At 42.0% G+C, this 56,089-nt stretch overlaps 1 protein-coding gene across 1 annotated transcript; it reads left to right on the top strand.

The window, feature by feature from the left end:
• Window positions 1–7,393: 7,393 nt before the first annotated feature.
• CARD11 (caspase recruitment domain family member 11) lies at window positions 7,394–51,964 on the top strand. The gene is made up of 24 exons (XM_058815999.1): window positions 7,394–7,594; window positions 28,035–28,247; window positions 28,835–28,972; window positions 29,605–29,930; window positions 30,604–30,783; window positions 32,361–32,513; window positions 32,607–32,732; window positions 33,221–33,418; window positions 34,240–34,419; window positions 35,453–35,507; window positions 36,726–36,835; window positions 37,995–38,098; window positions 40,975–41,027; window positions 41,575–41,707; window positions 42,170–42,371; window positions 42,806–42,932; window positions 44,013–44,253; window positions 44,659–44,755; window positions 45,788–45,883; window positions 46,825–46,957; window positions 47,486–47,665; window positions 48,818–48,942; window positions 49,777–49,892; window positions 50,452–51,964. Exons 1-24 carry the CDS (start codon window positions 7,582–7,584, stop codon window positions 50,654–50,656), a joined length of 3,504 nt encoding a protein of 1,167 aa, XP_058671982.1. The 5' UTR covers window positions 7,394–7,581; the 3' UTR covers window positions 50,657–51,964.
• Window positions 51,965–56,089: the final 4,125 nt, after the last annotated feature.

The following is a 56,089-nucleotide window of genomic DNA, read 5'->3' as shown; positions in this document are numbered from 1 at the left end:
GGAATGAAGTGAAAGTCCTATAGATGTAAAGATATTAAATATTCTAACACAGAGTTGCCATGCAGTGAGAAAGCAGAGCTTGCAGAAAGCTACACTATTGTTTCAAAGAGAAATATTAAAAATTCCAACCCAGGTATTCATTTATGGATCAATAAATAGCAGTCATATAGTTTTATGGCTATGTTTAATCTCACATATGTAAAGTGTGCTGTGATATATGACCACTATTTATATGCATTCTAAGAACTCTTCTACGGGAATGCTCAGAGTCCTTCCCTTGGGAACTACACAGTTAAATAGAAAATGAACATGAGCTCTTGGGAGAACAGATACATCCAAAGATGAAAAAATAATTTATAAGTAGCAAGTCATAAAAAAATCCCATACTGATCAAGTGGGACATCAAGATTTCTGTCAGCTCAGTCACAGGGGCCAGTTCAGTCTCACAGGCTGTTAAAAACCTCTCAAGAACTCTCCACTACCTGCTGCTTCTGCCCTCTTTCCCTTGCTTGGAAAACATTATGTTCCTAGCCTGCCTCAGGATCCTCTGCTTTCAGAAATGATCATTGATGTTTTGGCAGAATAACTCTGAATGTGATGTTGGCTAAAGCTTGTTCTATTTAAGGGAAACAATAAGGAGAAATAAGGCATAACATGGTAATATCTCAGTCTGACCCCTGGGATCTGATAACTTTTCCATCAAATTACTAACTTAGCCCAAGTTGCTTTTGGCAAATTCCTGTTTCATAAGCTTATCTCTGTTCTCTGTAATGAGCCAGCTCTGTTCCTGCAGTGGAGCTGCATTTACAGGAGGATGGCTCCAGCTCCCAGCTTTGGGAGCATGCAGTTGCTGTTCTCTGGCAGAGCTGGATCTTTGGTGTGACTCAATACAGGAATTCTTGCTTTTCTAAGGTGTACTGATGATGTACTCTGGTTTTGACACATTTATGTAATCGTTTCAAGTTCAAAGGTGTTGTGGTTCTATTTACAGGGGAGAAGCACTGGTAGATTCTGTGAATCATGGTGGATGCAGAAGACCTGTAATGAAAGGTAAAAAACCTTAACTTCCACTTGTATTCCCTGGATATTTAAACTGTGGAAATTTCCCCTTGCCATTCAACCTATGTGGATTAATATATAACTCTTGGTTTAGAAATTACATTGTTCATATTATTAATTAACCCTAACATTGCTTTTCTGTGTGGTATCTTCATGCTCTCAGCACAAGTTTTCCTCCTCCTGACCTTTCAAAGAATCTGTATAGATTCAAAAAGATAAAATGTTGAAAAATGTAAGCCATTAATGTTGTGCAGTTATTTTTAATTTGTCTCTATTAAAATATACATACTTTTAATTGGAATAAATGCTGACCTATAAAGAAGACAAGAAACATTTCCGATTTAAAACAAACAAACAAAAACAAGTAACTCACCTCTCCCGGCATCTACTAAATTTCAAGTTTGATAGATTATCCTTTAGATTCCAGATATGTTAAGTCCTTCAGTCTAATATTCAGAATAGATATTGACAGTGCTACTATCACATAAATGGGGAAAGATGACTTTGTGCTTTAAGCAAAAGGTGAGATATGAGACTGATTAATTTCTTTAGAAAAAAATTTTAACAGAAGTTGTGGAACTAAAATAATTTTTTCCAGTATTTGTTGTGGTGACAATGATCTGAATTCTATCAATGCTTTTTTTTTTTTTTTCAATAATAGTGGTTGAATTTATTCCTGTCCCTCTTTAGTTTAAGAAAAAAATATTGATTTAGAAGTGTCTGCCTTGATCTCAAATTTTTTCAGTTGTTGTGGCATTGTTGTTTTTTGCTTTTTTTTAAATACACCATAATATTGAACTATGTGAAAGAACTATTTTTATTACTTGTATGGGAGAGGAAATATTCCATTTTTACCTCTCCAATACTTTGTCTCATCATCCACTAAGGATAGATATGAATATATAACTCATTGTTTGCTGTGAAACTAAATCATTTGTCTGGAAGGTTTAAAGATCCTTGGATTTTAAGCCCTGTGAACATGTAATTAAGAACATATGGAAAAGCACAAGCACCTGAGCTATGGCTCATGCCCAATTTTGATGAATCATGTAAGCGTAAGGGAAAGAGGACAGGTGGAATAGCAACTCCATTAACTCTGACTCTTCTGGAGAGAGCATCAGAGAGTCTGGAGCTTTCCTCCCTTTGGCTTCAAGAAGGGGCAGAATTTGTCATAGAATCCCAGAGCTGTAGAATCCCAGACTGCTTTGGGTTGGGGACCTTAAAGCACATCGTGTTCCACCCTCTGCCACGGACAGAGACACCTCCCACTATCCCAGGCTGCTCCAAGACCTGCCCAACATGGTCTGGAACAATTCCAAGGATGGGGCAGCCACAGCTTCTCTGGACAACCTGAGCCAGGGCCTTACTACCCTCACAGGGAGGAATTTCTTCCCAATATCCCATCTAAATCTACCCTCTTTCAGCTTAAAGCTATTCCCCTTTTTCCTATCAAAACCCGAGGTCTGGGTTCTTTACTTCAGTGCAGGGCTCGTCTTTTGTGCCATGGATTGTGAACCCAGATCCCAGAATGGATTGGAGCCCAAATTTTCCACACTGGGTGAATATGCTGACAGGTGACTGGGATAGATCCCATAATACTGTCAAACTTGACAGGGACTGTACATTTTGTGCAAAACCATGTAAGCCCCACACTGTCAAATGAAAGAGGGAATTTTATGTTCTCTGTTCCCCTCTGATATACGTTTGGCTGTCGTCTTATTTCATAGTTGAGGCAATTGAAACACTGTTTAAATGTGTATCATAAACCTATAGATGAGAACATTTCCCTGCTGGATTTAAACCATTACCCCCAAAGGTGTTAAAGAAACCACACTGTGTGTCACTTTTTAAGATCAAGGGGCATTTTTGATGTTAATGCCTAGAAAAGGCAGATGAACACTAACAGCTGCTTATGCACAGGCTGGTGAATTGAATAGGGAAATACTTCTGTTCTGGAAGTCAGATCTCCAGAGAAAAATGATAAATTGTGAGCCTCCTTAAGTAAGAGTGATAGTCTCTAAGGATAGTTGAGCAAGGCTGATAACATAAAATATGTAAAATGGGGAAAATATTTAATACTTCTGTTTCTCTGCTCGAAGGAGTTGGAAGGGTTGTGTTAACAATATATACGGTGCTGCTGTGCTCAGGCATGCAGGAGAAATGCAATATATAAGTTCTCAAATCAGTAGTTTGTGAAATGCCTTTCTGGTATCCAGGGATTTTCAGGACTGTTACACTGATAAGGAGTCAAGGGCAGTCTCCTCATGGGCTGGGATGGCTCTCTTGGGAGGGGCAGGGAACAGAAGAAAAAGGAGGAGCAGATTAAGGGCTGGACATTTTAGTGTTTTGTACTTCCAAATGCTGATTTTTTTAACTCTTCAGTTTGCAGATATTTAAAGTTCTGCAGCAGCTTCAGCTCTGTCTTAGAGCTGATGAATCATGTCTTTAAAAACACCTCCTGTAAGAAATTGTGGCGCACAAGGAGAACCTTACACCAAGGGAAGTTTATTCCCATAGGAAGCATATGGGATTCCTCTGGGACAGACAGAAGGAGAAAAGAGAGAAACTTTCCCTGTAGACCCCAGTAAAGATGTTCTGGTATGAAACACACCCATGGGCAAAATGTGTGGGAGGCCAGCAAAAACGGGGAGGAATATCTAAAATTCAAAATCTTCTCCACTGTTTGATCACCTAATAGAATTACCTTGAAATTTTGCTGGCTTTTTATGCAAGGAATCCAAAGTAAAAGCAGGGACGAAGGGAAGGTACAGCACCACCAAAGGATTTAAAATGTAGCCTTGTTCAGGTTGTACCACCAGGGCTCAGATCCTGCAGAATTAGACCAACTGGAAGGAATGAAATATACCATTTCTTTCTGAAGTCTCTGGGAAAGAGGGAGACAGCAAACATACCAGGTGTGTCCTTCCAGGGGGTTTCAGGTGAGAGGAGTTCCTTTGAAAATAGAAGTGCAATTTATTGTTTCCTGCACCAAGTTTAATGAAAGAAATCTGAGAAACCCTAACAAACACCAATAACAAAAAAAGTATTGTTTATTGTTAACTCTTAGCTGGACAGCTTGTTAAACTGAAAGTTCCAGTGGAATTTCTTAAATTATCATTATTACAAAAAAAGAATCAGAGGACAGAGAATGGGTATCTTTTTAAGGCAATTCTTTTTTCTCACCCCCAAAAAACTAAAAATAAAAAAGGAATATTTCTTGTTTAGAACTACCAGTCAGGCTGCTAGACCATGAATTTGGGTGAGGAAAGCCCCTGGTTCAAACTCTGCAGCTTTTTGCTGTATTTTAGGTGATACATCTGAAGTTTTTTATGTTTTCTGGTTGCCTAATAGAACATAATTATTTTCTACACTTACATTGTGTGAAACACATAACTTCAGTCTGCCAGCCTCAAGGAACTGCAGCCTCACTATAACACTTTTTTATAGCTTGAGAGAATTTTTTTACACCTGAAAACTGGGATTAAGATTGTAAATTCTTTTAAAAGAGAGTTGATACTCAGTTACATGTGGCTTTGTGATTGATGACTGTATCCTGCTCAGCTAATCTCAGTTTGCCAGTAAACCCTTTATGACTATGAGAATTTTGGGTTCTTTGATTTCTCTGATAGATTCCTTAAAGCTGCTCAGGTTTTGCTGGATAATTGCTTCATCTCTGTGGTGTCACTTTAATGCAGGGAAATGTGGCATCTTCTTTAAAACAGTTACTGTAGTTTTTGATCTGTTTGTAATCTACAGCATTAAACAAAGCAAAAGCAGGAACAGGAACAAATGATACCTAACCCCTTGCTTGTAGGGCAGTTTCAGAGTGTGCTGCCTGATACCTTGTTTGCTGAAGAAATCAAGGAGAGAAGGAGAAAGCTGTAATGAGACTTTGTGAGTTTTGATTTGAATTTTTCACATGTTTTTCCTTTCAGGTTAGGAACTATGTGTGGAATATCTGTGATTTTAAAATTGAAGTGAAGCCACAAAGCCTCCTGCCAGCAGATTTAGTTTCTCTGGTTGTGCTTAAAATGGTTCCTCTGTTGCATGCACAAATCAGCTTCCTCTGTGAAAGCAGCAGAAAGCTCAACTCAAAAGTGACTTGTATTGGTTTTGATGGAAGAATTGTAAGCCATCATTCTTGTAGCTCTATTTCACAGTTTTAACCCAAAGTTTCACAGACTTTCCCCCAGTCAGAAACTGCAGAACCTCATCTGTGCAGTTGTTACATGGTGAGATTTTTGAGTGCTCAAAGCAGGAGGTTTTCCTGCACCTTGTCACATGCAGCTCCAAGTTTGTTCAGCAGTGAATTTTGGTAAAGTTGCACAAGAATATAAGTAACACATCACAATGTAGTCCTCACTGGAAAAATAATTGGTAGAGGGGGTAGCAAAAGTTCTGCTATTGCTCAACAGAAGACAGAAATTCCTGCCTTCCTTTATCTTTGAGCTTGATATAGAAAACTAGAATTGCTTCCAGATCCCTTTCTGAATGATCCTATGGATAAACTTAGACCCTCACCAATCCAGGTGCAGTTACAAACATGTGAAGTTAGAGAAAAAATAAGGGACAATTGGAGCAGAGCACCCTCACAATTTTTTCGGGCTTCAGATTTTCAGTTTGGTAAGAACACTTTATGTGTTATTGTAGCAAGACTTTGAGCCATGTGTTTTCTCTATTTTCTTTACATTTCTTCTTTTCACTGTATCACCTCACTTCCTCTATTCTGCTCTTTGATGCCACTCTATCCTTTGACAGTTTTTCCACTGTTCTTTTGTACTTACTTTCCATTTGTTATGTTTTTCTTTATTCTCTACCAAATACTTTTTCCTTTCTTATTTTCTCCCTCCACTACTGTCACCATGCTTTCCCCCCACACAAATTCCTAAATTATCTATTGTAGGTTGCTTATGCTTATTTTTCTAGTATTTCTGATTTTATTTCTGTTGTTTTGTCTCAGGAAATAAACAGATATTCATGCCCATACATACATAGTTGTTTTTTTTCTAGTCACCCTGAAAGAAAAACTGAACCTTGCAAAAATCATGAGGTAGCAGAAGGTAATCCAGACAGCAAAACCTGTGGGTGACTCTGCTGAAACCCCTGTTATTGTTCCTGTAATTTGATGTGTTTGCACTTATACCTGGACTGGTGACCTTTGCAGTCACTCTTGCACACTGACATCTTTATTACTCATCCTTTCTTTAAGGGTTCTCTCTGTCCCTAACACACCCAGGACCTGACTCCAGTGAGGCTTCACCTCTGCACATCTGCCCAGTGTAAAGGTGAAGCCTTGGGCGTGAGGAGCAGAGCTGTACCTGTGCCTTGTACAAGAGCCAGCACACCACACAAGGGGTTCAGGCTCAGGATCCCTCAGCAGTGAGGCAGAGCACTGAAGGATGTTTCTAGAAGTGCTGGTGACTCCTGGTCCTGCAGGACCCAGAGAACAGCAAGGGCAGGGACTGGGTGACTTTGCTCTGGTGGGTTTGGCTGCAGGGGGGCTCTTGATTGCAGCAAGAATTCCTCTGTGAGACCCACCAGGGGCTGGGTTTGCATGTTGGCCTTAAGCCTGGAATCCAGCATTGAAGCAATACAAGATACTGCAGCTTCTTTGTGTCAGCAAACACTCCCTTTGGAAAACATGTTCTTTAAAGCATCCTTCAACTGTAAAATCATCTATGCATAAAGTAAACCTTGTTGACTACCTTTTCAGCAAAAGGAGCTATTAATAAAATAGATGCTTAATGAAAAACCTTTGAAATCTGGGAAAACCCAGAACTCCTTCTACCTGGAACTGTTGTTCTTGAAACTCTGTTTTCTTCAGTTCCTTCATTCTTTTTTCTCTCCCACCTGCTTTCTACCAGCAAGTGCCCTGAGACACCAGGGCTGCTGCCCTGTGCTGGGAGGAGCACAGCACCAGCCAGACTGGCATTAAGCACATCTCCTTGTGCCCCAGGAAAACATGCCCTGGCAGTGTGTGCAGCTGGAAGTGAGGCAGTGCAGACAGGCTGCTTCTTGTGCCTGAGCTGGGCGTCAGTGCTGCCACCTCTGCCCACTGCTCCTCCTGGGGAAGGGGCAGCAGTGCCTCCTGATTTGCTTGCCTGGTGTCACAGGGCTCTGCTGTCACCTGCCTGCAGAGTCATTTGCAAACAGCCCCTATTGCTGCGGAGCAGAATGTGTTTTTTTCAACCCGAAGCAGATTTATAGTCTGGTTTCCTGTCAGATCTTTGCATTTTCCTTCTCCGCCCCTCCCAGTCTCTGACACACTTTTTCTTACTTTCTGTGCGGCTTTTTGCTCGTTCTGCCCCCAGTGCCCCAACCTCCTTCATTCCTGATTCTCCTGAAACTACTGTACTTTGGGGGCTAGGGAGTGTTTTACCCCTTGTGTTTTCTTTACTTTTCAACAGCTGCAGTGCACAAATAACCTCTCCAGGACTCCTGGAGAGATGCTGACAATTGCATGGAGGCGAGAGACGTAGACAGTGCAGCCTGCAGCAGCTGCAGCCAGACAGCCGGTCACTCATGAGCACCCAAGGTAAGGAGAGCAGCTGCCAGAGCAGCTCACCTCCCTGCTGCCTTCCACAGCTCTGATCACTGAAAGTTCCACTTTCACCTTCTTTGCATTGATATTCAAAAGGTTCTTTGAAAATGGTTCCATTTGTGCTTTCCCTGCCCTCCTCAGCTCTGGTACTCGGCGTGCGCCGATCCTTGGAGCCCAGGGTTGAGGGAGGCACAGAGGCTGTAGCTGGAGGTGCAAATATGCACGGGGAAAGAGAGTTGATATGGAGGTCTGGAGAGGGGAGATGAAGGACTGATCATCAGCACTGCTCTCCAGAGTATTTCTGGTTCTACCCATAGTTTGTTGTGCTCTAGCCCTTTCTTTAAATCTCTTCACTGAGATTTATGCTTTCTGTTAACTAGAAAAATCTTTCTTATTCAGTTTTCTTCCTCTTTTTATTTGTTCTTCTCACTTCCTTTTTTTCTATTCTCAACCATCTCTATTTCTTCTTATCTTTTTCACCATCTTTTTATGCCTTTTTATGCAATCAAGAGTATTTTCTGTGTGACAAATATTTCCCTTCTTCACTCCTTTCCTTTGCCTCTACCTTCTTTTGTGCCTGTGCAATAGACTGTACATCCTCCCTCAAGTTCCTAATCTCTCCCTCCCCTCTGTCAGTTCCTTCTTGCTCTTGTGTTCCCCTTTCCTGGTGTTCCTCCAGCTTCACACATGCACTCCCACTTCCTGCTCCATCCACTCTCTCTTGTGTTTGCTGCCATGGCAAGATCCTTTTGTGAGAGCTGCTGCCTCTCCACTGGGCTGTCCTTGCACACACACATCTTTTAGTCCTCTCATTCCCTTCCATGGACATGTGCAGGATTTACATATTTAAAGTTTTGGGAATGCATCCCAAAATAGGAGACTTTTACACTTGCATAGCTTCCTTCCAATGCTCACACTCATATTTAGTCATTCATAACAAATAACCACTGCCATCCTGTCTCTCTGTTTCTTTCTGTCTCACAAACAGTATTTTCTAATACCTGTAACCCCTTTGTCTTGCTCTCCACTCTCAAATAGAGCCTGCCCTGACTCTGGGTATTCTATCCCTTCTCTTTCTGCCATCCCACTCCTTCCTACCTCCTTACCACAACTCTCCACCAGGTTTCTCTATCTGTTTTTATCTTTATATTGCATTCAAACTGGGAGGAACTGCTGATGCAGCTGGCCTTGCACTGCTGCTTTAGGATCCCTGCTGCCAGCCTGAAGGGAAACCAGAGGAAGTATTGCAGTCTCTCAGCTCCTCTTTCCCCTGCAGAATATGTAACCTGAGCAGAGAAAGAGCTTAGTGATGGGACTGGAGGTAGATGAAAAAATGGGAGAGCACAATGCAAAATGCCTTTGGAGAACTGTAAAAAATAGTTCTAGTTGTTCATTAATCTTTTTACTAAACTTAATAAACTTCTGGAACTCCTGCCCCACAGCAGAATTTCTGATCTCACACTGATGTAGTTTTTGTCCTTTTGATTCCTATGGGACTCCAAGTCCCAAATGTAGTGGTTCTCATCTCCAATGCTGTAGTGGCAGTAACTTTGCTCCTAGGATCTGGAAACAGCTCATGTCTTTTCTACCAGACATATTGGTGAGTCACCAAGATCAGACATGGCTAAAAACTGCATCCAAGGACAATATCTGGTATTATTCCTTGCTTAAATTTGTATGCTTTGAATTAGATGTGACAAATAAGTGCATTTCTTTGATGAAGCTTTTTAGCCTCACCTTCTTGAGCAGGACTATTGAGACTGAAGATTTATTTCTGTGGATGTTCTGGTGTGGTCTTTTGGGAACAGAATAAGGTTCACTTATTAAACTCAGCTGAATTAATAAGAGAATTATTATGTGAGAGAATTCTCTTAGCAATCTGTCTGGCTTTCTGAAATTGTCCATCTCCTTATGAGTGAAAGGAGCTTAAATTTTTATGTTTGTAATTATAAGATATCCTTTCTGATTCAGAGCTAGAAACTGTGGCCTTTGAGCTGTGAGCATTCTCTTCTGAATACAGAAACAGTTACATTAAAATATCTTTGCCTTTTGGATCTTGCAAAAGCCTAGAACAATAAAATAAGAGATGCTCATTTTATACATTCAGGTCTAATATGACTCTTTCTTACTCTGTTGCAACTCATCTTGTGATGGGAACAGCATTTGTATTCCTTTGAGTCATTCTACAAAACTTTTGGATTTTGTGCCTTGTTTCATCGGTATTTTTTGCCCCTCTTACTGGTTCTTTTTGTAAAGGCTCCCATAAATAAACTGGCTGAGACAATTTCTCTTCTCTCTCTCTCTTCCTCCCTTCTTTTCCTTTTGCTTCATATAGTTCGCTTGTGTTGAGTTAAAAATGGACATTTTACAGGTGTGTTGTGACATTTGTAAGGGGACCTGGAGACAGAAATTTTATTTTTGTGTTTGTCTGTGTCCAGTTTCTTGAATCATGTGTCTAGCAGAGGAGAAATTTCAGCAGGAAAGAGCTTGGAAACTTTCTATCCTCCTCAGGAAATTGCTGTACCAAGAGAGCTAACCCCAGAACAGAAATTCAGAATCATGTGTTTGACTCACCGTTCTTATGCAAATAGTTCCTTTCAATTAGATTTAACTCTTAATTAAGAGTTAAATCAACTTGAGTAATAAATTTTCTTAATAAACTTTCAATGTGGGGGAGAAGGAAGAGCCATCTGCCTCCCTGTATCTTTTACAGTTAAAGTCAATTTGGACCTTCTCTAGAAGGGTGAATCCCAAATAACTGGATATGCTGGAGATACCAGAATGCCATACACCAAATGACCTTGGTTTCTGTACAGTTGCTTGGTAAAAGTTTTTATCTGATAGATATATGGGATGATTGCTCACAGAGGATGAAATTTATAGAGATCCTTAGCTACCCACTTGTTAGCAGATGGCTTAACTCTCTCTTTGATATTGAAATGCATCTTTCATGAAATACAAATCTTTCACTTAGATATGGTCATTAAGTTGTGTAAGTGATGGTGGAGTTTGACCTATGGCAGCTTTCTTTGGCAGTATCCTCCACAGCAATCTAAACTTTAGAAGAAATATGGAAGTATGCCTTGTGATTTTCAAACTGAAGGGTAAAACCATAAACCCCACCAAGTTTAGTCAAGTCTCACCCCTTATATGAGAGAAAAATTCTTTGTCTTTTGTCTCAGCAGTTTTGCCACTGCTGTCTGTAGGATTTGCACTCACAGACACTGTAATCCAGTATCTGCAGTGAATCTGCAATTCCTTTTTCAGAACAAATGATGGGGTTTTACAGGTCTACATGTAATAATATTCTCCATCTCTACCCTTTCCCCAAATTTTTTCTTAAGTGCTGCCTTCATCCTCTAGTCTGGGTCACTTATTTAATGGCAATGAGTATTTTCAGGAAGGTAACCTTTCTGCTTGTGATTTGTTCAAGGACTCTGGAATTATAATGGTTGCTGTCAAATGTATATAATTGGTGTCTGTGGCACACATCCAATGAGTGATAAAAGCTTCGTTGTCTCTGCTGCTTCAGTCTGTATTCTCTCCCTATATCACCCTCTCACTGCTGCTCCTCCCAGGCAAGAGGAGAAGGCAGTGCCAGGCTGTTTAAAGTGCAGTTAGACAGAAGAGCAGCTCTGCCAGATTCTCTGTCACAGTGTCCCAGCTCTGGACAGTGGATTCCCTTGGCTGAGGTTTGCACACTGAGTTAAGCACAGCCTCCTCTGAACTTGGATTTAAAACACCTCCCTTCATAACCTTCTGCCAAATATTTGGGCTCTAGGAAGGGCAATTGTTTGGGAGTGACATGAACTCCCAAGATTAGTGATCTACATGTAACATTTTACCAGTGAGTAAGTGTTGTAGTTGAGATGGAGACAATACAGAATGACACACTCCATTTTCAGAAGGCTTCAAACTCTTTATTATAGTGTGCATGCTTTTTATACATTCTTACAAAACTCATAAATTTACACTTTACTCCTTGGTCACGAGAGACAAAGTGCTTATTGGAACAGGCAGTTGCAGGTTTCTCTATTTATCCTTCTTTCTTTCTTGGTTTCTATGTCAACAACCTTGGTAGAAAATTCTTTCAGTGGTAAACATGGATCCTCTTATCAAACTTCTCTCTGGCTCACAGAAGTTGCTGTAAAACCTCTTCCACAAGTAAGAACTTTTGCGTAAGAACTTTTGCTTTCATATACAAAAAGCAAACACACGTTACTAATAGCACCCAAAACTGGCAACATGTTGTTCACTGTCTGCTCCCAGTGCTGAACATGTGGTGAGGAGAATATTCCTGTTATGTTAGTCCTGCAAAACCTATTTTATCTTCAGGGCTGCATGGGGCATTACTTTCTAATGCTGTCTACTTCAGTGAATCTGTTTAGCAGCTCAAAAAAAGGAAAGAAATTTGCTAAATCCCACTGGAAATCTGTCAGAAATGTCAAATGAAATGCTGTAACATTCTGGTTTTGTCAAAAGGATAAATGTATATACAGCTGTGTGTGTGATGTTATTTGTAGTAATTGTTGCCTCAGTGAATTTCTCTGTGTGAAGTAACTTGGTGTTGCATTAAGGGATGTGTTTGTTCTGGTCCCTGAGGCCAGCTTGGCCTTACACACAGGTACTTGGTAAAGTCAGCCCTGATTTTTGGAGTTCAGGGGAGGAATCAGCTTCAGTGCAGCCAAGGAAAGGATTCCCACTGGCCGTCTGAGCACTGGGTTTTGCTGGAAAGTTTTCCTCAGGTTGTAATTGAGATGCTCAATTCTAGCATAAGGTTTCTGTTTAAAGTGAGATAAGGATATTTCTTCCATCTGCGTGCAGAAGAAGCTGTATGATAGCAGTACATACATGGTTGTCATTAGCAGCTGAAGAATTGTTTCCACTTAAATTTTATAGCTCTAAACTTATAGAAGCATCTCCAATCTGGCTGTGCCCATACTTGAAATCAGTCTGAGTATACTTAATGGGTTGTTACATACATTTAATATATTTGAGCACAAAAATAAGTTCCTCCAAGATTTGAAACACTAATAAAGGCAGCTATCAAATATTTCCCTCTGGGGATTCTGAATCCTGATGAAACTGGGAAAACACCCAAAGGCTGTTTCAAGTCTTTTTACACCAAGTACATTTCCAAACTACAGTGGAAATAATGATTGAAACTTTGATCATGAACTGTAAAATTATCACATTTGTAAGATCATTTGAAGGTTTTTGGCTTTTAACAACTCAATCCAAATACCAATGACCTGCAGTACTCACTGACCAAACTGGTCCATTGCATGGAGTCTGTATTTAAAAGAACTTTTCCTCCCTGGTGGCAGTTTCATGTTTTTTACAATAACAAGTCACAGTGTCTATCCAGCATCTGCTTCCTGCATCTCATTGCTTGGCTTTTTCTGAATTGCAGAATTATTTAGGTTGGAAAAGACCTTTAAGGTCACTGAGTCCAACTGTTAACCCACCACTGCCAAGTGCAGCACTAAATCATGTCTCTGAGCACCATGTGAAGGTAGTTTACGTTCCATATGGTTTTTGTAGTTTATAATGAGGTAGTTAGTGAGATCATCAAACTCTTTTCACTAATGATTTGCAATGACTGAAAATAGAAAATTCCATCAATTTTTCCCACATTCTTTACTATTGCTGAGCTGATATTTTTCCTGAGGGAAAAATAAAACAAGCTTAAGGTAAGATTCTTCCCTGCTCCCATACTGCTACTCCTCCTTCACAGCTCCTGCCAAAGGAAGTCAGGATAAGTCCCAAAATTTAATTCTTTAAGAATCTTTAATTCTTTAAGAATCTTTTGTGCTTCATTCTTACAGTACCATATTCCTGTATTTCCAGTTACATATTTTTCAGAAAGACCCAAGACTGGCAAATTTTATTTTAGAAGGTTTAATTTCCTTCTGTCTTTTATTCTCTCTTTTTTAGCAATTTATGCCCTAAAAGATACCAGAGTAGCATGAAACAAAAAATGTTTAAACTTTTATGTCAGGATTGAAAACAATGTGTTTTTCTCTTGCTTCAGTTGTTCAAAAAAAGTGAAGGAATTTTACATTTCCCGAAAGGCTGGAAAGGCTGAATCTGTTGGGTTTTTTAATCCGCAAGTCTGTGGCCTGAAGGAAAAGTGATACTTGAATATTTTCATATGGAGTGTTACACTGCAGAATGGTGTTTTTGTGACTCATCCATATCCATACTGAGAGCAGCATCCAGGCAGTTTTGCTGGATTAAACACTATTGACAGCAGCACCTTCACTGAATCACTGCCCAGCAAGGCTGCACACCTGGGAGAGCAGGGCTGCCTCCAGATTGGCCTTAGAAGCTATGTGAGAATACAATATCAGGAAGAATATTCCACCTGCAAGGAACAACTGGAAAATGCTTGGTCTGAGGCAGAAGTGATCAGAATTTGAATGCCCCTTTAAAGGCTGTGGATTCAGTGACAAGCTGCTGATACCTTGTAGTATGTGCTGCAATGCAGAAAAATGTAAACTCATTACAACTGCATCATTGCAACATGATAATAGGGCAGAAATCCAAAGCTACTTGAGCAGGATAGTATTAGAAATCTTGAATGCATTTAGAAATTTTGGCTGTTAAATAGCCAATGCCATCAGCGCTTCAAGTGGAGTCTGCACAAAGGGACTGAACAGTAGAAATGATTATTTGAACATTCAAATATGGTGAGGAAAGAGCATGAGAAAAGGCAGAGGGTGGTTTGTTACTGCTCCTTTGGTCCTCACAGAACATCCCAAGTCCTCCCTCCCCTCAGCCTGACCTGTTAGTCTGACTCCCCTCACTTGTCTTGTTCAATATCTCCTTTCCTTCTCCTCTCTGATTCTGATTCCCAGCCCATGCACGGGAGTCTCATCAAGTGAGAGAAGGCATCTGGCAAATTCCTCTCTGTCCAGCAGATATTAGAGCTGAAAGCATCACTCACCTCCAGTTTGTGACAGAGGGAGGTGAAGCAATGCACAAGGCACAGCAAATGAAAACAAACCTGCCTGGAAACAGACAGGCCATTGTGCTTTAGCATGCTCTAAACAAAGTCAGATTTTCATTTGGGATATTCTTCCAGTTCTTTTCTCTTGTGGAGAATGCTGCACACACAGCTGTTTGTAGCAATCCAGGTTGTCCAGGTTGCTGTGCTGGTTGGAGCTGAGAGCATCAGCTTCTGTGGGCTGGGCAATGCCACATCCTGGCATCCTGCAATATGTTGTCTGTGTCTAGAAGTGGTTCCTGCCCACCTCTCATCTCTCCTCATGTGGAGGCAGTGAACTCTCTAACCTCAGACCAGAAATTTGCTCTACCTTGAATTTGGCCTTACACAAGCCCAAGAGAAACTGAACAGCTTTTGCTGCCCAAACCAGCAATCCTTATTTCCTCCAGAGGAAAACTACTGAGTGGTTGAATGTGGATTCTGAGCCACCAGCTGGAGCATTCTGTCCTGAAAAGGAACAGCAATATTTTTGGCTAAGTGCTAAAAGTTTGCATATAAGAATCCAAAAGGAGCATATGGCCATTGCTTTAAGCTTGCCTTGTTCTTTAAAAATATGCTTTACCAGAATTATCCCTTTCAGACCCTCCAACTGTGGAGTGAGAAAGTTTCATTCCCTCTTTTTTCTTTGCTAGAATAAGTGTCATCATAAATACTAGAAAGAAACAGAATTATTTCAGGAATTTGAACTGGGATAAGTCTCATTTACAGAGACATCCATCACCACTCAAAGGACTGTGCATCCATTGTTTGAAGAAGGCTGTTGGTCCTTGCTCAGTTCACCTCAACTCACCACTCAGCTCAGAACCAGCAGTGGTGATAAAATGGGCAGTGTTGCCCCAGTCAGTGTTGGTATTAACAAGTCAGGGTGTGGCTCTTGGCTATTGCAAGTGACTGATAATGTAACAGTGATATGAAACTGTCCTGATGTATAAAAGTAACCAGGACCACCTCTGATCAACTCCTTTTTACCCCAGAGAATGTTGTCATTGAGAGCACCCAGGGGACTTGCCCACTCACAGAGTTACTGCTGAAGCTCTTCTAGCAATCCAGGAATTATTAATGATTAGTCGCTCTCAGGAAAGGTCCTGTAAACACTTCCTCCCACACTGATTGCTGTGAACAATTTCAGTGTGAGTGTGGGGAGAAAGCACACACAGCTTTGTGGTTACTGCAGTTCCCCAGCCCTTGCAGAGCTGTCCCACAGCATTTGCTCACATGGTCCCCTGTCCTGTGTGTTCTGTGTTCTGTGCTTCCTCACTGGGGCACCGAGGGGGGCACCAGGAGAGCTCCTGTCCCTGCCTCCAGCCCAGGTGGCTGTGCTGCTGTGCAGGGACAGGCACTTGTGGAACTCCTCCTGCCCACCTGGGAGAGTGAAGCCAGAGCAGGAGCTCCTGAGCTCTCCAGAGATCACAGAGAAGGTGGCAGAGGACGCTCCCAGTTGACAGAATTCCACCCAATAATGCTGACCTCAGTGCTGATGTCAGCCCGGGACACAGCTTCTAAAATTGCTAGTAATGAAAAGGCTGGACACATTCCTACTTGAAGAGCTTTTTAAATTCTCCATATGCTTCATTTAAAAACATTCCTTTAATCTTTCTGATGTTTGCAGTACCCTGGAGAATAATGAGAGTTCTTTTCTCATTTGATGAGTCTATTGCTTTTACAGGATTTGAAACACTTGCTGACCTGAGTAGCTTATGACAAAACAGGATTTTGAATTCAGATCCAACTTGCTCTGCCTTGCTTCCTTTTCTAATCCAGAGTGACCCTTATCTGCTGTTATTTGGTATTTCACATGATGGAGTCATTGCTGCCACAGAGAGGAGGGACGGGCCTTGCTGTCAGAGCCAGAAACCTGTAAAAACAGCCCATCATTCTTAAAAAATCTGAAACAGGAGTGGAGAAAAGCAGGAGTTAAACTGGCTCCCACATAACTGTTGCTTTGTCTTATGCTTGATGTTCCACTCCTGTGCCTAATTCCTCGGTCTTCTCTTCCATGGTGACTTCGTTAGCAATGAGATGCTAATTAAATTTCATATTTACGATTAGAAAATAAAATCATTGGACCCTTTTTAAATAGATTTTTATGAGTTTTGGCTCAGTTAGCTGAGTCAGCAGCATGGATTCTGCAAGGCTGAACTCACCGGCTTTGAAAAAAAAGATAAATAGAGCAACTAATGATGAAAGGAGAGTCTAATCTAAAACCTCATACAGTTTCTACACTGTATTAGCTTTTGAGCATAAAAAAAATAAATTTGTTTTGGTTCCTTGTAGAAAGTCATGTAAAAAGAACCATTCTTTTATTATGTTTCAGAGGGTTCAAAGCTTAAAATTTCATTTAATTCTTAGAATCTCAGTTGTGGCTGGAGACAATATGCTGAGAAGAGATTGATGCATCTGCAGTGTTTGTCATTACCTGTTAGCTAGCAAAATATTTATTTCACAGCTTAGAATTAACACAGGTAAGCTCTGGCACACAGCATCTGCCCTCTTCCCCATGGAATGAGCACTGCTGCAGAGTTTATACAACACTAGAGAACCAGAACTGCTTAAATACTGCTGCCAGCCAGATTTATAGGTGCTATAGGGAGCAGTTCCCTATTCATGTAAAAATTAGCACCTCACTAAGCTTTAAAGGCCCATTTTTCCAATACCTAGAATTTGAAGAATGTTCCAGTTGTGAGAAGATTTTTGAAAGCATTCAACTTTAATTTAAGTATGTACGGTAGGCCTGATTTTAAAAAGTGCTTAACGCTCAGCAGCCCTGTGATTCATAACACCACCTTATCCCACACTCCAAGGCAAGGCTGGCAAAAATCTGGCCATTTATTTTGATGCCTAAATACCACCTGTGCTCTTAGAAAATCTGACCCTAATTATGAGCTGAGCCCTAGAGCAGGAATGAGAAATAGGGGAAATCAATCCTCACACGTGGGAGCCGTTTGCTTGTGCTCATCTTGTGTGTAACCTCACCTCAGCCACAAATGCAACACTGCATTTAAAACAAAGCCTTTTCTGCACGTTCTGCAAATGATTTTGCTGTCAGCCTGTGCTAAGGAATTGTTGTGCTTCAAGGCATAAGTTGGAAGAATAAAACAAACTTCCCCTGATTTTGAGTTGGTTACCACCCTTTGTACTGTTAAACGTCCAAAAATCATGGTTTGGGTGCAAATAATCCTGCAAGTCTTGCTTTTGAGGTAGGTTTTGTAGATGTTGTTTTAACAGCAGCTGCCCATCCTTAAAGGCTGGGATGCTCACAGATGGAATGTAATTCTGGCATCACTTTACAGTTGTTATTTTCACAAATATTTATTTCCACAGTCAGCAGAGAATTCACTACAATTCTCATACTTCTTTTTACTTTGACTCATGGTCAAGAACCACACTAGGTGAAAACAAATAGTCAGCTTTATTGCTGTTTTAGGACTTTGTTTCTTTGGTCTTTAAAAAAAAAATATACAGATTAACCATGAACTGAACCAGCCAGAGTTTCCTGATGAGACCAGAGTTTAGTCTCTTCCCATGGTTATTTAATTCTTTGGGGATAAATTTTCTACATGAAAGCTTTACAGTATTTTATTCCCTATCATCAGAGCAATGGGCTTAGTTATGGAGAGAGCAACAGAAGATGCTTAATTCCTCCTTGCAGTGCTTTGAACATAGAAAATATAGAATTGCCAAGTATTTGGCATTATCTCTTCCCCAAGACAGCAAGACAAGGTCATGGAGACATTACCACTACAGAAATAATGGACAGACAGTGTACAAACAGACCATTTTTCCTTTAGATTGCTACAGAAGTGACTCACAGGAGCCCTTCTGCAAGAGGGAGAGTGAATTGTCTCTCTGTTCTGCAGAGATTGCTTTCCTGCTCTTAATTGCAGGTCTTTGGTGGCAGGGGATGGCTAAGGAAACCCAGCTGGGATCTCTGCAGGAAAAAAGGACCTGTTTGAGGTCCTCCTCAACCCTTTGCTGTTCCATCCAGAGCCCCCAGCTCCCCGTGGCTGTGAGAACACTTCCTCTAAGACTTCCCTCAGCAGTGGTGTCAGATTTGAAAGTTACCCACAAGCTCTGTTCAGAAGAAAAGGGAAGTAAGGCAGCCCCCAGCAGCTCTGTGCCTGCTATATATAGGCTGTGAGTCTGAGAGGGAGGGTGGTGGGTGGAGGTTTCCGGAGCTGCATGTCACAGTCCCACAACACGGGGGAAAAAAGAGAGGGCACAGAGCAAGACGAGGTGACCAGAAAGCACAAGCAGGAAAGATCTATTCATAAAACAAGCACAACCAATTTCCATGTACAAGGAGTAAAATATCAAGCTCCTTCTGATTCCTGGAGAGGGTTTACCCTTCCTAGACCAGGCTGCTGTGATTTTTTGTAGGTTTTTTCTCATCAAATGGCATCCAGTTGTCCTCTGTGTGTGTTGTGTGCTGCTGGCTGAGATGTTCCTGCAGCTCTGAGCAAGGTGCAAGGATTTGGCCAATGAGCAGAGCACCCAGGACTGTGGCAGACTGAGGCAAGGAGTGGAGCTCACCTCTTCCAGTGAGGGGTTGGTTGTGTAAGGTATGTATGACATTGTTCCAGCTGCAGTGGAGCTACAGGAGAGCAGCCTGCTCTTTAAAATCAGGGTCTATATTAAAGTAATGGTTACAAAGAGGTCACAAAAAGTAATAAGGTGTTGATTCCTGTTCTATCTACATAACCTATGCATTTACCTAAAATGAGCAAAATGTATGTGTGAACCTTGGGAGTCATCACCTTTAGGAGACTGGCCAGTGTTTGATCCAACAGGATAAATTTTTGGAAATTTAAAGCTAAATACAGATAGGTAAGTTTTCACAGAGCTAGATGGGAGCTATTATACCTTTGCAGAGTATTTAAGATATTTAATTAAATAATATTCTCATGACAATCAGTGCATGCTGCTCTTGTGAAACAGTAAACAGTTTGCATGGGGGTTGTTTTTCATGTGTTTAGAGCAGTTTGTCAAGGTTGATCTTAAAAGGAGGATTATCAGAGTTTGCTTCTTATTTATTCTTTCTTTATATTTTGTGTGTTTTTACTAGCTGTGGGATTCTGTAACTGCTGGAGCTGTGTCAGGGGAGGTTTAGGTTGGATATCAGGAAAAAGTTTTTTGCCCAGGTGTTGGTCAGGCACTGAGCAGACTCCCCAGGGAATGGTCATGGCCCCAAGCCTGCCAGAGCTCCAGGAGCTTTGGACATTGTTCCCAGGGGTGCACAGAGTGGGATTATTGGGGTGTCTGTGCAGGGCCAGGAACTGGACTGGCTGACCCTTGTGAGTCCCTTCCAACTCAGAAGATTCCATGATTCTGTGATTCTCCATATAGGTTTATGCCTTATTTTCCTACCACGTTATATAGCCTGCTATATGAAATAGTATTTTCAAACTTTCCTGGGCCATGGTGAATTACAGTGAGATTATCTGACAGTATTCAAGAATGGAGTGTGACCTTTTCTGTTTTAAGAATGTCCTACACATTTACTGTCACTTGTTTCCGAATTTGGAGAAGGTTCAAGTGAGTGCAGTCCTCTCCTTGAATGGATTCTGTGTTATCCTTTGGCTGCCTGGAGATGAGTATCACCTACAGAGGGTCATTATCTGACTAGATGGAAAGTATTCTTCTCTCTGTTATTTTTTTAAACTTCTGTAATGTAAGAGTTTGTAGAAAGTGACAATTTTTTTCAAGAAACAGACTGAGTAGGAGTTTTGTTTGGCAGAGCTACAACTCTTTTTCCCTTCCTGATGTGACTTGTATTAATAGAAGAGAAATGTTAACAGCACTGATAAGAATCATGCTGTCTGTGCCAGGGTTGTTCGAGTTTCATATGTACCAGTTAATGAACCTTTGTCCTTAGCAGGTTTCTGTGTAGCTCAGCCTGTGCAGGGTCCTCACAAACACTGGCTCTCTGCACCAAGGAATGTGCTGGCTTTTGTAATTCAAACACACATTTACTGGGACCTAACCTACTGTCATCAAACCATTTGCATCTTTGAGCAACTTGAATTTTTAATCCAAGGCTCCTCCTAAACACACAGGACTTGCCCCCAGCTGTGCCTTCCACCTCCTCCTGTGCTGGCAAGAATCTCATAATTAATTGTAAAAACAAAGTGAGTCAGTCTAAGGGAAAAATTAACCTGGGACCTAGTAATGACTTCTGAGGCTTTGTTGGACCAGCATTCTCATGAGCCTCGGCAGCTTCTTTCTTAGATCTTGGCTTTTAGCACACATTAGTTGAAAGGAAATGCTTGTGTCAGTAGCTGCTGCTCCAGAACAGAAGGACAGCTATATAAACATATTTGTACCACGTTAGCACAGCGATTTCTGCTGCCCTCCTCATCACCATGCGGAACAGGACAGAGCATGTGCAGATTAAAGCATTTATTAAATGTCAGGCACTCAGCTCTCCACTGCTACTTTGCAAATCCTTTAAAATAGATGCACTGAAGTCTTGTGGTAAATTATTTCTTTTAATTACTCTGCCATTATCTTGATTTGCATGCTCAGAAGTAACACTGATTCGTAATGTTTCAGGATCTGTGGCAGGTCCTTCCCTATTTATTCCCACATTCCTTGCCTTTGCCTTTAGTAAGGCCTTTCCTATTCTTATTTCTGTCTCACTTTTGTTCCTCACTTTCATTCTGTTGAGTTCCTCTTTCTCTAACTTTCTTTTTGCTTTCCTGTTCCGTATTAAACATTTCCTTTTCCCCTAACCTCACCGTTTTTCACCCTCAATTCTCATCTTTCTCTCCCCTCTTCACTTTTTCCCCCTGCATCTCTCATTGTTCATATCATTTCTCATTTACTTTCACACATATTAGCATTCAATAATGGCAGTATGACAGTTTCTGAAACCTGGGTATCAAATTCTCAAGCAATATGTGAAAACAGAATAATACCCATCTAATCACCAGTGTAGATATTCGCATCAGGTGGACAAATCTATCTCCATGGACCTCAGAGGGAACCCAAGTGATCTGGGGTGGCTGGAAACCAGTCTTTGGAGAGCATTCCAAGGTGGAAGTATAAAATGGTGGAATGAAGAGTTTTGAATAGAGCATTTCCCACTAAAGAAGAACTGGATTCTAAATTCATACCTAATTCAAAATGGTGAGATGAATCCACCCCCAAAATTTGCTCCTCTCTCAGTAGTGTTTAAACAGTGTGTTATTGCCAGAGCTGGAAGCAGGTTAATTGTTTGTAGGAAATAGTGACACACAGAGATCTGACAGTTGTCAAAACATGGTTTCAGCTATTTGCAGAGGAGGATTTTTCCATTGTCTTTGTTTATGATCAATAATGTGTGTGCTACAACCAAAGCTGATTGGATGCTGCCTGTTGCATGTTGGAGGCAGCACAACCTGCTCTCAGTTGGCCATTGAGCACAATGAGTCATTTCCTTCCTGTGAGATCAGATGATGGGAGCTCTCAGGGGCTCTGAAGCTGCCAGACTTGAGGAAGAGGTAGAGCAGATTCGGCCAGCAGGTGGGGTGCGAGATGGGAAAGCTCCAATCTCAGCCTTTTCTGAAACAGAAATCATTACAGGATCCTAAGGAGCATTGCTGCACTGACTGGGCTCTTTGCAACAATATTGCATTGGGCAAAACAATGTTCTTAATGTGTAAATAGTGTTTTCCTCCAGAAAGCAATAGCAATTGTATAGAATTTCATTTGCAATTTCAGAGCACACAAAAGCTCACTGCATTAAGTGTGGAATTCAATTCAGTCGTTGTTCAGCTCTTGGGCAATGTTATCCTGCAGCACTGAAGATTTGTCTGTCTGTTGCACACAGTGTTTTCAGGTTTAGGTGGTTCTAAGCAAACTGTTGGGTGTCCTGACTGACAACACCAATAATTGATCTGTGCTTTATGTATGAGTTACCCCTCTTTTTTCTGAGATGGGAATTTATATGGATCTGTTCTTAGGAAAGTAAATAAAGACAGAAAGTGATAATTAAAGAGAGTTCCAAGAGTATTAATTCTTCTGACCCCCTTCTGTTAGGACAGGAATAGTGATTAGACATAAATCTCTGATTTATTCAACTGCTTGGTTTGTTTGGGTTTCTTGTTTTTCAGAAGGGACAAGTACTGAATCACAGTACAGAAGTACTGAAGTACAGAAGGGGGGGGAGTAACATGATAGAATTCTTAATTTCTTTTTGTCTTACTTGGGTTCTGAGCTTATAGTTACAAAAATGAAGGGAATTTTCTTTCTCTCTTCTGAAGCCAGATGAAGATGCTTCCAGAGCTTTCTGAACCAGTTAGGGAGTTTGGTTTGCTTTTCTTCCTTCTCCCTCTCTTCTGTTCAGAAAATGGGAGTACTACTCATGTTAGCTACTGAAGATCTAGCTTTGCCTCCCCGCAGCCTGCTGGTGTTTGGGGTTTCTTTTGTAGGCTGTGTGGAATGGGAAGATTGACTCAATTGAATTGAATAAGACATTTTTTGTGCAAAAATAATCCTATTTTGTGTTTAAAGCTTCTTGCTCTTCTATTACTTTGGTATCTCTTATTCTATTTTTTTTCTTTTATATTTTGTTGAAATAAGTAAAATTGTTGAATCTCTTGTATAAAGAAGGGGTTCTGAGATACACAGAATGGTTCTTTTCATGTGATTCACTATGACCCAAACCAGAAATACAGCCAGCAGAGCTGCTGCCTTCAGAAAGTGTTCTGAGGTCTGCAGAGTCTGAAGTAATAAATCTGCACTAATATAAATATTTTTCTCAGGGCTTTCCATCTCAGTGGTTCCTTGTGCTTTGCAGTCACTAATTAACAAGTTACAAACATACCCATGGCCAGCCTTGTTTTCAGGTGGGGACACTGAGGGAGAAAGGAAGGATATAAAGTGCAAATTCTTAAAGGCAGAGGAAGACATTGCCTTGTTTTCTCTGGGAGTCTGAATTTAGACATCTGTATTGAAAAATATTGCAGGGATAGGTAAGCAAATTTAGTCATCTTTATCAATGTTTAAACCTGTTAAAAGTGGTTTTCAGTACCACAGAACATCCAGAGAGCAGCCAACATAATTGGAAACTGCTGGTATTCAGCATTTCAGAAAGCCTGGAGGGCACACAGAGCTCTCCTGTCCTTAAGCAAAGGAATATAATTTCCTTATCACACTTTAAACTGTGACTTTCCTCTAAAAGTAAAAATAGCTCTAAATCCCTTTGTGGTTTTGTGGTTCTCTGATATTACAAATCTGCACATATCCACACAAGCAGCTTTTGAGAAAATCACCCAGTTGTTACACTTTGTCATGTGAGGTGCTGTACACACTGCAGGGAGAAAAGACATTGCCCCACAGACTCTGGAGATGTGCAGGGAAAGAGAATGTGCAACAACACCCTCAAAATGCTGAGAATAATTACATATACCATTTTAGAGTGTTGTTTTAATCTTTATTTTTGGTTTAAAGTATGATGATTTATATGTAATTATTTCATAGTGAGCATTTAACATAAAATTCTGTTCTTATTAACTTATAATATGCAAAACATTTTGTGTACTGTGGTTTCTTTTTAAATACTGCCAGTCTGCAAACATCTGTGACAAATACAGAAATCCAAAACATAACAATAGATTACCTTTTCCAAAATAAACTTTTTTCTGCTTCTCAGTATGAAGAGAAAACCCTTTTTTCATATTTCACAAAGGGAATATCAGGAAATCAGAAACCTGAGCTGGAAGCTGCATTTGCTCCATGGCAGTTCCTGAGTATTGACAGGCTGGCAGGAATTGAGAGCATGGGGATGCAAATAATTAAACAGCTGAAGGGTTAATTTCTGCACCATCATCAAACAAAGCACAAAAACCAAAAATTAAGCTTTAGATGTGACCTGATGATGAGCACTTTATAGAACCCCTGGGTATGAAGCCTGCAGGCTTTATTCCCTTGATCAGTGGAGAGTGTCACTGACATATGAGAGTGTGGAGTCTGAGTGAGAACAGAGAGCAGCTTTAACTGCAAGGTGATTTGTTCAGCTGAAAAATACACCACAGAAAAACCAGCAAACATCCAGAACGATTCATTTGTGTGTAACAACCAGCAGAAGGATAGTCCCTGAGAGAGAAAAGGAGACAGGGGGAGCAGAGTGTTCCTTTTAATGTAAAAAAGGATTCTCTCTTTTATTTGTCTATATCTACAGAGACCTTTGAAAAATATGGAACTAGCTGAGATTATGACTGGATTAAGCTTTCTTGCAGTTAAAAGCTATTTTGTATACTGACTACTGAAAGGAGCAGCAGGAGAGCAATTTTTTAACTGCTGTGGTGATTTCTGATTTCTTTTTTGCTTAATGTCTATTGAAGTCAGTCCAAGTCTGTGAATTCACACCTGTGATTTGTAATGGATGGCACAGTATTTCTATGACATATCACAACTCCTGCATGTGTTAGTTTACAGCTCAAGAGGTGCTGGAATCACAAATTAGATAATGGTAATAAAGATCAGATTAAATAAGTGATTACACATTTGAAAACATTTTAAATCTGTCATTTTTAATTTTATAAGTGAAAACAACTTTTCTGCAATATCATCATAGGGAGGAAGGGCAGAAGCAGGGAACAAGGACTATAAAATGCCTGGAAAATGCATGTACTGCTAAAAAACTTCTAAAATTAAAGCCTGTAATACAAGACCTTTATTAGTGTCCCACTGAGCTTCAGTTGTTACATCTGGGTTTTTGACCAGCACACCAAAATTTCAACCAATGGCAAGCATTTTGTTTCCTATTCAACACTATATTAAATACTAAATCAAATAATTATTTGCTCAGTAGGAGGGGTTCTGCACTAATATCAGCTGATCATTGCTATTTTCTCTGGAACAGCTCCATGGGGGTTGTGCTCTCAGAGCAGCCTGGCCAAAGCCTCAAACAAAGGCAAGGAAGGAGCAGACAGGAGGAGTGAGCCCTGGGACACATCCCTGGTGGGCAGCACAGGCTGCTAGGACAGAGCTTAGCTGGGATTCTGCAGGGCTTTTCCAAGGTGGAATTCCAAAGAAGGAAGCAAAAGACAGAGTCTGACATTCCTACATGAAGGGCCACTCCACTACATGTAATTTCTCCCACGTTATTATAATAGACTGTGTTTAGCAGGAGCTTGCTACCAGAAACCTTTTAAAATTCTTAGCCACACATCCAATATACTTATTACTTTCCCATTAAACATTATGTCCCCAAAATAACAGTATGGATGTATTATGCCCATACACAAGGGACTATTTGATAAAGATTTTTTTTAATGTCAGGTAAAAAAAAAAAGAGTGTTCATGTTGAGAATTACGCTGATGAGTGAACTCTCCTTTGAATCATTTAGTGGAGAAATCCCTTACTAATGTCCTGAGGGAACTGCTGACAGTGTGCAATAATTTCTGGTTCAGCGCTGCAGATTACAAGATATCTTGCATTTTATGAAATTCAGGCAAGTGCTTCTTTTGCACTCTGAGATCCATCCCTGAGTTCCCTGGTACGCTCCCAGAAATTAAAGGGCCTGTGACTTTCCTTTTTTCAGCTGCAGTGGATGCTGTGGCTGTGAGCTGACTGAGGCTCTGTGTGACCTTCTGCTTCACTGCCTTCTACTCCCCAAAGTCCAGCTTCTCCAATTATGTAGCGTTTGTTAAATTCACCTTTGAAGTGAAATACAGTTACTTCCAGAATAATGGTGGAGACAAAGGTTCATGAGAATGTGTGAGGACTTCAGATGAAGCTCTTTCACCTTTAGCATTCCTCCCACTACAACCTGCTTTGTAAAGATTTTTCTCTGTTGTTTTACCTTTATTGTGCTCGTTGCTTCAGTGTCATTTTTACCACACATAAATACTGGCATTCAGTGAGAATTTCACCCAACCAGTGTGCAGTTCATAAGATCAGGGAGATTTTTCCCCTAGCTACAGCCTTGCCTCATGATTCTGCATCCCATTGAACTGCCCTGGTGTTCTTGGCCCTCTGGGGATTGCTGTCTCCCCCAGAATGTGTAATCCCCATGCAAGCATCAAAGCAAATGTGGAATAAGTGGCTCCTAGGATGTGAAACTGCAAAGGAAATTCTGCTGGAGTACAGGAGAAAAACAAAGCCCCTGCCAATACTCCCTTAAGTTGTTCATATGGTGAAAAACCATCCAAATTTTTCTCACTGAGATATTGAAACCCTGACTAGGATTTTTGACAAATTGGGAAAGCTTTTAAAAGCATCAAGCAGAGAGCATGCATTGTTTTTGTAGGAATATTCTGTACTTCATTATGTGAGAACACTGACAAACACATTATTTAGCAGATTAGCACTTTTGGCTTTAGTTTTCAAAATGAGGAATTAATACCCCTTGGCTATGCAGTTCATGAGCTGTTTTTGCTCAGGGATGCTCAGTGTAACACAGGCTGCTCCCCAGTTCCTAAAGCTGGAAGCTGAGAAAAACAGCATGCTGCTTTTGAGGTCTTTAGTTACTGATTATCAGCAAAGCCTCATAAAGCAGAGCTCTTGTCTCATATGATCCAAGAACTGCATATTCTTCCACCAGGGTCTCTGAACTTGAAATAAAAGTTTATGTTCCACATGCCACCTGGATCACAAGGTCCTATGAAAGCTAGAATGCAAAAATAGTACTAGTTGAAAGGTTAATATCACAAAATAAAGAAGGAAAGAATTTTTTTACAAAGTCTCTTTCGTTTTAACTTCAGTACAAGTTTTCTTGCCTCTCTGTAGCCTGCCATGTAACCTTCTCTAATGAGCTGGGTACAAATTAGGAGCTGGCAGGAAATTGCTTCACAAGCACTCAGAAACCATGTGATGATATTTGCATGAGTCAAGAACATTTTCAGACTGCAGTGACACAGTGCTGTTACCTGCCCCCTCCTGCAGGGAAAGGCAAGGTCTGAGCTCCCAGGTACCTGCACTCACAGCCCTCAGTGCCTCCACAGCTGCAGACACAGACCTGCCTTAACTATTCTTGTGTGCAGCCACTTACAGGTGCTGGCTCATCACATCTGTGCAGGTTCACATCAGTACAGCTTTGCAGGAGCAAAGGAGGTGAGGATGAAAGCCTTCGTTGCCTGCAGCCAGTATTTGTCTTTGCTCTGAGCCCTGCAGGTTCATCTCCTTCTTGCCCTTTGCTATTGCCTCTCTGGAGCAGAGGTGTCCTCTGACTTGTAAAGAGCTTGGTGGGGTTGGCTGAGTGCAGATTCATCACTGGAGAGCAAGGAGCAGTAGTTCACAGACTCAAGATAGCACTTCTGGGAACTGTCATTTCCCAGATGAGCTGTGGACAGGCTGCACTTCAAACAGCCTCAATCTTGGGAAATTCAGCATTAGTCAGAAGTGATTCTGAGCTTGTCCCTTATGACACGGCAACACAAAAAAGTACTGGGATTGCAGCTGTCCTTCTTGGAGTTCATTTGTCTCTTGTGTCCCTTGTTCAGGAGCAGAACCAGAGATGGATGACTGCCTGGAAACCCTGAAAGATGAGGAGGAGGCTTTGTGGGAGAACGTGGAGTGCAACCGGCACATGCTGAGCCGCTACATCAACCCAGCCAAACTGACCCCCTACTTACGGCAGTGCAAAGTCATCGACGAGCAGGATGAGGATGAGGTGCTCAACTCACTCATGCTGCCCTCCAAAATTAACAGAGCAGGTAATTATCTGGTCAGTGGCTCCATCTGCATCTCTGTCTGAATAGCTTTGCTCTACTAAGTCTGGAGAGAGCCTGAATCAAGTTACAGATAGGAACTCTTTTATCTTATTTACAGGAGGTTTAAAGTACCGGGGGATTCTGCTGCTATTTTGATAACAAAGACTCCTTCCAGAACTGTGCAGACTGGAGCTTGTGGGGTTCAAATTCCCATCAAAGCCTTGGCAAATATTTCAGTTAACACAAGTAGCAGTCAGTGCCATTCCAGGAGCAGCTTTTCAGCTGTCTTGCAGTACTCTGTGATTTGTCACTGGAAGATCTGCCATACCTGCCTGGTAAAGGCTGCACTGAATAACTTGTCCTTTAAAATTTCTGTTTCAGAGACCAGTTTGCCCACAGTCCCTCAGAATAACCATCAGCACAAACACACAGAATTGCTGGCATTACTTCATGAGTTCAGCTGAACTCAGTTAATCAGCTGGATTTTTCACAGCTCGTTGCTGAGATGAACCTTAGGAACACCAGGGATGTGATATTTGCTCGTGCTGCTCATGGGGCTGATGTGTCACCTCTCTGCTGTCTGTATCCAGGCCGGCTGCTGGACATCCTCCACACCAAGGGCCAGAGGGGCTACGTGGTGTTCCTAGAGAGCCTGGAGTTTTACTACCCTGAACTCTACAAACTGGTGACAGGGAAAGAGCCTACACGGAGATTTTCCACTATTGTTGGTGAGTAGAATCAATCACAAAGGATTTTGTTGAAGTAAGGACTCTGTGGAAGACTGGCTTGGTTTTTTCAGGCAAGAAGTGGAAATAAAAGCTAATCTTGGTGTAGAATGCTTTTCAGTCTCCTTCAAAGCAAAATGTGGTAGGTAATGTATAAAGCAAAGGGACATCCCAGCTGTCTGAGTGAAGCTGAAGGGCTTCAAATGGAATGATGGGCATTACCAGAATTCTCAAGAGAAGCTATATTGGAACAGTGGACTAAATTACACTGATAACTTACACATGTGCAGCACATTTGAAACATCCAGATTAATTGTACTTGCACAGATTCATTGTACAAATGTTTTGCTATTTCCACAGGCTCAGTAAGACAAATATAAAGGCTTCATCTTCTATCCAGACAAGCTGTATGTGTGCATATTGTGATACTGATACCAGTGTGCTGTGTAATATTTGTACTGTTCCCAGTTAGACATACAGATGTGTGTAAATTTGTGTAAATTCTGTACCTCTGTACATATTCTGGACCTTTTGTTTCTCACATCATTCTGATGATCCTACTTATTACCTTATTAATAAAGTAACTTAAATAAGGTACTTTACCAGACATTGATAAGCTGTTCAAACATTTTCAGTGGAGGAAGGACATGAAGGCCTTACCCATTTCCTAATGAATGAGATCATCAAGCTCCAGCAGCAGGTGAAGACAAAAGATGTGCAGCGCTGTGAGCTCCTGGCCAAGTCCCGCCAGCTGGAGGATGAGAGAAAGCAGCTAAAGCTGAACAAGATAGAGCTGCTGACCTTCCAGGAGAGATACAACAAGATGAAGGAGGAGAGGAATAACTACAATGATGAGCTGGTCAAGGTGAAAGATGAGAACTACAACCTGGCCATGAGATATGCCCAGCTGAGTGACGAGAAGAGCATGGCTGTGATAAGGAGCCGGGACCTGCAGCTGGAGGTGAGACAAATGCTCTGGGCAGCAATGGAGGGTGCCAGTGGCATCTGGGAAAATGAGATCTTCTCTGACAGCAGAAAGATATGAAGCTCTCATTTGCTTTGCTTATCTAGATGGTTGAAGACATCACTATACAGAAATGCCAACTGCAGTGAGGTGTATTAATGGCAGATAATGAATTAACAGAACAGAATGCAAATAAAAATAAAATGTAAAACATAACTGCTTGCTAAAACCTTAATTTTAGCTTTTTTAGGCTCAGTAATATCTTGGCACAGTTATCCAGCAGCACTGCAGCTGTGGGGGATTTATTCAGAAAGATAATCCTGAATTTTCTCCTGTTTTTCCTGATCCAAATAGTCCATGTGCAAAAAGCACAATGTGTGGTCAGCCTTTTACGTGTTCATTCTGTTTCATATCTCTTTACTTATTGGAGGATTGAGAATATGCAACTTTTTTTTAGTCCAGGTATTCTAAAATTTCACAACCAGCCCATATGAGTTGTAGCTGGCAAGTAGCAGGTTTGTACTTGAGACTTCACCAGTTCAGTTGTGGATTTTCAGCACCCAATTATCAACCTCTCATTAGCATTCACAGTTTAAGCTATTTTCCCCTGTATGTTTTTTGAGAGCACTAAATGTCCTCTCCTCTTTCTCCTTTTCTCTGTTCCCTCTAGATTGACCAGCTGAAGCATCGCTTGAACAAAGTGGAAGAGGAGTGCAAGCTGGAGAGGAACCAGTCCTTGAAGCTGAAAAATGATATTGAAAACCGACCCAAAAAGGAACAGGTTCTGGAGCTGGAGAGGGAAAATGAGATGATGAAGACTAAAATCCAGGAGTTACAGTCCATCATTCAGGTACAAAAACAGATTGCTGCCTTTAAAATCCAAACTCACACATTCTCCAGTTACAGTGCAGGAGGTGTTGGCTGAAACGTCTGCCTGCAAAGCTGCAACCAGCAGAAGTGTAAAGTTTGGACAGACAGACAGAAGGCTGCTTGTACAGCTCCCAGCTGCCTGGAGTGCTCCCTGTGCAGACACATGCATGAGGAGGAGTTCTACAAAAATAGTCCTCTAAAAAAATCAAGTGTACATGAGAAATTGGCTCTTCCAAGAGTGCAGTGTTTAATTGCTGAACATTGTACCAGCCTGTCACTACAAATCTGTGTTAAACAGCCAGCACAGAAATTTCTGACAGTGGCTCTGGATACCCTGTGTCAGGCTGTTGTCATATCTTTGACAAAAGGTTTTAATGAAGCAGAGGATGATAAAGGTTCCTGTACTTGAGGGTCACTAAGCACCAGGGTGTCCTGCAGAATCCTGCTGTAACCTGCACAGGGAGCTTCACCAACCTTTGTTTGGGCAGGTAGGGAAAACAATTGATGTGCAACACATTTAGGACTCCTCTGTGAACAACTTAGCCAAATATTGGGATATATGTGAGATTACTTAGCACTTTGTTAGAAAAGGCTTGTGGCATTTTAAATTATCAGCAGAAGGCCTTTCAGAAATGGCTGTAGCCTCTAGCAGTGCCTAACAATTCTTAGTTCTGACACAAATCCAATGCAAAAGTTGAAAAAGAGTGTAGAATAGAAGATCCTGAGAGTTCTGGTTCATGTAGGTCTCTTATATTAATTGAAATGGTCTTACAGCACTTAAAGAAACAGCGAAATAGCTAAAAATAGGATTTAAATTCTCTTAAGTGAAAGTATAAATAAACTTGAAGCAGTTTGGTTTAGAAATGCTTAGGTATGCTTAGAAATACTGGGTAACCTAAATGTCCCTGAAATCTCCAACTCAGTGTAGATATTTCAAAAATAAATATGCATAATCCTTGCTAGCATTTTATGCTTTTTTCATCTTCCATTTATGGTTAATTTTGGATGGCAATTATGTGTTGGAACCTGCTTTGGTAATCTTGTTCATTTTAAATCTACAAGAAATTTTATTCCTGGATGGTGTAAAAAATGAAGCAGTGGTACAAGGTACTCCAGGCATGTTTAATATTCTCTGAGCACAGCCTTGCAAAGCCTGTGCCTGCCTTAAAAATTCTCCTGAATATTTTCTTAGGCCCTGCTCTTTGGAAAAGGGTGATTTTTGTGCTCAGTGAGAACTGATTAATAGAAAAGGGTTTTGAATGCAGGGCTTGGAGTGAAGAATTGTGGCTGCATCCAAACTGGATCAAATTATAGCCAGTACAATAGACCAGTAAAACAGTTCCTTCATCAGACTATTCTGACAGCAAGACAGATTTTATTCATCTTTTCTGACACTGCTTTAAAATATGAACAAATGTCCATCTTTTCTCCTTCTTTCCCATTGCAGTACCTTCTTCATTTGCTATTCCTCTTGCTTGTTACTGTCTCTGATACTTCTCTCCCTGCAAAACTACTTTCTGTTTCCCTGGCCTGGCTCTAAAAAATGTCTTTCCTCAGGCTGACAAGAGGGGTTTGCCAGATTCAGACAAAGCCATTTTGGATATCCTGGAACACGACCGTAAGGAGGCACTGGAGGATCGCCATGAGCTGGTCAACAAGATCTTCAATCTCCAAGAGGAGATTCGTCATGTGGAGGACTTGAGAGACAAGGTGAGGAATGGAAGAGTAGAGAGATGGAATATCTCAGGCTGGTGCCCAAAATGCCTCTGAGAGCAGTGGTGGCTAACAGTTTGTCATTTCCAGTATCTTGAGGAGAAAGAAGATTTGGAGTTAAAGTGCTCAACACTAGGAAAAGACTGTGAGATGTACAAGCACCGCATGAACACTGTGATGATACAGCTGGAAGAGGTGGAAAAGGAGCGGGACCAGGTATCTCACAGTTAAAGTAGGGGAATATCAATAGCAAAAGCCTCTATCTGCTCTGTGTCACTTTGGGGAATTGTAGGTAATGGGGCCCAAAATACCATTATAAAATAAGTAGTTAAAAGAATTACTTGTTGGGATTTACATTATGGTAATTAAACACAGGGTAATATTGGGTTGTTTCAACAGTGTAGCATCTGGCAGACAGGACCAGGATCTTAAAAACAGCTCCTGTAAGGCTTTACATCATTGTCAAGTCACCCCATTTGCACTCTGGGACATTTTCCCACCAACCCAGAGGGAGCTGTAAATGAACCACCCTCATCATCATAATTTTTAATGGTGCTACTGTGGCACATGCTGGTCCTGATTGCTGTGTTAATGGGTGACTGGGTACCACTTCTGAAGTCCCCGTTGCCAGCACCTCCCAAACAAAAGCAGCAGGAGCAGGATGTGCTGCCCAGGTGCCAATTAGGTTTCGTGCCCTGCTGCAGGCATTCCGCTCGCGTGACGAGGCTCAGACCCAGTACTCCCACTGCCTGATTGAGAAGGACAAGTACAGGAAGCAGATCCGGGAGCTGGAGGAGAGGAACGACGAGCTGCGGATCGAGGTGGTGCGCAAGGAAGCGTGCATCGTCAACCTGGAGTGCAAACTGCGGCGCCTCTCCAAGGACAGCAACTTCCTCGACCAGGTACAGCTGGGCAAGAGAGGCAGCGACTCTTTTGTTCACAGAATTCACAGAATGACCAGGTTGGGAGAGATCTTAAAGATCATTGAGTCCAACCCAGCCCTAACACCTCAGCTAAACCCTGGCACCCAGTGCCACATCCAGTATTTTCTTAAACACACCTAGGGATGGTGACTCCACCACCTCCCCAGGCAGACCATTCCAGAACTTTATCATCCCTTGTGTAAAAAACTTTTTCCTAATATCCAATCCTTGGTGCAGCTTGAAACTCTGTCCTCTGGTTCTGTCAGTTGCTGCCTGGTGAAAGAGACCCCACCTGACTATAACCACCCTTCAGGAAGTTGTAGAGAGTGATAAGGAAGAGACTTGTTAAGACTTGGTTTTACAAACATTTTGATCTGGAAGGGAGAGGGGACTTTTCTAATTCTTTCCATTAATTAAGTGAAAAAAGTAATCTACTAAATGTCAGTGTTGTGAATTCTTTACTGTAGTGTTTTTCAAGTTTTCTGTTATGTACATGGCTTCCCAAAGGCTGCCGTTCCACAGCTTGACTTTAAATGGAAGGGGGAAAATGCAGAAAAATAAGTATTTTCTACACTGGGCTAGAAGCTACAAATATTTTTAGGAATGTAAGTGAATAGAATTCAGTCTGTGAACAGAAATCCCCACAAATCTCAGCCCAAATTATTGATAGGTCTGCAGCCTATGTGAGCTTCTGAAGCACTGGAGTTGCAATAGCTTTAATTAGATTTCTCTAAAGGAATGTTATGAGTTTGTTGTACCAAACTGGTCTCAGAAACAAAGTGTTCCCTTGTGATCTTTAGAGTTTGCCACGGAATCTCCCCATCACCGTTATCTCCCAGGCCTTTGAGAGCTCTGGCCCAAAAGCCAATGGTCAGGAAGCCGATGACTCCTCCACTTCTGAGGACTCTCCAGAAGACAACAAATTCTTCTTGCCTGATCAAGTTCGTCTCAAGAGAAGAGTGAACCTAAAAGGGATCCAGGTGGGTCTGAATCCGAGGCTGGAATAACACAGAGCAGGGACTTGGGAATTATCAGACATAACACATGTTGTAGCTGTGCCTCTGAAACTTCTGTAAAGATAAGAATAGATCTGTGTATGATAGTGAGCTGTGTCTGATAGTTTTTGCCCTGTGGTGATTTGCATCTTGAGGAGCAGATCTAATCTTGCTTCATAGACTCTTTTCTGTCCCTTCTCCCCATTTTCTCTTTTCTTCTTGCTTCTGCTGTTCATTCACATTCTTGGAGCATTGTCAATAAATTGATTCTTTGCCTCCTTAACATTAGTGGGAAAAAAAAATGACATAATGCCTGAGGTCCAACACACACTGAAGGTGAAAAACAAAGTGTTGGTGGAAAAGCTCTTAGCAGCTGGAAGGAAAGATAGAAAGAAATGGACATAATCTAGAGCAAAATTAACTATCTAATTTAGAATTAAATTATGGCAATTTCCTCACCCCTAACAGGAAGGGGGCAGCATGAGTTAGGTTCATGCTTTCCCCGACTAGCTGCATTCACATGGCTATTATCTGATGCTGGATTCATGATCTGTAAAAAAAACCCACAAAAATCTAACATTTGGGCTTTTGAGGTTCTCTTCCCTTTCATCTGCACTTGAATTCTCCCTGCCCTTCATAACCTTTCTGAGCTCTGACTGTCGTTATTACTTGTGGCAATAGAGCTGTATTTTTCACATTGCACACTCCAAAAGGATGCCTGTTGTATTAACAGCTGCCTGAAACCAGTCCCAAGGCACCCACTTCACCTTTTGTCTCTTTTTTTCTTCAGCAGAATCTGGAAATTGCAATGCATTTGGGCCAGGCATTCAAAAGTAGCCAGGTTGCTCACTGCTTTTGTATTTAGAAATCTAAATATCTTCTAAATTTTGGGTCCTGTTATTTAAAGGAGGGCAAGTATATTACAATATAACAGTGAAAAAAGGTGCTGAAAATATCTGGTTTACAGTGTGTGGTAAATATTCTGCATTTGTGCTGATTTTTGTCCTCTTTCTTTTAGATAAGTCCAAGAGCTAAATCTCCTGTCAGCATGAACAAAACATCAGAGTTTCAAGGTCAGAAAGAGCACCCATGTCCTTATTCATTTTCCATTGCTTTGTCTCTTTCACTTAATCTCTTTAAGTTGTTTAAACAAATATGCCAACCAGGGAAATTCTTAACTAAGCCCAAGTCAGTAAAAAAAACAAAAACAGTTTCTCTCACAGTTACACATGTAATGATTAAAAGTGGTCAAGAGTTCTACTTCATTCTCCTCTCTGTCCAAAGGTACCTCCCCAGGCACATGATGTGTATCCCATAGCTTACCTAAATTTTCTGTTTACTCAGTTTTCTTTACTCAGTTTAGTTTACAAAAGTTGTAAAGCATTTGTGAAACATCTGTACTAAAAATCATTATACCATTCTCCTTTTGCTGTTGGAAAAATCATTCAAGCTGAAAAGGCCCTAATCTAGTGATTGTCTAATGAGTTCCTTTGTCCTTCAGCAAAAAGGAATTAATTTTACTTCTAGAGCATTGCAAAGGCTGGGAGAGAGGGATTGACCCATGCCCCAGCCAGCTGCCAAGTTACCAAATTTGTTGCCGTACACTCATGTTTGAGCTACTCCTAATTCCTCTTGTTTGTGTAACACTACTCCTGAAACACCAAACCCCATCAGAGGCAGCAATTCCTTCAGTAATTGTGTGAGGCCCTGTTGGATAAAATATCCTGGGGAACACAGCTCCTGCTCCAAGGAATTCCATGTCAAACAGCAGCTTTGCTGTCAGGCAGTGTGCAGCATCAGACGTGCTGAGGAAGGGAAGCAGCCCACATTCACTCTGTGTTACCTGGGACTGCTGAGGCATCTCAGGCTTCTTGGTCCTTGTTGTAAATTCTTTGTTGTAACAAAGTGTAATTCGATAAGCCAACCTTGCAAATTGCCAGATTCAGGTGGTGTAATTAAAACATAAATTCATGAAACAATCATTCTTTAATTTGTCAAATAGCATTCATAGATCTATTAAAAACACCCAGGACAGAGCTGAGAGACAAAGTGGGCAGGAGTGTGTGCAGAGGGTGGGAATTTCTATGCTTTGGTGGGAACTGTTGGGCAATGGGAGCCAGAGCTGCAGGGCAGGGGTGTGTCCAGGGCACCTGTCCAGTACAAGACCAGCTGAAATGGAAAGGAACATAAGTGCAGTGGCACATCTGTGAAAGGCTCTGCATTGCAAGTGCTCTGACATGCTTCTCTCTGTGTGTTTTCTCTGTGTGCTTCCCTTGTCCCCCTGAGTGCAGCAGCCAGAGCACAGGATGAGGATGGGGCCGAGGGCAGCACCGGCCGCACGGACACGAGCTCTTCTGTGTCCATCAGCAACTCCATCAGCAGCTGTGAAGTCACCAAGATTGTAAGGATGCCCCTTGCCTCACTACAGCCATCTCTCCTAATGTGGTTCAGAGCTTGCACAACTCAGTATTAGCCCTTCCCCAGCATCCCAGCTGTGATCCCATTCAAGGCCCTTGTCAGAAGCTCCCTTAATCCTGTTACCAGCATTTTGTTAGAACTATGTTATTAGCCTTTCCCAAAATCACAGAATTGGTTTATGTTTATTTAAAGATATTTCAGAGGTATTTATGACCTCTTGCTGTCTCCTTATGCCATTTAACATTTACTGTTAGAAGAAAGAGATTTGCTTTAAAAGCTGCTTTGTAACTTATCTCAGAAAATTTTGAGGGTTTTTGAGTTCTATAATACTTTTCCTGTCTATAAGTAACAGCGAGTGAGGAAAGGGGTGCAGATCACAGTTGGAAATTTCTGCATACCATAGTCAAACCATTTCTTCCCTGCTTGCTGTATCCCCATAATCTTCCAAGGTAGATATTCCATTATACCTATGTGAGCACTGACACAGCAGGACAGGCAGATAGAGAGAGTGCTCTTGCAGAGTGTTAATAACAAAGAACAAAACATCTTTCTAGAACACCGTGAAAAATGCTGCCCCCAGGAAATTAAAATTATGCTCAAGAATAGCCAGGAAAGAACTTGCTGCCACTCATAATAAGCTTAGCTAGGTTAGGAATATTTTTTGGAATATCTGTTGGATGTTTAGATAACTTATACTGTTTTCCCTCTAGTGCAATTCAGGGTTTCCCATGCACTGGAAGATTAATTATTTAATATATAGAGATGTGTCTTTTTCTTCCTCATTCCAACTACATATATATTTATATAAGTACACATACTGCTTTTCATCCCCCTCCTCCTATGTCAGCTGTGCCACACACAGAAGTAAAGTTACAATGGCTCAGTAAATCAGGCAGTTGTGTGGTCACAGGAGAAGGTGCAGTGCCAGCACACAAGCTGTGCATTGTGCTAAAAACTGGGATAAATGAGTGCTCTTGGATTCTTCACAGCTAGAATCAGCTTCTCTTCTTTTTTCTGTGTGTGCTTCTCAGAGCAGGGTACAGCCAGTGCAGAGCACCCTTGCTAACGCTGCTGTGAGTCAGAAGTGAGAGCACCTTTCAGCCAGATAACCTTCCTGACACCTTTTGGTTTCTCATTGACAGCAAACCCTGCGGAACCGCAACGACAGCATCATGTCCACCACCCCCGAGCCGCCCGGCAACGACTCCATCGTGCGGCGCTGCAAGGAGGACACCCCTCACTGCAGGTGGGGACACCTGCCCTGAGCCTGCTGCCACAGGGACAGGGGACAAGGGGCTCTAGAGCTCCTCTAGAGGCTGGAGAGCCTCTACAGAATTCACAAAATTCACAGAGTCACTGGGTTGGAAGAGACCTTAAAGATCATCAAACCCAAGCCATGCCCTAACCATGTCACTGAGTGCCACATGCAATCTTTTCTTAAACACACCCAGGGATGTGTTTAAAACCACCTCCCCGGGCAGGTGATTCCAGAACTTTATCACCCTGTCTGTAAAAATACTTTTTCCTAATATCCAACCTATATTTCCCTTGGCACAGCTTGTTCTCTGGTTCTGTCTCTAAGGCATAGGATTAACCTAAGCTTCTCAAGGCTCAGCCCTTCATCCCACACTTTGTCCAAAGCACTCAGGAATGTCTGAAGTTCAGCTGGGATGAATGACACAGTGAAGGCACTGCAGCATTGACTGTAATGGACAGAAACACAAACAGGACTAGAAAGCCTCAGCACTATTGGAGAGAGTTCTCTCCCTACCTTTGCATACTGATCCAGCTTCAGTTTTTGCCCCTCAGCTCCCTGCTGCCCTCATGTCCCTGTTCTTTCCCATTCTCTCAAACCCCTCCTTCCCTCTGGAAGCTGCAGAAGTAGAGCAGAGCTGCTTGCAGGTCTGTGAGGAGTGAGGGGAGAAGTGGAGGAGGGAGCTGGTTTTTGTGAGTCTCAGGCTTTGTTTCTCAGCAGAGAAGGGAGGGAAGAGAGGCTTTGCCCTTGGCTTCACCTTCTGCTGCAGCTTCCACTTCTGCCAGGTCAGGGCCCCTGGAGTTCCCCTGGCAGTGAAATCACATCAGCTGGTGAGTGGGAAGTTGGTGGCAGGAAGGAAAGAGACCTCTCCAGCCTCATAGTTCCCTAAAGGGCACTGACCCCTCTTCTAAAAGGGTTTTTGCAATGTGATACTCAGACATGCTGTGCTGGTGTGGTGTCAATAGCATCAGTGTCTGCATCAGAAATACCAGGAGACACAAATACATTCCCTAAAGGTAGCGAGCAAAAGGAGAAAAGAACAGACCAGACCAGTTTAGAAGAAAGCAATATATGTGGAGGGTTAAAATCTTTATTAGATCTGGTTTTAATATCTAATCTTTATTAAAACTTTATTCAGATTTTTATATTTCTCAAAACAATCTGATCTTGGGCAGGCTGCCACTTCTGGCTCTCTCTCTGGACAGCTTTGTAAGACAGCTTTCCACTGAGGGCATCCTCAGCTGGTTCTCCCACATAATTTTCTAGGCTGCTGAGGATTTAAGCAGTGTTTATTTTAGTTTCCCTTAGCTTCTCCTTCAATGTCCTTCAAGTCCCTTTTTAAAGTGTGTTGTAACAATTCAAGATAGAGAAAAGGGGATTTTTATTAATGATTTGAATGTTTTGTGCTTCAGGTGCTTGAGAAGCCTTTGGCATGCCTGAACTTTTCAATATTTGCAGTATATTACAGAACACAGTGGAGATTACATGGAGATTATTCAGCTTGTGGACTTATTTCACTGTAACTCTGGCTGTATTCTGTTCTGTGTGTTAAGGCATTGGAAGAGTGAGTGGTACTGAAATGTGAATTTTTCCCTCATATCAGATATTCTTCATGTGGAAAGAACAGGTACCCTGGAACAAGGTCTGAATGGGGACTTGCTTTGTTGAGCTGGTAATCACTAAAGTCAAGTATCTCAAGAGCCTGCCCAAAAGTTCAGTGTAGTTTATAACTTTATAATTAGCATGATAAATTTTTGGAACTTATGTGTGAACATAATCCAGAATAATTGCTGTTTGCAAGCCAAGTTGCAGGTTTCACAGTTCATCTCTTCTTAATTTGTGTGGAAAAAAAAGGTGAGATCATCATTTAATGTAGGAAAAGGTACACTATTTCCCTGCTTATGCATGGAGTAAAAATAGCTGATCCTCTGCAGCCTGGCTGCAAAAATTCACCCTTCAGCTGAAGCCAAATATGAGAAATATCAGCTTCACAGGAGACCTACAAATCATTTTCAATGGGAAAAACAACAAGCTGTTATTTAAACAGCTTTGCAACCAAACGACATGCTTTAATGAAGTCCTTCTAGTGAAGCTGACAGATCACTCACTTGGCTGGACAGCCCCAATACCCCTGTAAGAGCAAAATTTTAGTGACCTTGGAGTGGCTTTAAGGCCAGCCAACCCAGTCACCTCTGCAGGAAAGGCAGTGTCACTGCCTGGGAGCTGGGCTGGGACCAAAGCTGTGGAGAACTTTGCCATTCTGTACTGCAGGTACCTGAGTAGCTATGAGAGCTACCCTGAAACTGCTATAAAATGCTTCAAGCACTTTAAATCAAGCAGATAAATTATTCCTCTTTTGCTGCACCTCAGTAACTTCCCTTGCATTCACTCTGTCCATCAGTGAAATTCTGGCTTTTTGCTCAGTTGTGGAAAATCCCCATGGTGCAGTGCATGCACAGCAGGCATGGTGCAGTCCTTTATCTCTGTGCTGAGCCAAGTGTGGTGTGAGTCACACACCAGACCAGCCAGCAGCTTCCTGTTGTCCCCAGCAAAATCTTCATTCTCTCACTGCTGGTGGCAGTTCTTCCTTCTGAACTTTCTTGCTGTTTCACATGTTTCCCATGCTGGCTGACACATCTTGTCTCCTGCCCTTTTCTGTATCTTCCCTGGACCCTCAAGGATGTTATTTGCTTATTTTTTTGCAGCTGCACCATTGCCTGGTGCAACATCTCCAACATCTTCCCTTTTCACAAAAGTTCCTCCTTCAGAACTTAATGAAATGTACTGAAGGTGGAAATCTGCTGAAAGCTTGAAAGTGTTCAGCTTTCTCTGTCTTCCATTATCTCATGCTTTGTTTTTAATTCCAGCCTGGTTGAAGAGGACAATGACAGCTTTGGATGTGATGCTTTGGAGATGGATGGTAAGCAAGAGGATATAATGTGTAATTGAAATATGAGCTAATATGTGATCAGCTCCCCAGCTAGAGAGATTGTCAGATAACCAGCCCTGCTCTAAGTAATGGGACACACAGCCAGTGAGTAATTCAAGGAAACAAAAGGTCAGCCAGTGGTGAGAAGGGGAAAGCAGTCATTCCTGAAGATCTAAGAGGGAAAAGCCTTAGTTTTGTTGCCACAAGGGTGGTCAAACACTGGAACAGGGTTGTCCAGAGAGTTTTAGTCAAACTCATCATCCTTGGAGCTATCAGAACCCAGCTGGACAAAGTCCTGAGCAATCTTCTTGAGCTGACCCTGCATTGACCTTTGACTAGAAGCCTCCAGAGGTCCCTTCCCACTTTCTGTTCTGTGAGAGGGCCATTCCTTGTGCCATGTCCTGTGGATATGAATCACATCTCTGTGTGAAGAATTTCCTACTTCAGCTTTGGCTGGGATCAATTAAAATTAATTTTCCCCTTTTCCATCTTTGTCACTTTATATAGGACTCATCATCATTCTTGTTACTCTTTCCAGATGACAGTCATGACAGGCATTCACATGGAGCTCCTTCAGTGCACTCTTCCTCTTCTTCTCATCAGTCAGAAGGCCTGGATGCCTATGAGCTCGAGCATGTCAACTCCATATTTAGAAAGTTCTCTCTGGAAAGGTATTTGAGATGCCATTTTACTTACCTTAGAGACTGAGAGGAAAGGGTGCTGTGGTAGAAACTCCCTATTTATTTATTAGTTGCTGAAGTTATAACATCAGGAGTGATTATGGTGGCAGCAGTATAACGCTATCTTGGAGCCCTTTCATGTTCTGTAAACCCATGAAGGTCAGCCTGAAAATTCAAAAACTTCAAGGCAGACAAAATGTTCTAAAGGCTTCCATTTCTCCTTGTGATCTTGCTATCTTGCTGCAAAGCTTGCTGAGTGGAGAACTGTTATACTCTGAGTTTTCAGAGATGCTTTTCTCCCGAACTTTTGTAGTAACAAGGAGGTTTTCTTTTAGAATCTTTAGATCCTAGTGATTGATAATGCTAGAAGTTTATTTGTGTATCTCTCATTTCTCATGCATTCATTTAACTCAGAGTGAGATAACCAGTTGTCCCTTCCTCTCCTGGACACAGACCCTTCCGTCCCTCTGTCACGTCCGTGGGCCGCATCAGGAGCTCGTGTCACACGGTGCAGCGCGTGACGCTCAACGGGGACAGCCTCAACTCAGAGATCACCCTGCTGGGGGGCAATGACAAAGGCAGCTTCGTCAGCTCTGTCAAGACAGGCTCCCTGGCAGAGAAAGCTGGCCTTCGGGAGGGACACCAGCTCCTCCTGGTGAGCATGGCATTGTTACCAAACCCCTGGGTGTCTGCTCACCCACCTATGCTGTCTCTGGCATCCCATGAGCACAAGTTCAACAATGCTTCTGCCAAGTTTCTCTTTACTTAGTTTTCCCTCCACTGCCAATGTTCCCAAGCCATTTCCCTGTTCAAATGCCTCCAAGGGGAGAAAAAATGTCCCCCACAATTTATATTCCTGCACTTCTTACTCCCAGAGAAGCCTGAGATTGTGCAAATGCTGCAGCTCTGTTGACTGCTAGCATTCCCTATTTGAGAGAAAAAGAATTATATAATTAGAACATAATCTGCATTCTGATAACAAAGTGTCTGATTGTTTAATAAGAAAAAGATCATGGCACTTTAAAAAAATGGTTTAATTGACTCAGAGATTGAACTTGCACTGAAGAGCAATATTTCTTTCATATCTAGTTGGAGGGCTGCATTAAAGGGGAAAATCAAAGTGTTCCTTTGGATACTTGCACAAAGGAAGAAGTTCACTGGACAATTCAGAGGTGCAGTGGTCCAGTAACACTCCAGTATAAATCAAATCATGAAGGTAAGAACAAAAGTATTTCTTATCTCAAGTAGTTCCAGGGCTTTTATAGCAACTTGTCTGGAAGAGAGTGACAGGAGCAGCATATCCTTTGTATTGGGATAAATCTGGAGCATGCCACTGGTGTTAATTACAGCTCCTCTGTGGAACTGCTTCAGCTTTTAGCCTGCTGTCTGAGAAAAAACAACAACATGTGCTTGTCAACAGGAGTCTGAAAAATTTACATGGTGGCCAATAGCAACATGACTCATGAAACACACTCGAGCTTATTTTTATGTACAGTTTTCTGCAATATGATGCAGTGAGCTGAGTGATCTTTATCCAGCTGGTCGATTTAGCATTTACCTGATGGAGTTGCCCTGTTTATTACCTTTGTGGCTTTGTCTTATCTTTAACAGCTGGAGTTCATGTGTGGTGAATAGAATTTGATTTTAGTGTTCAGGTTCTATAATGATAATTTCAGGTTATGGATCAAAAATTACATTCCAAAATTCATTCTTTACTGGTGTGTATAAGTGGGCATTCATGTTTTTTTGTGCTGGTTAGAGAGCTTCAGCTGCATAGATCATGCAGGAAGTGATGCCTTTGATTTTCTTTGATGTTTTCAATTGTAGGAAAGACTATTGCAATTTTTTGAGCATCACTTAACTGCAGATAAAGCATGTTATAGATTCTGGGAGTTCCAATTAGAGCTAATAATAAGGAGAATAGCTTGTCATTAAAATTGGTGGCAGAACTCACACGGTACTTAGAGGGCAGAGCTATATCTGTGTCTGCGTCTTTGCTGAGAAGTTCTTTGTTCCACAGGTCATGTGGGGAGTACTGAGAATGGAGTTACCTAAAAGTGGCATTATAATGCGAATATTCCCACAGAGGTGACAGCAGCAGCATGGGCTGTCCCTGAGCCACTGCCCTCAGTGTCTCTGAGGTGTAGGCCCATGATCTTGCTGGAACTCCTGCAAGCAGCACTCTGGAAGTACAAACCTCTCTCAGAGGAACCTCAGGAGTTTGTGCTGTGGCTTCTCCCAGAGGGAAGGCAGCAGCAGTGGGAGCTCCTGCCTCACCCCTTCCCTCCTGCTGCAGGGTACCGCAAGCTGCTGTCGGAGCTGGAGGAGGGGCTCATCACCTCGGGGGACTCGTTCCACATCCGCCTCAACCTGAACATCTCCAGCCAGCTGGACTGCTGCTCCCTGTCCGTGAAATGTGATGAGATTGTCCACATTCTGGACACCATGTACCAGGGCAGGTGTGAGTGGCTGTGTGCCAGGGTGGATCCCTTCACTGACAGGGACCTGGAGATGGGGACCATTCCCAGCTACAGCAGGTGAGAGTGATACTGAGTGACCATTACTGAGAGCAGGGATCTAGAAACAGGGAACTTAATTACTGCTGTAAGGAAAGAGGTGTCTATGTCTTAAATTTTGATATAAAATCTGATGTAAAACTATAGTATGAGCTCTAAAACTTAAGAACAGAGATTCCAGATGTTACCTGAAAAAATGAAGTGAGTCCCTCAAAAAGTATCATATGCAAATATTCCATGGATATTCTTTAGTTCTTAACTGAACTGCAGTCCTTCCTATTGTTTTGTTCCTGCCTTTACTGCATGGTTCAGTCAGTCCTTACTGCTATTTCTATTTCATCTTTTCTGTAGGCACAATGCAATCCAGCTTTCTTGTGAGTGGTTTCAAAAATATCTTGATCTGTGTGATTTCATCCTTTCTTTCAGAGCCCAGCAACTCCTTTTGGTGAAGCTGCAGCGGTTGATGCACAGAGGAAGCAAAGATGAGACAGAAAACTCCTACAACACCCTACGGGCCCTGCGGGTAAGTGTCTGCCAACAAAGTCCTTTTAACACCTCATACTCCCCTGCTATTGGTTTTTCATTTTTCATTTTTCATCACCATTTTACAGAAAATCCTGTTTACAGTCTCTGTAGGTTTTGATTGTGTCAGACAATGGGCACCTTCTGTTTGCTTTAAATAATATTGTCCCTGGGACTGAACCCAGCTCTGGCTCACTATTCACCCTTCAGCTAGGAGGGACTACACTTAAAAAGTCCAAACTCTGTTCTGTGTGTTAGTCACTCTTCTCATGCTTCACTACCTGTAAACATTGAATGCATCTGCATGTACACATGAGGAAGAAGCTGTGTCCTTGCAGTTAATAAACAGAATTATTTCTCTCCTATTGTGAATAAACCTCTAAACTGTAGAGTCTGTTGTCCCACTTTAGAAAGACCTGTCTCTTCCAGCCTGTAATGCTGTGGAGAGAATTGGGATTATCAGGCCTTCACACACAGCAGCCCTTCAAACTTTCCCTTTTCCATCACTAAAAGCATTTTTAGACCCCAAAATTCCATTTTTACATAATTAAAACTGGTGTGTTAGTTACCATAAGTTATTTTTAGAGTCTGGGAGACATTCATGCTTCTAAGTTTTACAGACACAGGTAGACAGTGCTTGTGCTTGATTTCAGTCAAGGTTGAGTGGCACACATTCCTTCTGTGCTCACAGCCCCACTGATCAAAGGGACAGAGGTCACTGGCAGAGGTGCTTGTGAAAGCAAAAGCTGTGCATGCTCTTTCTTGGTGCAGAAATTATCTCTTTCTTAGGTGTGGAGAGCAGTCTGTGAACAAAGGAATGTGAAGAGCAGTGAAAAAGCAATGTTTGTCAGCACAGGCTGTGCTATGCCCACTGTTTGTTTAGAACATTGTATTTGGGATAGGTATAAATCACTATCCCTTTTATTGGAAATAGAAAATATCTGGTTTGGCTTCTTTTCTTTCTCAAATGTTATGATTAAAAAATACAAAAAAGAGCAGTGGTGAGAAGATCTCCTGTATTATTTTTTACCAGAATACATTGCAGCCAGAGGAGCCTGCCCTGCAGAGCGACCCCAAAACCAGCCCTCGCCTATCCAGAGCAAGCTTTCTTTTGGGCCAGATTTTACAGGTAATAAAGTTCAAATCCTCAGTGCAATCTCTGAAATAGTGGATCTGAACAGTAGATATTCTCAGGCTGTCCTAATTCACCCAGAAATCCCAGCTCAGGTCTAGAGGTTGTATTGGAATTTATTCCTATCAAAAAGAGATTTAATGCATGAAGGAGAAGGATGGGTTGTGTTTTCTGTTGTGATGTGGGGTGTTTGTTTTCAAGAGCATGGCTTCCATTACAGATGTGCCTTAAGGAATCCCACACATCTGCCATCAGAGGCTGAAATGTGCTTTGTTTGTACCATAAGGACAAATCCAATGGGCTAGATCAAATCTCCAAGTGTCTGAGATAGGACTCCATCAGAAAATGGTCCTTTAATTGTGGGCCAGTAACTCTGAGCATGACAGAGACTGTGTGGGTGAAAGATAAAGCTTTGAGAAGGAAGGTGATAGGGAAAGGTTAGCAAATACACAGGAGGAGGAGTTAATGTTTGGATAGAGGAATAGGCGGGTGGATGAGGAGGGAAAGCATGAAGCCTATTTCTCATGTAAAATGACTGTAAAAAGATGCCATTTGGGAGTTTTTAAGTCTCTCTGGTAGAGCAAAGAAGAGGCAGTTTGGGTATAGCCTGTGATACATTTGTGCATATACTCTGGGTATGATGTACACATCAGTGCTTGTACTGATGATAGCAGGGAGCTCTGTGAAGGGAAAACATGCCTCTTAAGAGCAGAGAACAAAACAACAAATCCCAGAGGGGATTAACACAGGCTCTGAAACAGATCTATGATATTTAAAGAGTCTTAGAATTCAGTCCACAGATCCATGGAGTCCTGTCTTTGACAGACACAAGTGATTCAGATCTTGTAGGTAATGAGCGTTGGCTGATGAATACATGGGAGGGTAAATAATGCAAAAAATGAGGTTCAAATCTCTCTTTTTTTTGTTCGCCTTTTTAGTTTGTCAGTAGGTCTGAGAACAAATACAAACGAATGAACAGCAACGAGCGGGTCCGCATCGTCACAGGCTGGCCCTCAGGCCTGGCACTGAGCTCATCCGAAGGGAAGAAGCAGCTGCCTGATAAACTGGAAGGTAAAAATCTAAAATAGCCTTTACACACGTAGCACTGACACAAAGGCCTACATATACATCTACAGAACAGCATGGCTGTGAAATGAATCACAGGTCTTGCATTTGTGGTCCCTCTGCAAAAGTTCAACAGCAACTGTGACCAAAACTGATTTTGCTAAAAGAGCTTGGGGCAGCTTTGGGACACTAAAATGTCTTGGTTGGCTGGCACTTCTTCCTAGGTGCTTTCTTGCCTTTTGCTCCAAAGCATTTAACTTGGAGTAAGTCAAGCTAACAAGCAGAGAGTCTCCAAGCAGATTTTGTGTGGAACAGGTTAAGAAATAATCTCTTGAAAGCAAAAGGCAGTTGAATTATTTAGTATTAGATTGGACATCATAGTGCTGTGAGTACAGTAAAGATAACTCCAGTAAAAGGGAAGGAGGACCAGTATGACTAACCATGTCAACTCTAGTTCATATGTGTCTCCTTTTTTTTTCCTCCAAATATTGATGGTGAGGAACCCAGAGGATAAATGTCTTGTTCTTTGCTCAGATTTGGATTCAGAGAGTGAACTGGACAAGAAGCTCAGTCTGATCCCTTACAGCTTGGTGAGACCCATCCACTGCGAGCGCAGGCGCCCCGTGCTCTTCACCCCCACCATGCTGGCCAAGCCCTTGGTGCAGAAGCTTCTCAACTCTGGAGGTGCTCTGGAATTCAACATATGCAAGCCAGGTAATGGGATAAGAGAGGGCCATGACTGTCAGCTCTCAGTGTTGGAAATATGGACATATATATGCGTGCACACGTAGGGGAATGCACATGTGAGAGTTGCTTGAGGTACTTTGAGTCACATCAGAGTGATGTGTAGCTGTAAATCCTGCTTTTTGAGACTATTTGGGATATTTGAATGTTTTTGAGACAGCCAGTACACATGGTTATGAGATTCTGTGTCTATAAATATTATCCATGTGTATGCTGTGTGGTTGCTAGGCTGCCCCTCAGAGACTGAAATGCTGTGAGTGCTCTTTCTGTTTGCATACTGTTTGCATACTGCATATCTAGGCAATGTGAAATTTTGATTAATTTGTTTCTAGTATTTGCTATTATGAGGAATATCTTCCCTAGAGCAACTTTAGGTTTCTGTCTCATCCAAGCTGTGAAGATTGTGCATTTGATCTACTGGAAAGACTGATTTTCTTCCATGCTAAGTATTTACTATTAAAGCAGTACGCAGTGCCGTGATGGCTGCAGGGCAGGATTGTATACAACCCAGCATTAAAGAGCTGACGTTTCATTTTTACACTAATATTGAATACTCACAGCATAGTATGCAGCCTTACAGTCATCCAGACAGAGAAACTGAGAAGTTAAGTATTATAATAAATATCCCCTGTCTTGCAACATAAAACAAAAGCTTTGATGTAGAGCTGCAATTCACAAGGGGGCCAGTATCACACATTGCAACCTAAGCCAAATTTTTTGGAAACTTTAAACACAAATGTTGGAACACTAAATCCTTGTTTTAGGATCCTGTGCTGAAGAGACCACCTTTTTTTAGCACTTCTCAGCATCCTCCATCCCTGAACTGCTACTATATAACATTAGGTGCTGGAATTGTATTTACTGTTTTAATTTAATGCCTTCATAGTGTTGTAGTAATTGCCCAAGGAGTCATTGGTGCAGGATATAGCTGAGATGCTCAGCTGTGATCAGATTAGGCTTTAATTGAATTCAATGGAAGAAATGAGGCAGCTGTTAAGACAATTCATTGCTCATCCTCCTTCCCTGAACATCCTTACATCCCATGTGAAGTACTACTGGATACTTTTCTACCTGTTCTGCTGCTGTAAATTTGATTCTGTCCCCATCCACATCTCTTCCTAGATATTGTAACAAAGGAAGAGTTCTCAAGGAAGCAAAGGACAGAGACTGTCATCTTCAGCAGAGAAAAGAATCTGAACACATATGAATGTATTGTACCTGCCAACATCGAGGCTGTTGCTGCCAAGGTGCTCACAGTGCTCTGTGTCCCTTCTCTGGGCTCTTTGGGAACCCCTCTGCAATGCCCTGCATATCAAACTGACCAATTTACAGTTGCACATTCTCTCTCCTGCCCTCTTTCAGTCTCATATTTTTATTTATTCCCCCAAATGGCTTTTATTTGTGCTCTTACTTTTCCTTTTCTTTCCCATCCTCAGCCATATCCTTTTATGTTCTCCCTCATTCCCTGTGATGACCCACATAGATGCAGCTAAATATCCTTTCATTTTCTGTGCTCCATCCTTTATTCATTTCCTTTTCATATCATAAGTATATATGAATACACGAGAGAGTAAGAGATACAAGGACCTAGACAAAGGAAAGAGAAGCCTGAAACCCAGACACAAGGGTGTACAGAACAAAGATAACAATGCCCAAGACAGAGATCTGATGTCAAGTAGAGTAGATTTGATGCACAGCATGGAAAATAAAGGAGAATTAAAGTGATGGTTTTTTGTCTCACAAGTAGTTGCAGTAGATGTTCTTTTTGAACAAAAAGCAAGTCTGTGTGTTTGGGTCTATATGTAAAACTGGTGTTTTATCATACTTTTCATCTTTAGAGCATTCCATTTCCATTTTAAACCTTTTTAGAAAGCTGTTAAGCTCAGCTGTTATTTGACTGACTAGTTTTAAGCCAGTAGGAGGAGCTGGACTTAAAATGTATATTTGATTAAAAGGTTTTAAATCAGTACAATGGTAAATAGAGAGCCTTCCAAATCACCCCATAAGGGATAGATATCATTATCTTGAGATTCCACAGCAGTGAATTTTCCTTTGTGACACTGTTATGACTTTGTTTTTAGAACAAGCATTGTCTCCTGGAAGCTGGAATAAGCTGCACGAAGGATTTAATCAAAGCCAAGATATATCCTATTGTTCTCTTTATAAGAGTCTCAGAGAAAAACATCAAGAGGTTCAGGTAACATGTCAGACCTTTTGCATATTTGGTGTTCCATCTTATTCAGTGAATAATTCTTGAGTCCAATAACGTTCTCACTGAGAGAAATAAAGACCCTCATCCTCTCCATCTGGTACTTCTATGTGCACTATTTCCTCCCATGACTCCTCCCTGAAATCTTACAACTAGAGAAAGCAGGAATTCCCCAAATCTGGCACTCTTTCACTGTCACTAGTGGCAATGAGCATTGTGGGAGGATGAGACCAAAGAAAATGTGGTTTTCTCCATGCTCAGCATTCCCACAGCATTTCTTAAGGTAATGCAAGCTGGAAGAGGAGAGCTCATAAACACTTGCACTCTCCCTCCATTCAATCCCCTGAAATTGTTTCCCCATAGCAAATATTTCTCCTTGGGGGCAGCATGGAGGTAAAGGGATGGTAGACCTGCAGTAGCTGCATTCTTCACTGTTTTTATTGCTTGTAAGTAGTTAGGAGAAAATAAATTCTTGATGGTACAGCTGGGACTACAGGATTAGCTTAAAATCCAAGACATTTATTTCTGGTCTGCTCATTTGATACAGGAAACTGCTGCCAAAGCCAGAGACTGAGGATGAGTTTTTACGGATGTGCCGCCTGAAGGAGAAGGAACTGGAGGCACTGCCCTGCCTTTATGCCTCTGTGGAGGCAGAGGCTTGGAGCAGCATTGAGGATCTCATCCGGACAATAAAGGACAGGATCGGGGAGGAGCAGCGGAAAACCATCTGGGTGGATGAGGATCAGCTATGAAAGCCCTCAGGAGCACGGAGCTCTTTGGTGAGGAAAGGACACATCCAGGTGGAGCAGGGCTCCTCACAATCCTCTGGTTGGGTGCCCAGAGCTCACTCCTGTTTCACCCTTGCTGCTGGGGCACTCCCTGCTGGCAGGATGCATGTCTGGAACGGGACTGGAGCTGTGTTGAAGAGCCAAAGTCTCAGATGCTGGGATCCAGGCTGTGGGGCCACCACCACAATTTCTGATCCACTGCCATTTCTTAAGGGACAGCACCTGTTTAACACATGAGGACAAAGATCTTGAGCAGGAGCTTGGGGTAATTTATTATGTTCAACATATGGATCTCTTTGGTCTCATTCAAAATTTCTGATGAGAACAAATAAGTGGAATCTGAAAGGGATAAGGCATGGGGATTGTGGAGCAGGATGTGGAACTGAGATGTGCCCCACACCTCCCTGAGATGAGATTCTGAACACACCCAGCTGAGGAAGCTGAAGGCTGGTTGGGAGCAGCAGCAACACAACTGCTGATGGCCAGAGCAGCTCTGTAGCCCTGGTTCTCCACAGCCATTTTCAGCCTTTTTAATCAAAAAAGAAGAAAATAACTATTCCTCCTGGCATTAACTAAAATGAAAATTTTCTCTTTCTTTTGAAACCCCAGTTTTATTTAACAGTTTTGCAGGTTTCCTTTGTAGTCCTGGCGCTTACAGGAAAACAGACTTCACTGTCCCAGTGGCACATCAGATCTTTCCACATCTGCCAACATTTCATTTAGTTTATCCCTGCCTCTGCATTGTATTCATTTGTACATCCCTCAGTTTTTAACATTTTTTTACTCACGGAAAATACCATGGTGCTTTCTTCAGACAACAGGTTTCTGTGTTTCTTCACTGAAATATTTCTCTACAACATCATTGCCTACCAATATGCCCACTCTCAACAGGAGGGACTATTCTTAGAAGAAGAAAAGGAGGATATCATAAGCCAGTAATTGCTGTGAACCACTCAGTCCTTGACCTGTGTGCCATGAGCAGCAGCGAGGAGCCCGGCGGGCACCGCGCTGAGCTGTGGCCAAGTGGGATAATGCTTCCACAAGTGTGTGTAGGGCTGAGCAGACCATGTCCCATTTTCAAAAGCACTTAAGTCCTCAAAGAGTTTAAGTTCCGCTGCTCATGAGTGTGACTTATACTCCTAAATCTTTTCAGTCTTTGAAATCTTTCCTCTCAGCATTAGACGCTGTACTGAGATTGCCAAATTGATCCAATAAAACTGACCCAATAATAATGACTCGTGCAATTGCTGATCTGAAATGCAATAAAAATTGACCTACAGATGAAGAGTGGTCCATCCCATTGTCCTTAGATCCTTCATTCCTTGCCATATCACTCCCTTTTAAGATGCATTTAATAACAAATTTCCTTTCCTTCTGCATTCATCCTCAGTCCCCCGTCTTGGTGCTGTGGGCTGATGTGCAGTAGCGGGCAATAAAAAAACAATCAGAATCTAAACAGAACATCTGGCCTGGTTGCCTTCACTAGATTAGCTGCTCCCTTGTCTTTGCAAAAAACTTCTGCTGTGGGTGTCTCTCAGGTAGACTGGGTCAGCTCATGTTGGCTTTTGGGATTGTGCTTTTCTTTTATGTTCTTCTCTTTTATGCACATCATTTTTTAACTAATGGACTCTTCGAGAAGTAATTTATGTCACTTTACATCTAATTGCTGCTGCTGTGTTTCTCAAGTTATTAATGTTTGAAAGAATGTTCATAGCTAGCACTTCTCAGAGAATAGCTTTTTACCTGCCCAGTGCCATCTGCTTGGACTGTGCAAGCAGGGGGATACTTCCAAGTGCCATCTCTTTACAGAAAGGACAGGCTGCACACACAATTTGCAACTCCCTCCAGGGCAAAGAACAACAACCAGTTGGAGTATATATAGAACAAATTGGATGATTCTTCAGAGATCCTCTGTAGCTCAATCAGAAATAAGAAAGCATCAGTTGGAAGAACTAAGCCTTCCAGGAGCATTTTGCATTCATTCCTAATGTCCTGGTAATGCAGCCTCGTGTAACAGCTGCCTGTGGTTTGTTCCTGCCCCTCTTGTGAAAGCTTTTGAGTCCGCAGCTGAGCAATGGGAGGAACTGCAGGAACATTTCTCAGCTGCTTCAGCAAAAAGTTCAGCCAGGTCAGCGTCAGATGCCTCCAGGAGCCAGCAGCTGACTGCTCTGACTGCTCCGTGGCCAGCACATGGAGGATGTCCGTGTGCCACCGGCTGTGCCACGGGGGCCGCTGCCATCTGCTGGAATGGCTGCAGCAGATGGCAGGTGGGGCAGAGGGGATGGACTGTCTCAGAATGCCGTGGTTGTTTCTGCAGTGATCTCCTCTCCCCACAGCTTTATGTCTCTTTGCATGGACAAAGCTGCAGATGTGATTTGTCCCACTCCACTTTCGGCACAGCAAAGGCATATGCCAGACTCTGGAGGAGGTTCCTTTGCAGTGGGCAGAGATTCACCTCCAAAGAGCTGTTTCTCTGACTTACTGGAGATGGCTATCTAAGGGTGAGATGAATTGCCCTCTGAACTGTCTGGGGTTTTCATAGACTACAGCAAGAAATGAGAGAATTAGCCTGGCCTTTAGCATTTAGCTCTTTGATCTGTAATTTTGGGCAGCTAAACCACCTTGTGGGAAAAGTGGAGGTAGAGATTGAGACAAAGAACAGGAGATCTGATTATTTCTGTGAAACAAGAGAGGAATGGATACATGGAGCAAATCTTTCTTCTCAAATCCAAGTGCATCTGTAAATTCCCAGCTCTGCAGACCCATTGTGGTTGTCTGCTCATGTGATGCAAAACAACCAGAGCCTGTCCAGTGCAGTTCATGGCACAGCTGAGTGCTGTACCCTGCACAAGCCTCATCTCTCTGTGACTTGGTGGAGGAGGACTGAAGATTCTGTTCCCTCTTGACTTCTGGGTGTGAACTCCAAGAGCAGATCTGGAGCTGGAGTGGAGCTGCAAAGCAGCCAGGGAGCAAAAGGGGCCACAGTCATTTACACTGACTGGGAGGTGCCTCTGCTCTGGAGCCAAGAGCTGTCCCTCTTAACTGAAGGAAATTAACCCCTGCACCTTTTGAAACACATTCAGATCTTGAAAAGAGGCCATGATTTTCCCTGAATGTCAGAGTGCTTGAATCAGTGTGGATTCCAAGCTCTGAACCAGCAGATTCGAAGTGCAGACTTGGAATTTGGGCTGTAGATCATTGTGGTATTTTCCATTCTGCTAAATCTCTCTGGTGAGGTATCACCTTAGGCCACATCCCTCCTCACATGCACATCCCAGTTACACAAACCTGGGCTCAGCACATGCACAAAAGCCCAGCAGGCACAACCACCTTCAGGAGGGGTTGTGTGGTTGAAAAACTGGGAACAACCATTAAGAAAACAAAATGGGAATTGGAAATGTTGTAAATGTTCCCTGTAAACAGTGTCACAATGGGATCTCAAGCAGATTCTCCACCTGATCTCATCCAATGGTTAGAATGGGACAAGTTTAATGTTGAGTTATTCTCTGGTTGTTTCTGTATTTTAGACAGCACTTGATATTTGGGGTCAATAACTGGACTTGCAGGTACCACCAAAATTCAGATACTTTCTCTAAATCAGTCTAAAGAGTGAAATTCAAGCTGCAGACCTGATTTGGAGCTGGAGGCTGTGCTTGGACACCAGAGCTCAGGCCCAGCCACCATGTGTGAATCCCAGGTAAGGACCCCTACCTAAGGTAAGCAACATTCACAGCACAACATATTTTAAAATCACTCATGGGTTTTAATTGAAGTCTAGGAACATTTCTCAGCAGTCTGTATTTTAAGTTAGAAAGGAGGTAACAGAAAGCCTGGCAATTGCCCTATGTTTGGTCTGCTGCTTTTACTGTAAGAGGCAGAAAACATAGAATAATAACTGCCTTTCAAAATGGATTATTTGAAAACTACTTCTTGCCTTTAAGAGCTCACAAGAGCTTGTTGGAAAATTTTTCAAATGCAAATTATTCTTCTGAAAATGTCATTGAAAAATTGCCCACTAGAAAATGCAATTGGAAATTTTTTCAATGGAATATTGTTCTGTTACAAAATATGTTTTCATCTAAATCAAATGCCTATGGAAATTCTTTCATTCTAACATTTCATTTTTAAAAAATGTGAAGTATTTCAATAATACTGAAGCAGTCATTTTCAATATTTCACATACTTTTAATCTTTTATCTGAAAACATTTTTGGGATTAATTTTTATATTTTTAGGAGAAACCTTTTAAAAAATCTACATTTAAACATTTGATTTGATTGAAACACTTGTTGTATTTGATGTTTACATACTACAAAATAATGGAAGTAATGGCTTACAGCTCTCACATGTGATAAAATACCTGTGATCACAAGAGAAAAATCCAACTGAGTCTGGCTTTGCATTTTGTTTAACTCTGCTGCTAAAATGATGTATTGTATAAGTCAGTATCATGCAGTTCAGCACATTGGGGAATTATTGCAGGTAAAAATTTCATGCAAACTTTATTACACAGAATTGGATATTCCTTTGAATCAGAATTCTGGCTGGAGGCAAAGCTGCCAATCGGTCCGGCTGCAGCACAGACAGCTCTGGCAGCACAATTTGCAGGGGGGTAGGAACACACACAAAGCTGACTTGTGCCTACAAACTTAAAGTGGAGATAGATGCCAAAGCTGGAAAAATGCCTGTAAACCTGTTAGAGGTTTCTGTATTCTTTGTGCCAAGCTATTTTCATGGCCCAGGGTTTGAGAGCTCAGCACAAGGCTGTGGTCGGGCACTGCTGAGCCCTGGAGCTGCTCGCAGCTTCTCCAGCCCTGCCTGGGCTGGGCTGCCTCAGCAGCACTTGTTAAACTCTTCCCTGGAGACTGCAAAAGCAAGACACAGGAGTTTAGGGCTTCTGGGAGAGCAACATTCTAGGATTTTGCAGTTATTTGTATTGTGTATTCCAAGTCATTCAGTCTTAATCAGCTTAGACCGTGACAATGTGTTCCCCTTTGGTGCCGTTTCCATCTCCTTTGCTCTTGTTCAGCTCTGAGAATTGAACAGTACCTCACAAAGAGACACACAATATCAAACAGGAGATTGTGATTCACTGCTTGTAAGTGACTTTGTCTTCCCTCTTTCTCCTGCTTGCTCAGTTTCCAGAGTCCCTTGCTCTGCACCGTGTCCCTGTGCAGCCGAGGTCCCTCACCAGGGCACCACCACATCAGGGATGGCTGTCAATTGAAGCAGCAATTCCAGGAGAACCTTCTGCTTTTCCAGACTCATTTGTAGAAGAAAAAGGAGACTCTCCCATGGATCAAGGCCATGTGACTTTGGTTTTGGAGACCAAACCCAGGGTGAATTTTGGTTCAGGCACAGTGAATAGGAGTTCTTGAGTGCTGGCAGCTTGGGTGGC

Source organism: Ammospiza caudacuta, chromosome 17 (assembly GCF_027887145.1).
Source record: "Ammospiza caudacuta isolate bAmmCau1 chromosome 17, bAmmCau1.pri, whole genome shotgun sequence".
Classification (NCBI taxonomy): Eukaryota; Metazoa; Chordata; class Aves; order Passeriformes; family Passerellidae; genus Ammospiza; species Ammospiza caudacuta.
Note: the sequence above shows the minus strand (reverse complement) of the source record. Positions and strands in the feature narration are given on the sequence as shown.

Bases quoted from the DNA above. Each gene is read 5' to 3' on its own strand.
- CARD11 (XM_058815999.1), top strand. The intron at 28,248-28,834 runs GTAATTATCTGG...GTCTGTATCCAG, and splicing joins CTCCAAAATTAACAGAGCAG to GCCGGCTGCTGGACATCCTC. The intron at 29,931-30,603 runs GTGAGACAAATG...TGTTCCCTCTAG, and splicing joins GCCGGGACCTGCAGCTGGAG to ATTGACCAGCTGAAGCATCG.